At 39.5% G+C, this 62,555-nt stretch overlaps 1 protein-coding gene across 1 annotated transcript; it reads right to left on the reverse strand.

Moving 5' to 3' along the window:
- Nucleotides 1–8,474: 8,474 nt before the first annotated feature.
- Nucleotides 8,475–58,416, reverse strand: OGDHL (oxoglutarate dehydrogenase like). The gene is made up of 22 exons (XM_029963178.1): nt 58,163–58,416; nt 51,967–52,146; nt 48,192–48,294; nt 44,610–44,725; nt 42,718–42,872; nt 39,922–40,068; nt 39,220–39,310; nt 38,529–38,708; nt 38,021–38,149; nt 37,457–37,636; nt 37,044–37,196; nt 35,691–35,793; nt 34,941–35,069; nt 33,017–33,167; nt 29,712–29,839; nt 20,949–21,127; nt 17,227–17,298; nt 15,804–15,929; nt 15,124–15,196; nt 12,706–12,869; nt 11,989–12,143; nt 8,475–11,204 (listed from the first exon to the last, which is right to left on the reverse strand). Exons 1-22 carry the CDS (start codon nt 58,367–58,369, stop codon nt 11,081–11,083), a joined length of 3,045 nt encoding a protein of 1,014 aa, XP_029819038.1. The 5' UTR covers nt 58,370–58,416; the 3' UTR covers nt 8,475–11,080.
- Nucleotides 58,417–62,555: the final 4,139 nt, after the last annotated feature.

The raw sequence follows: 62,555 nt of genomic DNA on the forward strand, positions 1-62,555 counted from the left end.
AGAAAAGCTGCTGTTTCTAGTGGGGCTGCAGGAGAGATGGGCTGCCCAGCATGAAACCAAAGACAACGAAATCCTGTCACTCAGTATCTCCTACCAGCTGTAATCTGCAGGGACATAGCAAACCACACTTACAGTAACACTGGTCTGACACAAAAGTGCTGTCAAAATAACACTATCACTATGTCCAGATACAGTCCACTTCCCTAGAGATGACAGAGGCATTAAACCAATATTCTTCAGTAAGAAAAAAAATACTCAGGTTGAGCAAAGCAGAAATTGTATTGTCCCTTTCGAAGACTGAAACATTTTTGCTTTCTGCAACGCTGATATAACCAGATTAGAAAGTTGGAACGTTCAGACTGAACCAGATTGAGAAGAGCAATACAATTAAGCTTGGCACAGAGAACAGCAGCACTTTCTGCAGCAGGACAGCAGGGTGTTTGTTCACACCTCACTGTCCCCCTGAGTCTCCCTGTAACTACTGAGCAGGTTGTCCTGACCATAACCCAGCTCCAGCCTCCAGCTCCAGCACAGCCCTGGGCACAGGGAGGGCTTTTGACCAACCCACCTACTGTATTCATCAGTGGGACACCAGCTGATGGCCTTCTGCTCTGGCAGTACATTGTTTATTTGCCTCTTAGGTAAATGCAAACTAATTAGACTAAGTTTAAATAATGGTTATTTCTGGGCAGAATTTACTCCCAAAAATAGAAGACTAAAATCCTCTGACCCCTTGAGTATATGGAATGCTGTGAGCATCAATGGAAGTGCTCCAGGCAGATGAACTCACCAGTGTGATTGGTTTTGGTTTTTACTTTTCTTTTCAAAGAAAAAAGAAGATTTTAGTTTTGCTGAGTTCGGTGCCCTGTGTAACAGTATTTGAGAACATTTCTGACATACCTCCAAGTTAGAATAAGAGCAGTTTTGTGGGGAGATATTAAGCCTTGATAGATCAACATATTTAGCTGGAGGAACACAAAGCTGCAGGTTTGAAACAGCAAGCTTTCAAGATAAGCATGGGTTGAGGACAATTGCTGTGACTTTGCTTTAGAGTAATACTGTGACCAAATTGTGACAGTGAGATATCTTCCAGTGAGACAAAAAATTAGCTGCACCTAAAAGAGACCTCATAGCTCCACGTAAAGGAGGCCCTGTTACCGTGTTTTTGTTACAGAAGGAAAAAATAAACACAAATTTGCAGTAGTCCTTTCAGTTTGGTGCCTGTCCCCCAAGCACTACCTTTGACTAGTTGCCATGGCACTGGCAAGCAGCTGGATATTGGAAGGCACTATAGTAGCCACTTGGACAAAGGCATGTAATTTTTTTATAGTGAAATAACCAATTTTTTCCTCAAAGTCTCCCTCATTTTTAAGGGGATTGTCTGCCCATATATAATCATGGCCATTTGAAAACTGAACTTAGCCTGCAAGTCTTCTCCACAGCGACTTTCATCCAGACCATTGTGATAAAGTCAAATCAGGAGGAAGAAAACAGCCACAGCAAATTATTCCAGTGCTAACACCAACTAAATTGCTGTGCAGCTTTTATGGTTTGACTAATTGTCTCATTAAGGCACATTTCTGATCACTGAAATGGATCTCAAGTATTATTAATCACTGAAAAAACTGTACCACTAAGAGCCTCTCTCCCTCCTATCCTTGGCACTATTTGCAATGGAAAACGCTCAAAGGCTCCTGTTGATTGGAGTCCTGCTGCTGCACAGTTGGCAGTCAAATGGTACTAATGGCACAATAACCCAATATAACTAAAATAGTTTGCCTTTTAGAGTTACAATCTCTTATAACATGATTAAGCTCTATCAAGTGCGTTTCTTTACGTTTTGCAAATGGCTCAAAAAATTCTGACAGTTTTTCCAGTAATTTCTTCAAAACTGGAGGGAGAATAATAAAAAAAAAACACATTAGGTATCAAGAAACAAATTAAAAACAAATGATACATTAAAAAAAAAAGAATGAACAACTGCACAAACTCTGCGCTGCACAGCAGCATGTTTGTGTGGCACCCAGTCCACTCCCCCTCACAGAACACACCTCCAAGGACTGGGTTTGTCACAGTTAAGTGCAGACAATTTGGGGAACACTTAGTTTAGGATCTGGCTTGCCCTGGGCTACCTCTGTAACTGGTGGGGAGGGGCACCTCCACAGAGCAGTGCAGATCTCCACAAAGATCCACAGAGATCCACTGTAGGATCTCTGGGCTCCTAATTTAGGTGCTTTTTTGCTGTTTGGTTTCAAGCAATATTAAAAAATATGAAGCTTCTTCCTCCTACAAGGAGCACATTTGAAAAGCAGCAACACACTGCTGAGGTGCTCTTTTCATTCTCAGCAAACAGGAAGCCTTTGCTCTTGGCCATCACCCCCAGTGGCTGCCACAAGCCATACACTGCAACAAGACACTTCCCCTCGCACGGGGTAAACCTGTAGGAGCTTATCCCATAAGTTATCATACTAAAGACAGCAGGCACTTAATTTTCAAGGAGCTAATTTTCAGAAGCCTAATGCAGGAATGGCACAGCTATTGCTGGGAGAGGTGTGTACCATAATGGTCACCAACTTGATTAAAAAAAAACCAAAAAAAACCCCAAAAAAAACCCAAAACCAAACCAAAACAAAACAAAAAAACAAACAAAACAACAACCAAAAAAAAGACCTCCGGAGGCCTAGGAGCTCTTCCACGGAGGTGGAAGTGGTGCATGGAAAGGGAATTACAATGGTATTCCTCAATATTGGCTCATTCAAGAGAGAGACAAGATGCATCACTAATTTAAAGTTAATTTGAAATGTTTATTTGCTACAACTTTCAGTTTTGATGAGTTTCATGAGACAGTTTTAAGAAAAGACACCCCCACACAGGCACTTTTCAGCCACAGAAGTATTTGCTCACATATATGTGTATAAGTAAATGTACCCTGGAAGGCGTCCACTGAGGTCATATGAAGTATAGTCAGAAATATTACGGATTAGTGGCCTTTGTCATAGGCTTTGGAATTAATTCTGGGGAACAGAATGTGATACAGAGATCTCTGTTTCTCATTGGGCTTTGTTACAGACACAGGTACCACAAAGATAGAGTTCTGCATAAATCTATTGAGCTCATGAGCTGTGCAATATTGTGCTCACCATGAAAAAAGTGATTTTACTGATGAGTCTAATGAGGGGTTTGAGGGCTGTGATAAAGGCCTAAGAAAAAAAAAGGGATAAAAAAAATTATCACACTTCATGTAGCATGTCCCTAATTTTTTAATGCACATAAATATCAGAACAGTGATGCTGAAAAGAAGGAAAAATATTAGATTTTTTTTCCTGACAGTCCCTGCAGAAGCTATTTATGTGCAGTCATAAACTGACATGCACACTCAGATATATTTTCCTGAAGCTGGTACAGTTTTGTCTAAGCAAAATCTTCAGAATATGTATGTGTATACAAATTAAAGACTGTCTGGTTTATAATGAGAAGGGTGTATTGTGGTATAAATATTGCAGAGCACATTAAATAAACATGGTCACATATGACCAAGTATCTATTAAATGAGCACATCACAGGAGAAGTTAATTATCTAAGAGTGTAACTAGGAACCGTTTAGAATCACTGGAGATTAAGTTGCTTTATTTCTGTTTATCTCTCCATCTGAATAGGCAGTAGGTTGTAGCAATGAAGAGTCCCTCAGCAGCACAAAGCTCCAGCTCTCCATCAACTCGAAGATGACAGTTTTGGCAATGCCAGCTTGAAGCCATGATAAACCAAAAATTGTCCTCAATGTAATTTTGTGCAAAGCATGCTGGCACAAAACAGTATTTAGGATGTAAAAGCGCAAAATATTTACAGTTCTTTTGATATCTTGTGCTGTTCAGGGGAAGGAGGAAAACTTACCTGGTAAGTATGTGCCTCTCTCATAATGTTGCAGCCTAAAAAAAGTATACATGGACTTCTTCAAACGTGTTAGTGTCAGATACTAATATTCCAGGAGTAACATATAACTTCAGTATATTAATAAGATTTTTCTAGAGCCGACAAGTTATTGTGTTTCAGTCCACATGCAAAAACATGAGTGGAGATGGAATTTGATTTTGCTTGGGCAAGGAAACTCATGAAGAAAACTTTCCACTATTCATTCTATACAATATAATCAACATTAAAAACACTGATTAATTAAGGATATGTTTGTGCAAACTGCTATAGCACAAAGAACAACTAACGAAGGATTTAATCACATAAAATTTTTGAAAGCAAGATGAAGCCAATCCCCTTAAATTACTTAAGTACTGCTTAAACACTATAATTAACATATAGTAATAAATATTTCATCTTTAACAAGCCTATTGGGAGCAGTTTGTTAAACATTTATTTCTAGTCACGGGAAATTATGTATGGTCATTTTGTCATGTTCTATATTAGACAATATTATTTTACCCTCTTTATTTTACACCCAGCAGTGGATACACTCATTTGGGGAAATATAATCTTTCCTCTTATGTGAATTAAATATACTCTTCCTTCATATGTCCTTTGCTTTTTACTAATTAAGTTCACCCTTGCAAAGTCCTGGCCAGCACATTTACTGTTCACATTTACTTGATGGCCTCTGCTGTGGAAGTGACTTACTACAGATACTGGAGTTTTATTGGAAAGCCCAGCAAGGCTATCCAAGGCATCACTGCAGAATTACCCTCACAAACTGGGCAAGGTCATTTTGGGACACCAGAGAGAAGAATGCAGGTGTCCTTTACAGCCCAGCCAAGCCCCAGACACAGGGTGCCAGGGGTGTGTTCTCAGGCACCTTCTAACACTGATCCACACCTTTTCCTTCAGCCCAGGTAGCATCACAGGTGCACAGAGAAATCTCTGAGAGCACTAAACATCACTGCCCTTCCACCAAGTCTGTGTGCAGACAGCTGCTATTGCACTGCAGGGCCAAATCAAATGCAGTTATTTAAACCAGTACTAAAATAAGCCCATTATAGAGATAATGTCTAATACTCACCCAAGGAAAATGACCTAGAGCCAAGCCAAGCTCTCACACAGACCTCCTTCTCTTATGAGAGTCTGAGTGCACCCTCTCCTGAAGGGGAGGAGAATTTAAGGCTGGCTGGGTAGAACATGGGTAGAAAGTCTGTCTGTGCTCCTTTACGAGAGGATCAGTGAATTTATGGGCTACTGAACAGGAAGTAAAGATTTCTGCAACAGAAATGATGTTTCTGTGTTTCATGCAGCATCTTTAGTGATGACCAAAACTGTTTTCCCTTCTAAACAAATTAGATCTCCATTTGCCATTAATGACTCCATCACTTACATATCACAAAGGAACTGCCTGGTGCACTTATTAATAATTGAAAACTTTGAGGAACTCTGTGAAACATTTTCAATCAAAGCTAATAAATGTCTAAAATATTATTTTTCCTGAATAATTATTCCTCTTATTCTTTTATTCCTTTTGGATAATAGGTTACATTTTAAATAATGGCATTAAGAAAAGCACAAGCTGAAGTAACAGTTGAGAGGTATCTGAAACCAGAAGTGGTTTCAATGTTAAAAAGCATGCATTAGAAAAGAAGCAATATTCATCTGTTTCCTCCTTGCAAGTATGTTGAATTTCTATTTTAGACTTCATGCTGTTTCCTGATATCTTACACTGATAATTAAGAAAATGTATCCACTTAATCTCTGTCTTTGTTCTGTATAAACATGAAGAAAAATTTTCAATGATCTTTTTAATCAGCAGAGTCCATGAAATCAAGACTTCTGTTGCTACACAATTGGACTGTGCAGAACTACCAAGCAGCCAAAAGGACCAAAAAAATCCAACAAAACTTTTTTTATGAGAGCTGAAAGAAATTTTGAATGCCTTCTGCCATTTAAAGTTTCACATTGTAGTTATTCTACTCCATAACCTTCATTATTCAAGAACAGGGGCAGAAAGACATATGCAAAATCACGCTAATATGCAAAGATTTTTTTTTTGTTTATTGATTTTTGATTTATAATGGCGTGTTTTCCTCAGCACAGAAAGGCTGTGTGACAGGTACTGACCAAAGCTCCAAGACCTGCAATCTTGTCCACAGGACATGGAGAGAGGGAGGAGTAGTGGTCCAGTGTCTGCCCATCCCAGCAGATCCCAGCAGATCCAGCCTGGGGATTGTGGCTGCAAGCCTGGAAAAAGTTGGGTTATTCTACACTTCTCCTCAGGGGAGGAGGAGTAATTGTTTTATGTGTTTGCTTTGTGGGGGTTTTTTGAAAACAGAGCAAAAAAATCCTATGCATTCCCTATCACCTTTCACTCAAATGTCTCCTTAATTTTTCCAAACCAACCTCACTGCACTCACACTGCAAGTGGCAGTATTTTATGTCTCGAGCAGCTTTAGCCATTGGCCTGCATCAGAAATCCACAGCCACACTCTATGTTTTTTTCTAGGCCTTAAAGTCCTCAGAAGCTCTGCTAATAATTCCAGAAATAGCGTTCCCTTCACCCCAGGGGCAGAATGAGACACCCCTACCCAGTCCCCACCAGCCTCATCTCTTCCCTGCAGCTGGGAGCCTGAGGCCCTTCCCATCCCCGGAGCCTTTCCCAGCAGCCTCGTTCATTATTCCTTAACTCCAGTCCTTCCTACTGCAGAAATGGCCAGCAACACCCCACAAGACCCACACAGGGACCCCTGCCCTGTGCCCTACAGGGCCACAGCCCCCAGTTCCAGGAAAACAAGGGGAAGTGTTTTGAAGCATTTAGGGGAGGACAACAGATGAGATAGAGATGGGCCAGCTGGGGCCAAAACCTGGGCTTTAACCAGCAGCATTTGCTTGGCTGCCCCCACAGCACACACAGGCCAGTCCCATCAGCCATAATTAGGTGCTCAGGTGCACTGGGAAGCTCCTCAGCCTGGCAGGGGCCCTGACAGCCCCTAATTGTGTCCCACAGCCCAGCACCAACCTGGGGAACCGCCTGTGCAATCAAAACATTCTGAATTCACTGAACCAGGACAAAAGACAATAGCAGACTCTTTTATTCTATCTTTGACCAGACTTGTTAACTTTACAAAGATATTCTGTCTGCTTTTAGGTAAGATTTCCTGGCTTTATGTAATTTTTCAGTGTGCCTCTATTTCGTGTTTTAAACAGTGTTCAAAGTCCTCTGTGCCAACATCAATTCAAAATACTTATATGTACGTGTGAGCATAGAGCAGAGGCTCCCAAGCTTTCATTTTCATATTATAAGCAGCAGTGGCTATTCCCAGCCCTGTATCAGAGGCAGCACATGTGCTGGTTGTGCACCAAGGTAAGAGCTACCCACAGCTCATGAAACAGCAGCCAGAGAGTCTAGCAAGGGGTTCTTAGAACAAATAACGAAACAACAACACACACTTTCATCTACTCAGTTCAAACAATGCACACACATTCCTGTTTTTTGTCTAGTCTCATATGTTAATTTTCACCTCCTAGAAGGAGCAGAACGGTTCCCTTTCCAGAGAACAGGTTACTCCTCTGCTCTGGGACAATGACTCCGACTGCACTGTGGGCAGAGCAAAGGTTTCCACCAGGCACCCCCCTGCTGTTAGCACAGCTCATCAGGTCGCTGCTAGGAATGAAAAACAATTCTGTGACAGGAGCTGTTTGTCTTCAGGAGTCTCTCGCTGCTGTGGGCAGGGATGGCCTGGTGTGTCCCCCACAAATGCGGTGAAGTCAATGGGCTCTCACATTTGCTCTTTCTTCCAAGTTACAAAGCTGCCATTTGAATTTCAGTGCTGACTTTTTTGCAGGGGAGGCTTATATAATTCTTCAGTCCTCTTCAAACACTCTACGAAGATTAATCGATTGCTGTAAAAGGTATGTAACTTGTCCACTAGTTCTAACAAAGTATTTGTTTTCTGTGAGATCACAGAGATTTCTTAACCTGGTGTAAAGCTGCCACAGCAGAAACCTGCATCCATTGTTGACAGTGCACCTACTTAATGTGCACCTATTTGAGAACTTGGTGTAAGAGTTTCTTAATCAAGGGGCCTCGCTGAAGTGCCACAGAATTCTGCAAGTATAAACCATGCATTTAGCAATTTTTAATGCTCTAGTAAACTTTTAATTGTTTACCATCTGAAAGCTGAAGGGTCAACATATGAAATTAATTCCAACGTTTAGAAATTAGAGAAGTTAATTCCAGTCTAGTTTCGGGATTTTAAAAACTCCCCTTGAAATAAGAATGCACCCACTTATTGCTTTAAAAAATTGGAAAATAATAGAACAAAATATTCTAATATAACCTCGATTCTATTACCAATTTTAACCCAATGGTTTTGAATAATTATCTTTTTCTAGTCCAAATGCTGCCTACCTCAATGCTTGTATATTTAAATAAGCCATTATTTAGGAAACAAACAGAAAACAGAAAAATGACCTGCCCTAGCACTCTTACAAATGGGATGTTAATGCTCAAAAGAGAAACTGTCAAAAATACCAGCCATAACAGAGAATTTTCTTCTTATGTATTTTTATTTTATTGGGTTTTTTACATTCTTTGATGGAATTTTTATGCAACTATTATGCCACAATCTATGATACACAATGAAAGTGGAAATCTGTCATTTACCATTTATATTTCTATGTTAATTTTGTTTTCTACCTCTGCATATGCTGTGGCATAAGTGCATTTATCATACTCCATGCAGCACTGACCTGCCTTATGCAAACTGAGAATACAATAAACAGTGCCAGAAATATTTAGCTGCTCTCAATTCTTGCTACAGAAACAAGCATTCATAAAAGCATTAAAATACTTTGGGTGACGGTTACTGCCTATGAGCTTAATGTTTTGAGCTATACAAAGGGACAGGAGACAATATTTGTGGCTGTCAACTGCAGTACTTTCTGAGTTCATTAGGTTTCAAAAGACTGAATTAGCTTTAAATGCTTCAGTGAGAGAAAAAGCCCAAGGCAACCAGCCTGATTTAAAAGGGTGTTACTGAGTTTCACCAACATGAAGTCCACAAGTCGACTTCTAAATCCCATGGTAAGTACCTTGCCACATTGATTTTATGCTCTGACAGGACTGTTTTTTCACCATCATGTTGTATCCAGGCCAAACAAAGGGACAGCATAAGGCACACATCCCTTTTTGGTAACCTGCTTGGGTAAGTAGTTCCTGATCATAGTTGAAAGTTTTTAATACAGCTGTTTATTTTGATGAGACAAGAAGCTTTCCAGCATCACCCAACTCCTTGAATCCAACAAAAACTGTCGTGCTCCCCTGTGTCACAGCCAATACAGCAGCAGTAGCAGGGTTAAACCTACTGCCAAGCACAAAAGTGTCTCTGAGGAGTTTCAGGGCAGGGAAGTGGAGATGGGGGGGATGTCTCATCTATGTGTTTTCCAGTCTCTTGCTATGCTGTATCCAAGCGTCTGCTCAGCAGACCTAGGATAACCCTGCAGGCACTGCAGGGCCCTTGTGTAGCTGGTTACAGCTTCAGCACAGGCATGGCCATTCCTCTGCACCCTCCTGCACCACTGACCTGCTCATCCCGCTGTTCCCTCTGCCAGCCAGCAGAAAGAAGGGAAGAAGTCTCCTGCCACTACACAGGTTGGTGCTGCAGAAACCTGCAGTCACAAGATCCACCCAGAGCCAAGTTCTCCTGGGGCAGAGGGAACAGGAATTCTGACAATATTAATTCTTATATTGGGAGGGGAGAGCAAACAGGGCTCACCTGCCTTCCAGCACTGTGGAGGAAGCACAAGCAGTGGCTCTCAGACCACCCTGCCATGCAAGCACTATGTTCTGGGAGAAACAGCCCTGGCTGCTCTCTCCCCTTCAGCACCTGCTGCCCCTCAGCCACCTGACACAGAGCCAGCTTCTGAGGTGGTTCACTTTTATGTCCATACTGAAAGTACATGCAATTAATATCCTAATTGACAAATAAACACAAGGGACCAAAGAAATCAATTCTTACTTGGACAAAACCACAGCATGTGCCTTTGGTAAATCAGCAACAGTTGCTTGCCCACCTTCCTCTTTACATAAAAGAAAGGTGAGTCAATCAGGAATAGCCACTTCAGAGTTGAGTTAGTATCAGCAAGGAGATGTGAGGCAGGAAATAGCACTGGACAGAACAGAGAATGCATTGCTTGTTGCATAAACACAGATTTTTCATCCAAACACAATCTTTTTAGGGGTGGTACCAGGTCAAAGAGAAGTAGATTCTAGTAGCATGGTGAGGGAAAGTAGTATGTGTTTATCCAAAATAAGGATGTTTACAGGATCCCACAGTTCCCTAATACCACACAGCATCAAAGCAGGCAGCCTGGGGAATGGAAGCAATTGGTGCTGTCACCTCTTCCAAAGTCATTTGATGATGAATTCTCCTGCTGATGACCCATTTCTCTGTTTGCTGTGGTCTTGTGCACCCTTCTTCCCTCCTCAGTTACCTCCAACAAACCTTTTCTTGGTCCCTTTTATGTCTGCCTTCATCACCCTCCTTGACCTTAAACCTAAGTGGTCGACACCCCTTCTGTTATCACCCAGTTTAACAATTTGTAACCTCACTCTCTATTTTCAGCCTCCTCCTCACATCCTCAAGTTACTTTACCATCTCCTTGCAACAACCACAGCTGGCACATTTCTCTACCAAAGTCATCCACCAGCTCGCTGGTTTTCGGTTCCATTACTCTTCTCCAATACATAGACAGAAACAGCTGTCATTTACTTTCCTTGTAACAAAGCCTCTTGTGTGCATAACTATGGTGCTGTCCATGCCTGCTCTACTTACTTACAGTAATTAGACAGTGCCCACAGACTGTGATACAAGCCTTACCGAGCTAGACCTTGGATCCTGGGATAGGAGACACTTCTTGTGTCAAAGACCTCCCAATATAAACAGACAAGTGACAAAAAATGATGGAAGGCAAGTTGGAATTGTTGTTTCCTTACAAACTGGGAAGCAAGGTACATATTAATGAAATCAGCTGCTGGATCCTTTTATTTGGTAAAGCAAAGTTACATAATTTCCAGTATTTTCCCCACTTCTGTTTTCTTTTGGATGCAGTGTTTTGAGAGACTACTAGCCAGAGATGGGTCAGTGCCCTGAAGTTAGAATGTCTTTCCCTCAAAGGCCTCCAGATTGAAAGCTGTATCCAAGAATCTCCTGAGTGACACCAGATGCATGTTCTTGTTGCCTGTGGCAGCTGCAGCAGCAGGCTCTCGGCCAACATACCTGTGTGACAAAAAGAATTGGGTAGACAAATGAGGTGAGAAGAGAGACTATTTTGACAATAACAAGCATGAGAATATGCTGTTTAACATATTCAAGTCAGCTTGGTAGATTTGGACATTTAGTAATCAATCTTTCTTAAATAAAAATCAACCTAAGTTGTACCAAATTATACCTTTTGGTCAGCTTCCCACTCTTTTCCCCCTCCCATCATTATTAAACTGTGTCTTCTCCCCCATGCCTCCCAGGGCAGCCAGCTACACTGCCTCATAATTAGATAATTTGCTTTTGGCAATGAAGATTCTCATTCCTCTGACAGCTGCACGGGCAGATCTGAGAGTCAGTCATCTAAAATAATGCAAAGGTACCTGGAATGAGCTCTTACAACAGCTGTTTCCTCCAGAAACCTAACATTTGGAAATCCTTAAAAGACAGAATCTTAGACAAAAAGAGAGAAAAATCCAAGAGAGCTAAGTGCTGCACTAAGGGGCAATAAATACAGAGCTAGTTGCTACTGGTTTTCTTTTAGAACTACAAGAAGGAGCAAGATATGCATGTTGTACTTGAGAAGCAGTGGTATAGGCTTTCTCCCTCCTTCACCAAGAACCCAGACTCAGAGGTTTTGATTTGTGAACAACCTAATTTACCCATTAATACCATCCTCAAATCAAAAAACAAATTTAAAAGGAAAAAACCCAAACACACAAAACTTGAAAACAATCCCAAAGACATTTAAACCCAAACAAATCAGCTCAGGAGACAGAGCAATTGTTTTGAAGTCTCATACCAGATAGGTCGAGTGTGGTTCACAATAGTGCGGAAACGAGGTTTGACATAATCATAATATCCACTGTTTTTGTGCTCCTCCTGACACCAAACTAGATCAGCACTTGGATACTTCTCAAGTTCTTCTTTCAGCAAGTCAAAGGGGAATGGTGAGATCTGGAAAGAGAAGGTAACAATTGGCTTTCTCTTACGTGGTTTTAAGCCCATGGTGAGTCATTACTTTTTCATGGAAAGTGACTCATGTTTCTCTAATTGATTTAATGTTCAGAAATAAATAAACACATATTTTATAGCTGTACTAGTATGAACAGAAGTAGGTCATAGTCCAGATCACCTGCACCTCTACAGCTTTTTTGGTGAAGCAGCTATGGCAAGTCCTTAATTAGCGAATGACAATACACTTCAAAGTGTCCTGTTCACAACATTTACACTTAACACACTGGATATACAAATTTAAGGTGCCATCATATTGTAACCTTCACTTAGTTACATTGTTCTGGAAAAGTCATCAAGCGTTCTGGATCTCATTGTCCAGTATACTACTGATGTGTTCCTTCTTCCAAAGGCCACAAAGGATTAAAATATGTCTTGTAAGATGCCAAATGCTACAAAAATGCTATTACCATTCATTCCAGCAAGTGGTGCCTATTGAAAAGCACAGGAACCCCTTGCTGGAAGTCTCCCCAGGACTCTGTCTTCTGAGGATGAGGGAGCTCACCTGTTCAAGTCTGGTTATAGCTACTTGTTTCTCCAGGTCTTGACTCTTTCTCTCTTTCACAAGATCATAGTACACCTTTCCTGTGCAGAAAATCACTCGCTTGACCTCATGTGGCGCCTGAGCTGCCGGACCGTTCTCAGGAATCACGCGCTGGAAAGTGGTCCCTGTTTGGAGCACAAATTAGCAAAAGTGCTCTCAGTGGAACTGATGTTTCAATAAAGCAGCCCAAGTAACAGTCCTCTACTGAGCAAGCAGCAGGTTACAGTGATCACAGGGTTCTCCTGCCTCTCCATTCTTGCTTTTCAGACCAGTAACTCTGCTAAAGTGACTTTCAGCAGTTCAGTTTCAAGAAGTTAGAACACTTAAGACAGAAACATGTTAACAGTGGATTATCTTTTAGCTTTGTGTTGTGCATTACACCTTCACTTTTAAATTGATTGGATAGCTCACTTTTGCTTCCAGCTCTTTTTTCAGAGAATTACCTGAAATACTGTTTCTTCTTTCCAAGATGATTTCAACCATGTAACATTAATATAGCTTTACAAAATGTTAGAATATTCTTATATGAAAACAAACCACATATCCATAATGCAACTACATCTGGCAACTGCAGAAATATTTACACAAGTACACACATTACTGCCATATATTTAGGTGATTTAAACCTCTGTTTGAGAGCTAAAATGACATTATCCAAAGCAAGAATTAGCATAGAACTGAGCCATATGTATAAGTGATAATGTTTAAGTACAACTTCAGATGCATATCCTCACTGCTAGAGATCTTTTCCCCTGCAATATCAACTCCCAGGAGTACAATTTGCTTGGGATACATGAAACTGGAAGAGGGACTTGATGGTCTGAAAGATCCTTTTCTCTGCTCTCTTATATGAATTATTAGAACTATTTCCACATTAACCAACTGCAGGGCAGCAGACAGCAGCACGACCTCCTAGTCTGAATCAGCACACCCACTCACCAGGAGAATAAGCTCCTGTTTGAACCATTTATCTTGGGGGAAGAAAAGCAACAGCACAAACATATGACAGAGGAACTGATTTATGTCAGAATTATCCTGTTCCACTGAACAGCAGAATTCATCATTAAAAAAGCCTGAATCTGTGCTTCACTGGGTCAGCTGGAGTCATTCTTCCTCTCCTCCTCAGTTTTCCATTAAAAGCAGAGCAAAAAGAGATAGCTGAGAGTCAGCAATACTTTGCTACCTTGCTGTCCTCTTCAGCAAGAACAAGCAAGTATGTCAGAATTCAATGTTAATTATGAATTTGGCCACTACTGAGGGTTAGCCTGAAGTAGAGGGGACTCCCAAGCCATATTGACAAATCACAAACGCTACAGAATTTCTAATCTGACCCATTTTACAAAGCTTTTAAACAGCAATAAAACCAGCAAATGCTGCAAGCTGGTCTGGCCAACCATGTGCAATCACCATGACTCCCTGTGGTCCCCCACCAGGAAAGGGAACAGGGAGGTTTTGGAGGGTGAAGATATGACTGAGGATGGGCTTTTCTGCTCTGGCTTCATCCCAGCTCACCCCACTGGAGCTTGACCACTTGTCCACTGAGCTTGAGAATCAAACTTTACTCATGTACAAAAAGGAGATAATGCAATATTTAAGCATGTTTACACACTGTAACTTGCTCTTAAAAAACTGAGCAGTTGTTCTCTTCTGACAACAGTTAAGACACTCACTGGAACTGGAGACAGACCAGCACACCCTAAGTACACTTTCTCACTCTGAGTGATCACTTTACTCACCCACTCATTACAGGTCACTGAATTTCCTCATGCCACTCCAGCATGGCCTAAAACCAGTGCAAGGCAGGAAAATAAAATGACTGCAGTTTTTGGTATTCCCTCTGCAGTCACTACGTATCTCTTGGTGCTGATGGCCTGCTAACCACAGCTGGGGTGGTAGCCTGCAGCTCTGAACTCCTGATCTCACTTTGGATCACTGGCAGGACACAGTAGCCCCAAAACTGAGCACTGTAAGAAGAACTGGGCACCTTACTCTTACAAATGGGCACAGTGTAATTAGAACCTATGCCATTCACATCTGGGGGTCTGGGGCGAGGGCAGCAAAGAGAACAATTAAATTTTTACATGAAGAGAAAAAGAGCAGAGAGACATAACAGCCTATTGAGGGGAACATCCCTGCAGGGATGGGAATGCAGTTTTTCACTGCTTTAAGATTAATGGCTGGTTACAAGGTAAACCTGTTAAAATTGAGATTCTACACTTGAAAGCAGATTTTTCAGTAAAAGTCTATGCTAGATCTCACCATGACAGCTTCACAGAAATTATGGCAAAAGAAAAGGCAAACTCTCCAGAGCAGATTCTCAGTCTGACATGCAACTTGGTATAGCTAATTATTTGTCCATAATACTTTAAGATCACCTACCAGTCACCATTTCATCAAAACTGGATTTAGCTTCTGGATGCCTCAGCAGTGACTTGGGTGTCAAAACAATCAGCTGTAAGACAGAAATTTCACCAGCACTCAGGAGCTGCTTTATCTACATTATTACATGCAACATTTGTAACACTGTTCACACAAAACCCACAAAGTGTATATGCTATGGAATAAATTAATGTGAATAGCAAACACAGTATTTTTCTTGTTTTGAAAGCCATGGAAGTTTCAAAATGACTCAAAAGATTTAGGTAGTCTACTTCTTTTAAAGGTTGTCAAAACTCATCACTTATGCTTCTTTCTGACAACAAATCAAACCACAGGCTATGAATCAGTAAAACATTCGACAGTTGTATCTTAGGTTTTTGAAGTTCCAGCAATTAGACAAGCACATGATATTTATGCAACCTGTTAGCTACATTAGAGGTATCTTGACAAGCTCATCTGAAGATCTTCCTAGCTTTGGAAGCAAAGCTGAAAATCAAGTTTTAGAATCATAGTAAGTCAGAGCTGAGTTTCATCAAAACAGTAACTTCAATCTGTGTTCAGTTAAGATTTTTCTCCAATGATTCTTATCCTTTTGAGCAGCATGTCATATGCAAACAAGACTCCTCTTTATGTGAGGCTTAATATCCCTAAAAAAATCAAGTCCATTACAGTAACTTTACCGGCTTTCTGAATGGCAGCAAGATCTGTCTTCGGAGGACATGAAAGTAGTTGGCTGGAGTTGAACAATTCACCACAATCCAGTTGCATTCATACAGCTGGGAAACTTCAAACTGCTCACTGAACTCCTGAGAGAGACATTCAAGGCATTAGAAAAATGTGCAAGAGATCGGAAAAAAGGCTTGAAAGCCATCCTTCTATTTTTGCCTCTCAGCAACTCCCTTCCTCAAAAAAAAGTTAATTAGCAGCTCTCTGCTGAGAATGTTTTATTAGCTAGGAAAGCATCCCTACAAATCATTTGCTTCTGTTTCTTCTTCTTCCTAAAAATGTATGCAGACATACACAAAAAGCTTCCATTAATTTAAATAAACTGGGAAGTCCAGGAACGAAGACTGAGGAGGACTAGGACTTCAGCAGATGAAAGACATGAAATAGAACCTCTTTGAAAGAATGTTAAACTATAATTGAATTTGTGAGTGTACAGTTAACTGTCACTCTGCCATTTTTGGTAGGTGTTCTATCCTCTTGTTTTATTATATTAATATGCTTTATGTTTATATATCTTATTAATACGGGGGGGGTTATTCATAGCTACATATGTATATATTAGGTAAGCATATGTATAGGCACAATAATCTCTCTACAGATTGGTACAGAATTTAACCCAATTTCCCAGTCTGTGGCTTGAGCTCCTACCTTCTGTGATAAAGCTTATAGCTTGCTTAAGTAAGCACCTGCTGTAGTGCTTAAGTATAGTCAATCAAACAGGTCTTTACTGAGAGTAAGGTGACAAAAATCCTTTTTAGTTGAGGAGGAACATGATTTTGGAACTATCATTGCCTGAAGAGTAACAAAGTCAAGACCAAAACTGAAATATTCTTTTTTGTTTGTTTGTTTGTTTTTTAAGGCTTTTCAATAAATGCATGGCAGTGTTTATTAGGAAACCTGCAGTAGGGAAGTGGATGCCCAGCATCCTGGAGAGCTATGTACTTTCTCTGTAGAAATGAATGACCAACCTATGAAAGTCTTAGCCAAATCACAATTAGAAGTTGCTTATTTTCATGCTCCCAGCAGTACAATTTAGCTCCTCTGCAAAAAGCAAGGAATGGTCTCACTTGGCCTTCTTTAGAAATTGTCTAGAGACACCTATTTGCAGTACACACAGCAATATAAACAAGCAGAATCACTGGCCCTGAGGAACAGCCATAAAAAGATCATGCTGCCAAAGATTAATTGTATGTGACCTCAGCTTTGCAATGAAGCAGCAATACTGCACACTTCCATTACTTCTACTGGGATCAAGTTAATGTTACACCAAGCTAAATCTTAACCTGCTACACCTAGCTAAAAGGATGCTTCTTGAAAGAAATATCTCTGAGACATGTAGAGCAAAAAAAGGACGTGGCCTTTGACAAAGCTACTTACTGGATAGGCATCAGAGTCATCATTGCTCATCTGCAGAAACCTCTCAGGCCTGGCTGATGAATGCTCTGGACCCTGGTAAAGGTATCATTTAAAACAACATTAAAGAGCCAAATGAGCAGTTAGACATCAGTCTAGATCATTCACTGCATAAATACCTCCTGTCACCCTGGCAGCTCTGCTCCATCTTGCACACCTGCCCCCAGCAGCAGTGAGAAGCGAGGACACACCACAGGATGGGAATTCCTTGTCTTCTACTAATTCTTTTCATGGGAGATTAGGTTTAACATGTATTTCCAATGCTTTTACTAGGTTCAAGTAATTTCTAGCCTCAATAGAGCTGCACAGTAAAGACCAATGAAAAGGCAGTAGGTCCATGTGGGCACAAGAATGACCTTACTAATGCAGGTCAGAAAGGAGCAGGAGGAATGTCAGGAACAGAAACTCCAGATGGTTCAGTGTACTGCAGTGACTCACACTTCTTGCATGATGAACAGGAGCAAACACAAAGTTAACTGCTGACTACCTCTGCTATATTAGCAACAAAAGCAGACACAGGATCTCCCTCGTATCATTGTTCACTGTTCAGCACAGGACCAATTACCTGGATGAATGCTTCAGCTAAAATGGATCAAAATACGTATACACATTATCTGCCAAACTAACCTATGATTAATATCTGCTTCCTCAAGAGGTATTTTATGTTCTGTCATTACTGAACATGCACATCTGCTGTCTCACCAGCAGTATCCAAGGTAATTTCTTGAAGTGCACCAACATTGTTATATCCATTTTGCATTAGCAAAACATGCATGCTGGCCACAGACAATATCAGGAATAAGGAGTGTCACAGAAATCTGTTATCTTCCTTTCTATATGTCCTTGTTTATAAAGGATGAGATGAACTTGTGAGGAGTATGAGAAGAAAAAAAAACAGTGTTTTCATATATTGCTAATACTGACAGCCTTTTTTTGTTTAAGTAACAGTTACTGTTAGGAAGGACTTTCATTTTGGAGACAGCTGTGAAGTATTTTAACCCAAAGACAAACTATTACACCTCTCAACCCTCCCTATGGCTCCTCCGTTCCAGATGTTCATGAAAGGATTTTTTCTTTATATGACCATCTCTCATCATAACTTCCTCTGTTGAAACCTTAACATATGATCTCCAAAATCAGTCATTATTTTGACACCTTGATTCAACACATTATTCTCTCTAATTCCAAGGGCAGGATTCCAGAGTCCACAGGAGGGCCACAAAGAGGATTAGAGAGCTGGAACACCTCTCCTCTGAAGACAGGCTGAGAGAGTTGGGATGGTTCAGCCTGGGGAAGTCATAGCCCCATGGAGACCTTACAGCACCTTCCAGTGCCTAAAGGGGGCCTGCAAGAAAGTCAGAGAGGGACTATTTACAAGGATGTGTGACAGGATGAGGTGGAAGGGCTTTAAGCTGAAAGAGGGCAGGTTCAGATTTGATAGGAGGAAGAAATTCTTTGCTGTGAGGGTGGTGAGGCACTGGCACAGGTTACCCAGACAGGCTGTGGATGCCCCATCCCTGGAAGTGGTCAAGGCCAGGCTGGGCCTTGATGAGGCTCTGAGCAACCTGGTCTAGTGGAACATTCTGTTGCCATGATGAGGGGGTTGAAACTAGATGGTCTTTATGATCCCTTTCAATCCAAACCATTCTATGACTCTGATTCACTCTACTCCACAGACTAAGGGAATTCAAAGGAAAAAACATTCTGCTGGCAACAAATGAGTAACATCAACAGCCAAGAACTGTGCCTTGTATCACTATTCTTCTGAAGTGTGCCTACACTTTTGAGGTGCCAAATAATCTGGTCACAGATGGGTAAGGACTTGGGAGCAAGGAGCCAACATGCAGAGAACTGTGGTGCACTGTAACAGTCCAGTATATTGCAATACCACTGCTCTATACATCTGTTTGCTGTAAATCAAATCCTGCACTAAGTACAGCCTACACATGGACAAACACAGTGCTCCACAAGCACACTGCATTCAATACACTGGAAACAGAGATGTTACCAGCAAATAATTACAGGAGAGACAGCGAGGCTTCCCTAACATACACACACAGACTGCCCCAGCAACAACCTCAATCCAGAGCCTCAACGTCCACATCCATCTTCGATGTCCCTGCTGACACCACCAATCAGACTGCCAGCAACTGCTGCATGGGATGGGGTAGGGTTTATTTCTACTGTGACCACCTATCCAGTGAGACCTACACTGAATCCATTAGCTACTTTCAGATGAGTCCCCAAGGAGCCATTAGGCTGCAGAGTCTTTCAATCACAGCCAACTTGCCTGTGAATGCATGACCTAGAGGTGAAGGGATCCATATCCCATTAGAATCCTTCCCCAAATCATTTTGTCCCCAACGCTGTAGCTATAGAGAGACTAACGCTCCTGTAATGGAAAGATCCTCTGGGAAGGCAACAGATTTCAACAGCCTGGTGGGATCCTTAAGTGTTCCAAAACCATCTGACATTAGTAGCAAAATAAGCATATTTCAGAAGACCTGTGCAAATCTTCACTGCCAAAAAGAAAGATTAAATGTATTGTAAGTAGCAGAGAATAGACCCTTCAGCTGAATGCTTTCCTGTAGAGGACCACACCTCCTGCTGAGGGCTCATTCAGGCTGTCCCTCAGGATTCAGTTAAAAAATTAATTTATCAAAACTCTTGTGAACAGCATCAGACCCTTTATTCTTTATGCACAATGGATGTGGAAAGCCATTCACAGACATGAATGCACCCCAGTATATCAGGACGGGGTTATAATTGGATGGAAATAAACTAAATTGTTTGTGAGAATGGAAATGACGCAGTTTGTGGTGGAAGGGTCTAGAGCATTTATACAGATGGAGATTGCCACTGTGGCACATACTATACTTCTCTTAGTAGGAAACTAGAAACATACATGCATCATGTATGGTTAATGTATCTGAATTCATGAAGGTTAATGTATCTGAAAAGGAAAAAATTAACCTTGCCTGACAAGATGTTCATGTAACTTTTAAAAATAATTTAAAAGATTTGAAAACCAATTCTACTGCTGATATAAATTTCATATAACATTATATACAGAGCATTCCCCTGCCCTTTCCCTCTAAGACACTGTCTAGTTCCTCCTACTAGCCACCAAAGAAAAGAGAGTCAACAGCTAGTGGAAACATTTTCCTTTCCCTAAAGAGGGAGATTTCTTATTACATCAAAGTTAATCAAGGTCAATTATTTTTGAAGAAGTTTTAAAGTTGCTTCATATCATTTCATTGCAAGAGGACTTAGTGCAGAGTTTACACAGACATACTTTATGCAAAATAAAACCAAGCGAGCACTCCTAGACACTCACATTGTACACTAAGAATCCAGCTTTCTAGGGAAAGAAGCAGTGTCTTAGGGAAAGATACCAAGAAAGAGAGAGAAAAAACAAAACACTGGGGGGAAAGTGGTACATGCCAATAAGGAGGATACAAAGCTAAGAGCTCAGAAATGTTTCTCAGGGTTTTTTTGTTCTTGCCTATCAGTCTAATCACATTTTTTTCTGTAACAATGAGGCAGTCCAACATGCTAAACAGCGCCTTCCTCCCCTGGGTTTCTCTCACCACTGGATCCCCAGGACACCTTTGGCTTTTACAGCTGAAGAGGAAGGCACTGTAGCCAGCATTTCCCTTCTGCATTTACCAGCCAGCAGCCCTCACCATTCCTTCCATTCCGTGGGGCAGGAGCAGGACGATCCCGTTGTGCCGGACCCACTTGGCCTGGCCAGAGCTGATGAACTGGTCTATTATACACTGTGCTGTGTTGTGGAAGTCACCAAACTGGGCCTCCCAGCACACCAGGGCGTTGGGACTCGCCATAGCAAAGCCAAGTTCAAAACCTGAGAACCAAACAAGCAGGAGAATTAGAAAATAAAGAGATTTGCTGAGAATTCGGTTCATTTCTCATTAAAAATAAATCCAAAATAAGAGCATGAACTGGATTTTTGTAGCCCTGTTATAAATCATGCTGTTTTCAATACTACCATTTCCATCAGAAAAATCGGGAAATTTCCAATCCCAACTCCAATCCTTCAAATGATTCCTCAAACATTTCAATATCATACAAGGTTTTAAATGAACAACTAAAACCCTCCCTCAGCTCCAACTTTTGAGTAATGTTTTCCTGAGAGCTCACTACTATCTTTTCCTGTAAAAACCCACTTACAGCCCATTACCAGTTCAAAAAGTTACTTATTAATTTTAATACTTGCACAGCCCTGCACAACACTGGGGGTTTTTCCCCCCTCTCTCATCTGCAAGTGCTGAACAAAATGACTGGTGACATCAATTTTCGGTCTACAGACAGGATCATAGTCTTCAGATATTCAAAAAAGCTTGAACATAATAGCTGCATGAAAGACACATCTGGGACTTGGATAAACAATCCTTTCTTTGGCAGAGTTAAGGACCCTTTGGGTCTCTGCCTCAGTGGCAGAGGAGACCAGAAGTGCTCTTCATGGAGACAACATCACTACTCCAGCTATGAAAACAGAAAGATGTGACCTTCTCCCTCTCTACTGTCTGGTGGTTTTGGTAGGAGGTAAATGCAGAAATTTCCCTTAACTTGTGCTGTTTGAACTGTAAATTCATCAGCTCCATACAGAGCAGAAGTGCCACACATTCCCAGTACTCAGCCACGTCAGGTTAACACAGCAGGACGAACACACTGCAGCAGGAGCTCAGATGTCCTGCACAGAGCAAGCTATGCAGCCTCTTGTCTGCTCCAAAAACTTGTCAAGGCCCCAAAATAACTGAAGGCTCTACCTCTTAAAGGCAGAAACAAATTATTGCTCTCCTTGAGAGACCTGCTGCAGTACAATAAAGCCCTGGTTCCATAACAGGACCTGAAGAAATGATTGGCAAAGAGAAAAGAAACCTAAACTGGTACTGCAACATGACCTAGGTAATTGATTGCTAGCAGCTCTGCAAAGGCAAAACATAGAAAACTATGAGGGTGTTTGCATGTGCTATGTTGCTTCTGCTGTGTAACTTTCAAAAAAAATGCAGAATTTGGTGTCAAGTCAGAACATGAAAACCTAGCCATGTGCAGAGTACCTGTCTCAGTTTTATAACCATGCTTACAGGGAAGGTTCCATAGTGAACATCTAAACACAGAAAATAAATATCTGATTGATAGATACGTTTTATGTTGAAGTTCTGCACACAATATAATGATCTGCCTTCAGATACAGAAATGCAATATGGGAAGACTCTCATTGAAGGTTACACCAGCAGAGCAACTAGCTTTGCTGTTGTAAAATTTTATTTAAAAAGATACAGTAGTGTGTGGTAACTCTTTCCTGACTGATTGCAAGACTGTAAAAAACCTCAGAGTGAGCTAACAGACTAAGATTTAGTATCTCTTTCAGCTTCTTTAAGACCTGCACATGTAACTGAAGTTGCAGAGTCCCATCCTGCTACCATTGATGTACACTGAACTCAGCCTCATGTTTTTGCTATGTACATATCACTGTAATTCCCATTTTTGCTGTTTGACTTACTGTCATTCAAATGCTGTTCCACAGCATGTTCTACAGGCTTGATAGCAAGACTGGGTTAGGCAAAAATGAACAGTCTCTGGTAATAAAATACCTGTACTGTTTAATTTTTCCCCTGACTCCCAGCCTGCCCCCACCTCCAAACACTCACAAGAGTAGTGTACATTTAATTAAGACAAAAATGTACCTAAGACTGGCATTTGGGATGCAGAGAGAAATCCCTTCATATCTATCTAGAAACTATGCATTAATTTGGGTTCCTTCTCTATTTCACTTACAGACATTTTGAGGAATACAGGACGAAAATAGCAATTTTTAAACCTCATGCTGTGGGTAATATTTCTTAGATCCAAAGGTGGCTATGAGCCAAAATACAATCATAAGTCAGGTTCCTAATATGCCTCCTAAATACAGTATATGAGTAAAACCCAATACCACTTTGTGACCATCAGTATTTTGTAAACTACAGTAAACTGTTGCAAAGCCATGAAAAATCCCAAAGCCATTGGAACCATAATTTCTGACTTGATCAAACCCACTATATGGCTCTGCCAATCATGAACTTCAAAAAAAACTCAGGCTAGCTGGAAGAGACAAGCTTAGCATCTTGACATTCTCCACACACAGGAGGCTACTGCAACAGGTTCACCATCAAGTGATGGCTGACATCTCTCAGATACTCATAATTTGTGATTTATACCCTGGTGACTGGAGGCTGCAGTCCCTCTAGGAGAGTCTCCCTTTGTGGAGTTCAGTGGATAAGAGAATTACTTTAAAGGGAACTGTAATACCAAAAAGATTATATAAGCAATATTAGAAAAATACCTAAAATACCTTTTAGATGGCCTGTCATTCCAGGCACTAAAAAAATTAATATATTATGAGATGGAACAACATGTGGCACATACAGTATATGTGCACATACAGCATACTTTAATGTTAGTGCAAAGTAATTGATTCAGCTAGGGAGTAAGATCACAGGATCAAATCAAACCTGTTCAAACCTTCTTTATCCTGTTTCAGTGTTGTTCAACGTTCACTTTTGTTTTCATTATCAGAGGGACACTGAGAGCTAAGCTAAGATTGAGGTCTCTGTGTGCTGGATGCCACAAACATATACAAGTAGTTTCATCCCTGAAAGTTTTACTGCAAAACTGAGGGAAGAGGGAGTGAAGGAAATTGAGAATTAATAAACATGTGGTTACAGAGAGTTTAAACTGAGTTGTTCAGTTCCATAAGGAAAATCCTCAACAAAACCGAGACTAGTCATGTATCGAGTAAGTCCCTCTGTAACACTAATATCAAGAACACCCTTCCAACACTTGTCATGCAGTTTTGACACAGGTCATCTATGCATGAAACTGAAATTGCTTTAGGTTAACTTGATGAGTACAGCTAAACTGGGACTGCTACAGGATTTCACTCTGCTGCTCCAGGAAGAGGCTCTTCAGCCAATGTCAGAATACAAACTTTCCTGGAACATTACTAGAGGGACAACTGCAGGACAAATTAACTGCAAGACAAATTGACTGCATGAGCAAAAAAGCAACAAGAGTTTCTCTGAGTTTATTCACAGAGAGAACAGTTTTACAGGTTGTTTTTATAGTATGGCTTCATAGCCTACTCCTTTGTAATTCCAACCCAGTTTTTTGCTTACAATCTCCATGACAAGAAATTTTGAGTCACTTGGCTTTTGGGCTGCTGATCTCTGAACAGTCCATCCATGTCTTCAGCAGATGTTAATGATCCCACCAAAAGGCAACTAGTAAGTCAGAGGCCAAAAGGACACTGTGAAGTCAGACAGGCCTTTTCTCTGTGAGTCACCATGACAGGTCACTACCACCAAAGAGGGCTTTTGTTGACGTGCCTTTAGCCTGGCTGCCTGAATGGCTTTTCCTTCAGAACATATTTTTGATATCTGGCCTCCTCATTTGTGTAATTCTATTGTCCTTAAAACAATGAAAACAGTGGAAAAATTTACACAACTCCTTCCATGCATGTTGTTCCCAAAGGTATCTGAAAAATAGATTTCCCTAGATAGGCTTGAATCCCATTCTAATTTTACACAAGCTTTAAGAGACCATTTCTACTGATTGGGTGACATGGTTGAGAAAATATGCAATATGTTCAAGACTTATTTGTGCATATGCTGCTCTCTGTAAGGGTGGGGTAATCTAGCTTTTAGAGAAGAACAAACTGAGGTCTTGATCACTCAGAGGTATCAGTAATCACACAGTGCTTTTCAAAGAGTTTGCAGCTCAGTGCACACTTAAAATTTGGTCACAGCACATACGTGATTTTACTCCATATACCAAAGACCACTGCTAAAATTCACATGCAAAAAAAGAATATAATTTCTCACGTCTTATCTTACTGCAAACTTTGTGCTAGTCTCCACAAGGTGAAAATGTTCTAGGTGAAGCTGCATCCAAAAGTGTGATCTTAACACAGATACCATTTGCAAGCTTTCTGACAGCCATAAAAATATCTGGGAAAATATATCCAAATGCAACCTATGCATTCTGATTAATATTTTGAAATTAATGTTGCAAATTTCATGGCACATGTGTCTGTGGTAAACACATTCTTTATATACCAGAACTCAGTTTTCCACCAGGGAAATGACAATGAGAGTTCCTAACATTAAAACTATAGCAATTGTAGCAGAATAGTTTTAACTCTTGAGAGACTAGGGAGTCTGACAAGAATTACTGCTCCTACCTGCATGTGGAGAAAATTGCTTAAAGAGTAAGACCTGAACTGCTAAACTAAGAAAAAATGCTGGTGGAAAGACACCTAGACAGATACAAGGTGAACAACCCAGGAGTAGTGAAGTGCTTCTCCTGAAAGAGAATCTTTGGGGCACCAAAGTCAAGGTCAGGGAAGGTGACCTGAGCTAGAAAGTCTCCACCACTCTAGGGATGGGACATGAACTGCAGGGGAGCAGGTTCCTACCCAGGCCTCTCATGAGGGCTCAATCTCAGACCAGAATAAAGAATTTTACAAAAACTGCAGCAGAGACCTTGCAAACTTTATTGTCTGTATCTGCAGAAACAAGAACTGAATATTTCTTCAGAATGCTGTGCGAATCTTGTGAGTTTAAGGGATTAACTCTTACACAGCTAGAAAAACGGGGAACAAGTTTAAGCTGTGAGGAAATCCAGTGTCGAGGCAACCAGGCAGCAAGACACAGCTTTCAAAGAATGACAGATAAGGAATATGCACACCTAAAGGGTGCTGGAGAGCAACCAGCCAACTCCAAACACCAGGCAGCCACTCAGGGCTCAGAGCACACCAGAGCACAGGGAACCAGGACCCAGCAGAGCACTTTGGTAAACTTCTAAACTGAGGAGGGAGGGGGAAGAAAGATACACAGCACTTGACTAAGGCTGCAAAACTAATGTTTTAATTGCTGGAGTTCATTAAGGTCCCTAGATGACAGACCTAGCAGAAATGCTTGTTTCTATTAGTCCAGTTCCTGCTGTGCTCCCTCGCTGTTCTTTCATCACTCTGGCACAGAAAGAAGTGTTGTCAAGCAAAGTGGCAGCTTACACAGCACAGTGTGCTGTGTTTTTCCCCACAGCACTTTTCATGATTGTCATAAGAACTGTAGGTTTTCAATTAATATAAGTAAGGCTATAGCTATAGCTTAATTCAATATGATTCCAAAGTGACTTAGGGCATGAAATGTTAGCTAATGGTTAAAAGGGCTTATCAGAGCAGGGATTTAATGTCAGAACGAGGAGAGTTACACAGACAGATTTGTGCTATGTTAGCAGAAATTCTAAGCACAGGGACTACAGACTACATGCATCCTTTCACAAATCCAAACACAGCCCAGGAGAAAGTGAAGGTAATACCCATCTGGTGGCTGACTCTATTAAACAGAGAGACTGATACCATCTTAGAACTCCATGCAGACACCATTAATTACTGCAGCCTGTCCTACTTCCTAACACAGTTTCTGACAGGTAATTGTATTTGCTATCCCTAACCTTAAAAACACACTGTTCTGACTGAGTAGTAATGCTACATATTTCATCCTAGGTGAGTATTGCAAAAAAAACTTTACACCAATACCTGTCCTCTTCCTTTCACCTTTTGCTTTAAACTTGACTTTTCCCCTTGAAAAAGTATCATGTTTCAAGAATTTCCTGAGCTATGCACTAGTTCCAATTCTATCTTGCCTGATGTTCCCTGGAAGTTCCCAGTACAGGATGCTACAGCCCAAGATCTCTCAGAGGCTGAATCTGAATGAAAGAATCACATCTCCTGGATAGAGAATCAACAGTACACAAGTCATTCTGAGGGCTGTAAAGAAAGACAGGAAATCCTTTCAAGTATTTAAAAACTGCTGAAGAGGTAGCATAGAGTGTCTCTAAGTTACTTTTGGTTTTCTCCTCTATCTTAATCAGCAAATATACTCAGACACACTTCGTTTGCTTAAATGACTTCACACGGCCATCATTTATACTTCCAGACATTCAGTTTCAGTAAAAGGGAAAATTTATAGCCAACTGAGTGGATGTGCAGCTAAATTATAATAATGTGGATATATCTAAAAATAGTAGACACAGGATTTCAAACAAGATTATCAGAGGTTGTTAAATACTCTGATGTAATGACCCAGGTACACACACTCCACAGCTTCCTGTACACAAACCATAAACAGCTGTCTGAACCACAAGTTAATAAGACTGCCTTTGTTTTATTTCAAAGTGAAATCAGTCTTGTCAGAGTATCATTTAAACGGAGCATTGACACCCCAGGTGTTCCTACACAGCTCAACAATAACTTGGTGCAAAGCTCACAGCTCTGAACAGATACCAGCTCTTGGCTTATGTGCCTGCCAAGGAAATAATCTGTAATTTTATCATGTTTAATCCATGTTTACTTAGCTCTCCCTCACAGAAAGTAAAGGAATTCCCCAAATGCTTCTGAGGTACTGCATGTTAACGCAGTCATAAAATAATTTCCTAACACATTTTCACCTTTCTATTCTCTCACAACTCTCCCAACCCCCACCAAATACTTCAATACAGTAATCCCAAACTGTTCCTTTGAACTGAATTATATAGCAGAAATAGCATTAGAGAAAATAAAGTGTTGGGGGGTTTGGTTCTCCTGAAGAAACAACTCTATGAACTGCAAACATGCACTTTTTCTTCCATGTACTAAAGAGGAGACCCAGTGATGCTACAGCCACACAGGTATCAATTCTAATAGCTCCTCTTTGACTGAGAGGCTTAACTAGAAGAGACAGGTTCACACACTGCTGCTCATCCCAACACTGTCTCTCTATGCAGACAATACACAAGAATAAACCTGTTGGAAAAGGTCAGTATGTAAAACCTAGCAAGGGAGAGGAAACTTCATTATAAAACCACTTCAACATAGAAACATAGCATTTTTGGTTTTAAAAAACCATCCCAACAAACACACAAAAAAAGCCACATCACTTATCAATTATTTCTACAAATTTCATCTCCTTTAATGCATCTCAGATAAAAGGGATTTAAAGTTCTTGACAGTTAAAAATATCAATATTATTAGTTTTGAAGAGCCTGTCATCCCATCTGCTGAAGCAGAACTGCACAGAAATGGTACTCTTGTTTTCAATGTGTGAACGAATCCCTATTTTACCCTACTGCTTGTATTCAATGAAAGTTACTAAATCAACTTTCACCTATTTTTTGCTGGGCAAGGTGGAAGGGGCAATAGTGAGCAGGATGAGATCAAGAAAGAGAAAGAAAGAGAGCCCACTTGGTTAATTTTTTAAAGAAGAGAATTGTGGCAATAAGAATTGCCCTTCAATATCAGCATATCAACACCAGGCTTCCTACTGAGGCGTAATTTTTGGAACAAAATCAGATTTCAACAGAAATATCCAGACCTTTGTCACTTCCGTTTGGATGTAAAAAAATCCCAAACGCAGAAACCTCTGACTCACTCATAAAATTCACAGCAACACAGTAACAGGCTCAAATTAAGAAACCCCAGAATACACTGTGAGAAACAATAGGAAATTGGAAACAATCATTCTCTGAAATTAAATTCTTGCTTTTTATCTATGCCAATTATTTTTCTCACATTTATACACATCCTCGCTTGCACTTTCCTACTGAGAGTTTACATTTACATGTTAGGGATACAAAAATGTGATTCTGTTCACAAGAATTCTACCACAGAACCAACAAAAATACCTAAAAAAAAAAAACCTCAGTTCTTCAGACCATGCTCCAATTATACAGTTTTATACCACTTTAATTTTTAAATTATTAGCAATAGGTAATATGTAGCATTGTAAAAATTATTAAGTAATCAAATATTTCCAGAACTTTGAAGCAAGCAGCTATCTATTACCATCCTTATCTACTAAAATGTTCCATCTTTTTCCTTCATGCAATATTTCATTATTTATCCATAGAATCAGTCACACTTTGATAAATTATTAGATGTATTTGTTTTGTGCTCCACATTCCTCTTGCCACCCTCATCATGTCAGAGTGAGGTTATCCATTCTGTGTGGCTGAAGGTAAAATAATTCACCATGATTAATGCTATCACTAACAAGAATTTGCTTTCTTGAAATAGCACATTCAGAATAGCAGTTCAGATAAGGCCAGGATGGATTTTTATATCTGTGTTACAAACTGTCAGTTCCTCCCCTTTTGAGAAAGTATCAGGTGCACATTCCAGCATTGCCAAGATCAACCACAAGAGATGGATGCTTTCAAGTGAATCCCAAAATTGTAAAATGTGGGGATGCTTAAGGGATGCCAGACCCTGGGAGGAAGAGCTTTGATACCTATTTCATATATAACCATTTGACAGCTTTTTTTCCCCACATTCTTTTCCTTGCTGAAAGCTCTGCTCCTTGTGCAGCAGAGCTATTAAAACACGAGCCCATCTGTCAGAGACATACCTAAGACCCCATATTCGGACAGGGAGCTGTTGCACACGGTGTAGGGGGCCTGCTGCTCCCACAGGTGATTCATGGGGACACACGTTCTCTTGTCAACTTCTTGGTCGTGAAGCACGTGATGGCGATGGCTGCAAAGAGTTTTCGAAGAAATTTATTAACCAAGCATAACTTTGGGCTTCAACAGAGCTGTTTTCAAAGCTAAAGCATCAAAGGTACGTGCAAGCCACACAGTTGTCTTTGCTAAACACAGCACCCTGGTTTGGTCCAAACCCATGTGAAATACAATCACATCTAAATACAAGTGCTGCACTGTAAGAACTTTCACTGACTATCCAGGCTTGTTCTCCAGAACTCGCAGAAACTGGAAATACCTCATCACTAGTAGAACCTGGGAGGAAAGGGAAAAGGATGGGGAGGTTGTTGCTATAAAATAGAATTATTAAAGTAAAAAAATGCAGAGGAGTAAAATTGTTATTTAAAAAATTTCATTCTTCCTCCCTAACAGAGAATCTAATCATTCTTTTCCTTAAAACAACTGTTGTTTGTCTTTTATGCAAAAAAAATAATATAATCTAATCTCAGCACCAAGACTCAAAGAAGTTGTATCCTCTTTCCTGGTATTTCCACTCACATGTACCATTTACAGTTCTCTAGAAGACCATTAATCAGCATTAGAATGGGGCACCGAGGAATACTACCAAAACAGAGATGACTGAAGTAATTACTGTAATCCATTAACTCTCTGAGCAGACTAACTGAGTGAATCACAACAATATGTCCAGCTTTACAACTGCTAACATAAGGACAGCTATTGTACTGGTAAAAATACTGTGCATTGTATAGCTGCCAACACTGAACTAAAGTCTGGATCTTTTTGTACTTCCCTTTGCTATAATGAAGAGTAGCAAAAGAGCTCTGAAATTTATTTAGAGGTCAACAACGTAAGGCCAGAACCTTGAAAAACAGCACAGGGAGGGAAGTAGATAGACAGGGGAAAATTCAGACACCAGGCAGCTGTTTGGCAGAAACCATTTTTGCCACTGATGTTTTGGTTTTGCCATTCAGCCAAAGACAGAAGGCCTAGATAGATGATAAGCTCCTTGAGAACAAAGTCTTGTGTTTACCTAGCAAGAGGTGATTAAGATGAGCATAGATGGACAGCCAGAAACATTCAGACATACAAGTCAGATGTGTGAAATTGTCAGGTTTACTGACATCAAAGCAGTACAGACTCAAGTCTCTCTCCCCTCCTTTCCTTCCCAAGAGCAGGCCTCCAAGATGAGAAGGGGCCAGGTGCTTCTATCTGCAGCTTTACCTAGCTTCTATCTATTGATAGTGTTGAGGACTGAAACAGGAAGAAACCAAGCCCTCACACAGAATATTGACAGAAAGGACTATTTTCTAGACAGCACTTCCCAAGTTCCAGAACAGTGAAAGCCCCCATCATGTTGTTTTCACTATGGCAACACAGCATCTTCAGTTCTTCCCAAATGCTAGCCTATACTCCCTCTTCAATTAGTCTCAGAGATTTGAGACATTATGTACTTCAAGGACTTTTGGGAGTGAAGAAGGGAGTTATTACAAAGAGAACATAAAATGACATAAGCTTTCTACATGTTTGCAATGTGCTTTTTTCCAATAAAAATGCACGAGTATTTGCAAATGTCTTCAGTTGTCAGGCAAGTTGCTCACTCTTATTATAAATGACAAAGAAACTCAATTACAGCTAAAAAAGAACAGCTTTATGTCTTAGATGTGTCTGTACCACAAGTTAACTTTTCTACCTATTCCTCTGGTGAAATGAGCTTGAATACAGTAGATTGAGCTAAGTCTTACATATTTCTATAGTGTTCTCTTCTGTTTAACAGAGTAGTTAAATACTACTTGACTTCTTCAGGTCCAAGGCATTTTTTTCATCTCACTCTTTATTGTCCAGTTGCCTATCACATTTGTAACAAAAATTCAAAATCTCACCATGGACTGGTATTTTGTAGATCCCACTACCCATCAGGCAAACTCAAAACCCAGCAGTAAAAGCATAACCAGGTTCTGTAAATCAAACATCTGCATATCAGCTTCAGTCCTGAACTTCACAAGAATTCACTGGAATGCCTTTTTACTCATTTTCTAAAAGACTGAATAATAAAATTCAGCACAGGAATCCTTAACTAGCCTTCACCAGTCTAAATACCTTTCTATCTGAACACTTTTTTTTTAAATTTTTTCCCTATATTGCTGTGAACATAACTTCTCTATCTTAAACATCAAGAAAATCTGGAAAATAGTTCTGAAAAATCCTCTTCCTCTAGTGTGAGAACTGGGAATACAGAGAATCAGTATTTGCAAGATAAGTCTACAGGTGTGCTAGACATGACTAAGCTCACACCTGAAATAGGCAGGCAAGTTGCTGATCAATGAACATGGATGTTCCTGTCCCAGGAGATGCTCACTTTACAAGACCATGGTACTGAAATCAAGGAGGATGAGAAGCTGGAGAGGGGGGAAATCTCCCGATTTTCAGTTTTGTTTTCAAATCTTGTCCAAAGGATTTTGTGAAACTGCCATGAGAATGGAAGCAAAAGGAAGAAAGCCCAAAAGATTGGGTACCAAATGAAGCTCAGCACAGAAAGAGAGAAGACAGGCACCCAGATTTATTTCTCTTTTCTGCAAGCATGCACAATGAAGCACAGTACAGCTGCTAGTTCATTCACCCCAGGAACTGGCATCACATCAAAGGCTTCAATTAAATACATCATTAACATTTTACTCCACAGAGAATCAGGTAAGGCAGCAAACTGTATACGTATTACCAAGTGATCAGATTCTGCCTTCATTCATGCTCTGTAGTCATTAAAAGTCTCAGCACAAAGGATCTTATTTGACTTTAAAAAGCCTTGCCAACTGGCAACATGTTTGTTCACAGGATATGCAAGTTCCAAGCAGCCACCACTGGAATGGTATTTAAAAGACTCCATCTCCTGCAGCAAGTCCCCTTATCTTATTTCTTAGCAATTAGATGGAATGCAGCTGAATTTTTTGTTAAAAAGCGGGGGAAAAAAACGTAATTTCTGCTTTTCAGCAAGAGAAGGAAGAAAGTATTTAAAAATATTTGTTCTACCTTAAATACTCTTCTTTAAAATGCTGTTTACAGAGACAGGAGATTTGATTATTCTTGACTGCTAGAACCTATAACATTCAGAATGATGCTGAACAGCCCCAACTTCCCCCTCCCTGCAGAAGACCATACTGTTTAAAAAATGCCCAGTTGTTTCTGTAAGTATAGGACCACATTCAACAGTACTCACCTGAAAGTACCTCTCTCCACATCCTGCCCACTTAGTCGGACATGGATCCCTTCCTTCAGGACAGAGCCAAAAGCCATGTACTCTGCTAAGGCCCAGTCAACAACCCTGTTCTTGGTCATTTCCAAGCGGGCTTTCAAAATCCGAGAGAGTCCTACAGTGGAATAAAGATCAGAACTGAATGGACCTACTTCAGAGAAATTTTATATTCATATTACATTCACTATTCTCCTTCCTCACTGGCTAACGGTGAGTTAAACAGAGATCCTAAATAAGGTCTACAAATTGTTTTTCTGGAACTGAACCGCTAGCAAAGTAAAAAAACTTTTTTCCCTGGTAACGGGTTGCATAAAGTTCATACCTTGTTTTTGAAGAAGAAAGTAAGATTGGCTGTGTCAGAAACTACTGAGGACAATTAAAAGACCCATGGTGAAATATTTCTTTAAGATTTATTTCCACATCTCTAACACCAAGTACTTTTTGTAAGAGACTGAAAATATTAGCAATTTGGTTTGTGATTTTTTTTCTTCATTCCTTTTCTCATTTTTTCTTGGCATTTGTCTTATTGGACTTTTGGAGATGTTATAAAGTGAAACAGGCTGGATTGATCAATACTATGAATATCATATAAATAGAAAAGTGTAGCAGCTTCCAACAGATTTTCAGTTGGTAAACAATAGTTGGTTTTTTAGTGAAGATTTTATAAGACCAACTTACCTTTTTAATTAGAATGTCTAATACTAAATTTTATTGGGTAACTATAATTTTTAATTCATCAGTGTCACAACAAAGTGCACAAATGTGTAGAAGAGCTTTAAAGTTTATCCATTAAACTGTATCTGCTCAACAAGCCTGCAACTGATAACTGGGAATGCCCTATCATCATTACTTGTGTTTAATTGTCCCAAAGGAACACAAACACATAGAACACCTATGGCAGACACACTTTTCTCTAGAGTCACCCATCAAGGAGAAGAAAGATTAGCTAGAGATTTTGTACAGAAAAAATCTCTTCCTCCTAAGTGCATATCCTACAAGCCAACAAAAGAAAAAAAAATCCCTAAAAGTGCCTCCGTATTTCCCCATGGAATGAACATGTTATTACTCCTAGTAGTTGCTAGATTTTAACCTGACCAGGAAGTAAAATTATCTCAGAACTCAGAAGTAAAAGTATCTATTTACTTTTTTTTTAATTATCTTTTACTCAGAAGTAAAAGTATCTCAGACAGTGTTGGGATTGCACAGTGAAAGAGGCACAGTTAGCTTCTTACTGAAATAGATGCCAAAGTCAGAACTGAATCTCTTCAGAACAAAAGCTAAGGTTTTTTGAAAAAAATGCTATATATATGCTATCATCAATGCTAAATGGTAAGTTGAAAGAAAAACTGTCAGAATTTGCCCACACAGTGTCCATTCAGCTGTACTAAAATTCAGCTCATAGTAGATCAGCAATGTTGCCAGGTCTGAGAAAGTCCCAACTGTATTTCTGAGCAGAAAGTCATCTAACTACAAGAAGTGTCTTAAGTGGACCTCAAATTACCTCAGGTTTTAGCATGAGAAAACCCCACTTTAATAATGCCTCCTGACACGGGTGTCTTACTTCCCAGTTAGTCCCACAGATATGCTGCATTTTCCACAAGGACTTGAAGAATGAAAGAAGGTATTTACTTAACGTTACAAAAAACTTTTACCGCCCTCAGAGGAAAATCTAATTTAATGAGGTATGGAACAGAAGTGATGTGATACTGAAAGAACATTATGCTGAGGACAAGCAGCAGGACCTTCACTGTCACATTTTTCTTATCCATAGAGTAGAAGAGTCAAAATAAAAAAGTCACAGGTATTTTCCTCTTTGGGAAAAGGCCCAGCAGCAATTTCTGTGCAGAAATACAGAAAAAGAGCAAGAGATACAAAGAGCCCAGCTGACCTGAGTGTATTTTGAAGTCTTTGACTGGCACTGAACTAGCTACATTGCCAATGTGAGTCAGCAGGTCTTCCGAAATGCCAGTGGGAGGACAAGACATGCTCTTGGGTTCTCCGTCCACATTAAAGAATCCTGGAAGTAAAAGTTTTGGTGAATGTTCAAGGACTGTTTAAGAGATATCTATATTATCTACAATTTATTTAAAAATTCACAACTCTTAAGTGACATTCTAAGCAGCAGACTAAACCTAGTTCTTCACCTTTCACTGGGAAACACAATAATTTTGGTTGTCTGCATGACAACATAACTTCATCTTACAGGCACACAATGATCTGCTTTGTTTCTGCTTTCACTCCCTGTGAAGTCCAACTATGTGGGCAGAGGCAGCCAATAAAAGGTATATGACACCTCAATCCCTCATATAAAAACAATAAAGCAAAAAGAGCACGAGACACACTCCTTCTTCTTGACAGCAGAGACAATTAACAGTACAGGAAAGCCACTTCTCTGTTGAACTGGGAAGACATCTTTTTCAAAGTCACACCTTACTTCACATGTTCTTTTAAGCAAAATATTTATTTCAAGTTGATCTGGAAGAATGCTATATTTACCCTTAGCAGGGGCTAATCAAAGGTCACGTAATTCCATTTTAAAGCAACATTATCTGATAAAATCCATTTAAATCCTGGATTATGGACTCAAACTAAAAGTGCACTCAGATAACACTAGGATAAGTGAAAGGACACTTCTTACCAGGCCAAGGTGAATCAAGCCAGTGCTTGATATGCAGGATCTTATTATCCTTGGATCTAGTATATGCTTCTTCACATATTCTATCATACTTTGCAATTTCTTCCTGTAGAACAAAAATCTTTTTTAAAATTGATAAACACAACACCCTTGTATCATAGAGGTGACACCTATCATTCAGTAGGATAACACATTCTCTAGATAAATTATTTAGTTCACAGGACAGGTGTTACAGAGGACTGTACCAAGAGCTGAAGCTGCAAGCATTACTCTAGAATGAGACAGAACTGAAGTACCAAATATAATTTACAGTCATACTTCTAAGATCAGAACCATTCAGCAATCTTACTCCTGGCTACAGAAGCCACTAAATACCAGAAAAGAACTTATTAGAAAACCAGTCTTTCTGGGAGAGTCTAGTTAAGAATCTGCTGGCCACCCCTGTCAAGGCAACAGATACAATGCCATAATCTGCAGAGGTAGAATGCCTCTGCAATATCTATGTTTCAGTCCAAAACCATGCTCAAGTTATTGAGCCACCTAATCTTTAAAGGCATTAACAACAATGCTGAGCTCAGTCTGTACAGCAAAACATCCAGGATCCATCCAGGATCCTGGATCCAGTCACCAAAGTCCATGTCACTACTGGCACACTCTTACAATGATTCAGGAAAGTTACTTCTGCATGAGCTGTGATCACTCCTGCAGATAACAGAATCCACCTACAAAAACTTTTTTCTTGATCTGCAATATCATGTCACTGCATAGTTAGCCACACCTTCTCAGAAGGTCCTTTGTTGCAGCTGTACTCTACACACTCATTTTCAAAAAGGTTAAGGTAAAGACCTAACCAGTCTAATGCAGGAACCAATCTTTACACTTCATCCTTCTGGAATACTTCATATGATCTCTGAATTTAGTTGAATTCTTGCAAGAAAATAAAAAGGATAAATTGATTCTATTGCATCACTGCTGAACAAAAGCCTGCCAAGGTTATCAATATGAAGCTACAATTATACCTGTGGGTGTCTTGCTGCTGAATCAAGAGTCTAGAAATGAAGAACAGCTGACAAATGCCTCTATTTTCCAATATTCTTATCTGAGCACCTTTTACAAATCTCAAAACTGAAGCAAATTTTTCTTATGCAATATGTATTAATTACTTCACAGTACTTTCAGTCCTTTTGTTACAATACTATTTTACATGAAAATCCAAACCAAATTCAAACACAAATTGTCAAAGGGTGAAGACTTCTCACAGTGAAAGGAAGGTTTTCAAGCAGACACCATACAGTGACAGTTGTGTCTTTCTACTGAACAGCTCCTTAGGTTCCCTTCAACTCTGTTGATGTGTACCTCAAACTCCTGCAGTGTCACAGTCCCATCTGCAATCAGTTTGTCAGCATATTTCTTCAGCACTGGCACCTGCTTGTGGATCTGTTTGTACATTAGAGGCTGGGTGAACATGGGTTCATCCATTTCATTGTGCCCTCTCCTACGGTAACAAACCTACAAAAGAAAAGATTGTTACTCTTGGTAAGGCAAAATGTAAAATGAAATCTTTCCATTTCATAGTTTTACAGATATTTTTAAGAGGTTTATGGTATAAAAAACACTTATGGCTTCCTGTGGGCCTGTTAGTTGTTTGCCTTTTTAAAATGAGGATGCTTAAAGGCCTTTAAAATCAAATGTTTCTTTTCTAAGCCACAGAAGAATAAGAGAGCAATACATAATGCACAGAATGAAAAGTTAAGAAAACCAAGACTTACCAAGTCAACCACCACATCTTTATTGAATGTGTTTCGCCACTCTGCAGCCACATTGCACACATACATCACTGCTTCAGGGTCATCAGCATTCACATGAAAAATGGGAGCATTGACCACACGAGCAACATCAGTAGGATATGGAGATGAACGGGCCATACGGGGGTCTGTGGTGAAGCCAATCTAAAAATGACAAAAACTTCTATTAAAATAATTTGGACACCTCCTTCTACTCTGGTTTGAATGCTTGAGGTTTGCATTTAATAGTAATTTACACAGCAGTAGCACCAGCTTTTCAGTTTGGCTAGCTAGCTTCTTTTTGCTCCCTTAAAAACAAACCAAAGCAAACCTAACCCAGTTAAGTATTACAAATTGAATTAAATAAACATAGATGATAAAATACTATCCACTCAGAGTCACTAGATACTACGATCATTTTCAGAAACACCCTAACCATTTTAATAAGCAGAGGGGACAATGCACTCAGCTAATAACAATCAAGAATAAAAAGAAACAGGAGAGCAGCGATTCAGCAGAAAAGTTATGGGAAAATGCTCTACTTGTTACCTGGTTGTTGACCACAACGTGAATGGTGCCATTTGTGGTGTAGGATGGGAGGTCACTAAGATGAAATGTCTCATAAACCACTCCTTGTCCTGCAAAGGCAGCATCCCCATGTAACAGTATGGACATAACCTGAGAGGGAGAATTAGACACACACATCCACACCTATATTAGAAACCAAAACTGCAATTTAAGCTTCTTAGCAGGATTTCTTTCTCCATATTTCTGTAGTGCTTATAAAATAGAACAGTATTTTTATAATACACCATAAATTTCTCTGAATTCTGCTGCCTTTGTTCAGTTTGCAAACAAAAGAAAGCTTTAAGTCTACTTTCTCAAGTCACCCTTGAGGTACCGTGTCAGAAACCTTATCTAGTTCAACAGGAGATATATCCCTTTTGTGGAGAAGGAAAGAAGGAAGATTCTGCGCTATGAAACTACTGGTAAACTATTTTCATTAAAAATACTACGAAAAACTACCATTAAATTTACTATAGTAAACAATTTTTACCTTTTTCCCTGCTGTATCCCCTCGATAAAACTGCTCAGCTTTTGTTTTCCCCTGCACAACAGGATCAACTGCTTCCAAGTGAGAAGGGTTAGCCATCAGGGACAGAGTGATCTTCTTGTTTGTTGTTCGGTTGATCCTCTCGTGGTACATTCCCAGGTGATATTTTACATCTCCAGATCCCTAACACACAAGATGCAATCACGATTCAGGAATGTCATTCATACCTGCTGCATCTGATCCGCTACTCCTAAAATTTGTGCCTCAGCCTGAACAATGCATCTAGTTAATTGCACAGCAGTATGCACTGTGGGTTTGACAACATAATTTCAAATTGGAACACTGCTCCTATTCTATTACCTTACTGTTGCCATGCAATGTTGGGTAAATACTTACAGAATATTGATACTCATTACATTTATATAAAACAAAGAAAGATGCTTAGAGATTATGAACTCAGTCTAACTCTTACTCATCTACAGTCATTCCTGAGATATTTTCTGCATGTTAGAGGTACAACATAATCTTTACAGTCATTAAGAAATTTCACCAAATCATGTTCCTCAAACTAGAAAAGAAGGCAATGCATTTCAGCAGCTGATAATGCTACTTTCATAATAACCATGACCAAACCAACTAAAAACTACTTTGAATGTTGACCTCTCTATACAGATCTCTTGAAAAAGCATCTCACCTCATCAGCTGCTTCAAGTTTGGGATCAAACTGACAGAAGATCTGCTCCAGCTCTTTTCGGATTACATTAGCCAATACATTCAGCCGACCTCTAAGAAAATTCCAGACACAGATATGTCTCAAAAATGGCAGTAACAGAGTCAACAGCATAAAACTTACAAAACCTACAAACCACCCTATCAGAAATTTGCTAAAGTTCACTTCAAACTTTTGAACCTGATACCCTTGATTCAACTCTTCTTCCAATCGCAAAGTCCCTCTGATGGGTTCCCTCAGATGTTCTATAATACCTTGCAATCCAAGTGAATTTTGTAGTTATCTAGCAGTCTTTATATTAATTATCTTAATTATTAATTAAGTCTTTATATTAATTTATATTAATAATTAGTTAAGGTAGACTACAAAAGTGAGTTCAATACTATTCACTAAGCTTTCCCACTTCCAGATGCTAGGCGACACCATGGTTGCTGCCACTTTTGTTTGCAGCTTCAAACTACACTGAGGAGAGTTTCTCTACCATTTACCTGTGAGGCCTGTAGCCTCTCACTGACAGGCACTTGTTACAGTTCTGTGTTCCCATTACTTGCTGAGATTGACTCTTGCTACCTCAGCTTTTTTAATATCAACTTTGTTAATAAAATTCTAGAACCTAAAACTTAAACACAGTGAGCCCATTTCTTAGGGTGTTTCCATTGACATTACCTATGAGGCATCCCCATTATAACATATTCAATTCCCATTTCACTGGATTTGTCAATGATGGTCTTAAGAGCAGGAATCATTACTTCACATCCTTCCAAACCAAATCTCTTTTCGGAAGACCACTTGCGAGCAAGGAAGTCTTCAAATCTTTGCCAAAAAGAAACACAAAAAAAAAGAGAGTGTTTGTGTTAAGATAATGTAGCAAATAGTGTCAAACATCTTTTAGCAAATAAAATTACACTGTTTTAAAACATCTGTGAATACAAGTTTTTAGGCCTCTGGTATTAAGTCACACATAGGGAGGAAAACACAGGAGAAATTAAGTCTTCTTTCTCTTCCATCTGAGAAGTATTTACTAGGACTTTGAAACAATTAAGAGTCTCCATCTCAGACCAAATTCACTTCCCAAGTTAAACTCTGTTCCCACGTACACAAATACTGACCACTGGGAAGGCAGAGTGACAGCAAAGAAGTCTCTCCTATGGATTGAAGAAAACATAGCAGAGAACCCGTATTAAATACTTGTGAAAAACTAGAGTAGAAAGCATGCCAATTCCATAGGTCCCATTCAATGGCAGGGCTCCTCAGACTGTGTGATGTAACAGTTGGGAGCTTGCCAAGAGCCAGGACAGTGGTATCTCTGCCTCAGCTGCAGCAGTGGAATGATGTCAATCCCTGACAGTTCTGTGTTCTCTCACTCTTTAATGCATTTGGGCCAGAGGCAATGTGAGCGGTTAAAAAGTACCTTTCAACAAATGTTGAAAGGATTATATGTTGTAAAGCTTGGAGATACAAAAGGCAAAGAAAATACATCTTCATCAAAGTAACTGTATTGGTTACATCATCTGTGCAATGCCTCAACTCATAACACTGCCATAATCCATTAATACTCAACTTATTCCTCACTTAGAATGCTGACATTTACCTCTTTAGACTGAAATCCTGGAGGCAGTGAAATGAGTTGTTGCCAAAAGACTCTCCTTAGCTCACCCATTAATACCTTTACAATTCAGCCATCCAAGCAACAAGCCAGATCCTCAGCTAAGGTATTCTGCAGAATCCCTCAGGAAAGTCTGTGGGACTATGCCAGTAAACTGGAAGTGGGGTCCCATGGGAACAGCAAGTCCTACAGGGTGAATCAAAGCAGTGTACATGCTGTTTTCCTCCTCTTTGCCAGTATTGGACAAGCAGCAAGTTCATTATTCGAGGCAAATTGCTACTGAGTGTGCAGAACTACACTATTTCACAGTCACATCTTGCAAGTCCCCCACATGCCACCACGAGGGCACAAAGGCTGGCAGCCCAGCCACTGTCACTCCACACATTCTGTACCCAGTGAGGAACACACCTCATGAAAGGGATAATCTGGACATGTTTGATTCTGCCCAGATCAGACTCCACATCAGGGTCTAACGTTTACTAATGCATATACAAAGGAGTTCAAAATGTACAAGGAGTATTTTACAGAAGGAAGAGTTAAAAATGAGCCTTGTACAATAACCTATCGGTAAAAATCACGAAGGATGAGAAATCCAACCTTAAAATTCAGTTTCAAGTAACTGAACTCTGCAGTATTTGGAATGAACACTTTTGAAAACAGTATTCTGGAGCAAAACAATGAAAACCTGCTTCACAAAGCCACAAGTCTCAAGAGCACAACCAGGTTTCTAAAAAATCAGATTTTTTTCCTAGATCATTTTTGAACCATAGAATAAAAAATGCACTGGAGAAAAGAGGATAGAAATTTTTGTAAAACTATTTCTCTTCCATTTTCAGGAGAGAATTAAATTGGCAGAAGATGAACATTTGGCTCCTTCATCCTACTAGAAATCCCAGATCTTTTCACAGTTTATGCACGAATAAAAGCACCAATTCTTGTCTTAAGATAAATGGAGGTGGTTCATATTGAGCACCTGTTAAACAACAAACAAACTTACTCAAGTGTAATATTCACTTGGCCATTAAGTTACATTTTTATTTCTGTTTAAATGAAACTTTTAACCAAACATACATTCTTGCTATAATATTGGCTAACAAAGCACCTGGAAAAAATATCTTTTGACACCTCCAATGAGCACTTCACTTTTATGTCTTTGAACATGGAATCTTAACAAAAAAATGTGCCTTTATAAATCTCTGACACTTGCGTTTATCAAAGGACATGCAAACTGTTTCGGATTGTAAAAACTGGAATGAATCTTGTGTCTGAGAAGTCTTGTTCTAAGGATAAGAGGATAATTCAGTCTCTGGGATCACAGCATTTCCACACAGATAGCCACAGTGGAAGTAATCAATAAGCTCTTTCCATATGTGCTCTCTTACACTGCAGAGACTAAAACTGCTGCTGCCAGGTCATGCAACAGTGCTGCACATCTTGGCACATCCCAAAAGGAAAAGGGCAGAAACAGGACTTGAAATAACATTCCAGCATTGTTCTGACCTCTATTTTCTGAAACAGGATACAAATCTTTAACACAGATCTATATTACTTGTCTGTTGAAACAACTTTTTCCCATTTTATTTCCTCAAGCCAATGAAAACATTGCCCAATATGCCACTAAAGGCTGGACAAACGTTACAGAACACAACCTGCCTTTTAAGATAATGGAATACTAAAAGTCACAACATAGACCTGGACACAGCTCACAGCACACGCTGTGCTTTGCTATCACAGCCAGGTTAACTGCACCCACCTGGGCTCCAGATCTCACTGACTCTATTCACCTCAGCAGTTTACAGGTGGCACCAGCTCCCAGCCAGCAGCCCCAGAGCAGTTTCCCAGCACCACCCCAGTACCTCATTGAGCGCACCAGCCTGGCCAACAAAGTCCTTTTTTCCTCGTTAGTAAACTTCATAATTCCCGGCGTCTCAAACTTCTGCCGGATCCACTGGCACTGCTCCACATCATTGATGAACATGAACTCCAAGCCAATGTGCTGGCAGTAGGTGTTCTAGGAAATGAAAACACCAACAGAGAAGCTTTAGGAGCTAATGGGCCACGAAAAAAACAAATACATTTTTTAAGTTATATTCTCTGTTACTCTTCTGAAAGCTATATTGTCATCTTCCTCTTCTACAGTATCTTCCCCACAGCAATTCTATAAGTGAATAAATTATTTTACTGAGTCTAGTTTTGTGCCTCAAAGCTTTCTCTACAAAGTAACAAAATTTTGAAAATGGAAGATTGTCATTTGGTGATGTATTCAAAGCAGGCCAATAAACCCACCTTAACTGGCACATTTCACCTAACTCAGTACTGTTCTTACAGGCATAGTACAGTCTTTTCTTTAGATACATCAGCAAAGATTTCCACTAATTTACCAAAATTTATCCTGTCTTTTTTAAATGTCACCTGAAATCAAGCAATAAAGACAGTGAGAAGACAAGTATGAAGTCTCATGCCAATTATCTGATAACTGTCGACTTTCAGAAACCTGGAAATCTGAAAAAGAATCTAAGCAGCTGAGAGCAGAGAAAGGGCAGGGAGAAATGCAAAGACACAACAGAAATTTTATCTCCTTGCTCATTTTTTAAATTTTCTTTTTCTTACCTTAAAAAGACTGTTTCATCAGAAAAAATGTTTCCAAATTACAAGTCAACAGAAGTAAGACCTAGTGTGAGTTTGAGACAAAACCACTGTGAACAGAGAGGTTCAAAATCACTCATACAGAGAGCAGTATGTGCTCTCTACTGCCTCTAAAAAGGAATTGAATGTTAACTTCAATTAAAAAAAAAAAATCCAAAGCTCTAGAGAGAAGAGGAAACCAGAGAGTTCTCTCTCCTTAACACGAATCAGTTCCTTGAGGCTTTTAGATTTTGCTATTGATTTTGTCCATTTATTTGCACATTGCAATTTGAAAGATTTTCTCTTGAAAATTGCTACACAGATAAGCTAGAAGTACAAAAACAAGAAAAAACCCAAATATAGAGCTCAAATGTACAACAGAGATAATATGCTAACAATTTACCAAGCTTCAGCTAAGCCAACATAAAAGTCAAACTGAGGATATCCAGCACTAAGTCACTCAGCAGTCTGCAAATTCATTACCATTCCTACTTGCTATTTTGCTTTTTGGAGTTCTCCTCTAATAATAGTGATTCCTTCAAATTAGTTTTGCTTTAAATTATTTCAGCTTGGATGACTTCTTATGGCTTAAACCTTATCACCTGTCAGACAATGAAACTCTACAAAAATGACTGGGGATGGAAAACAAGGAAATCACCGTCTACAAGCTACAGCCGGGCTTTCATGAATTTGGTACCCAGCCTTCATATTTTATCTCAAGTCTCACTAAAGCTGAGGATCTGAAGGCAACCTCTGAACATCCTGAGCACTGTATATAGAGCTGCTTTATCTGTGGTTCAACACTTCAAAGACAATTTCTAAAGGCTCTACTCCTTTAAAGCAATATCAGTTCTTGACAGAGCGAGGGCTCGAATTATTATTCTACCATATTCACCTCTTTTATACTCACCCTTAATCTATACATTTCAGATATCCAGGTAATGAACCCAAAGGTGCTGCTACCTCTAGAAACAGTACAGAGGTTATTTTTCATGTCACTTGAATTCTTTACATGCTCTGTTAATAACTGACAAATTAGAAGGTTTTTTTGTGACTGACAACTGGAAAAAGTTCACTTCTGTCTGGATGAAAACAATCATAAATTCAAAAATGTCCCACTGACCTCCAGGCGTTTGATGATCTCTCGTAAAGAAAGACTGTTCTCATTTCCTCCTATGAAGGTGGTTGTTGGCAGCTGAAAGACTTTGTCCAAATCTGATTCATGCAAACCATAAAACCCTACAACAGGTACATTATTGATTTGCAGAGCAGGGCAGGAGACAAAAAGGAAACCAGCATTGTTTTTCAAACCATGGCAATTATGTTTAATAAAACAATATTAAGAAAGAAGGTACCAGAATAAAACTTGAAAATGTGAATATTTTTCAGGTATCCATTAGTAAAACGCACTTTAGTCTGGATTTTAAAACTAATGTTTTAATTAAATAGTCATCATTTAATTAGAGGATAAACCATTCTTTCTTAAATGCTCAGATAAAACAACTGAAATTAAAATGACCCAAACCTTTTTCATATTTTAGCATATTAGCACATACACCATTGATCCTCCATACTATATCTTGCAGTTCACTGTTTAGTAAAACAACTAACTGTGATGATTGGGATTTATTCCTTGCTCTGTCATAAGCAACAAACACAAAAACAATCCCTCCTGACAGAGAGAACCAGCTGGTTGGAAGTATATTCCATTAATAGATACACTAAGAGAAAATACACAACATGCTCAATGTAATGCAGTACAAGCACTCTGGTAGAACTTCCAGGGTGTTTCTATTCACTCTCTTTCTCTTTTTAGGGGAGTTTGAAATAGTCATGTAATGACCTGCACACAAAGATTTCCACACCCCCACCAACTAAAACAAGGAAAGCATATGTTTAAGCATATTGACCCATCTTGCTTTAGACATACCTAAACTTCTTCTGGCTGAGAATATTATTTAAGAAAATACTTCACTTAACTATTATGCAGTTTCAAAAACCAAAATACACAGCAGATAAGACTGAAAGACTGGTTAAAGACAAGTTAAAAGCTTTGTATGATATAAGTTTAACCTAAACCTGTTAAATGAAGAAAAGAAAAATAGCTTCTTACAACTGTAAGAAGCAAATGTATGACACTTATAACAGATATTACATACAGTTGTAGAAAGTCATATGTATATTAAAACTATGTATGTCACAGAATTTCTGAGTTGGAAGGGACCCACAAGGACCATCAAGTCCAACTCTTAACTGAATGGCCTGTACAGGGATTGAACCTGTGACCTTAGCACTGTGCTCCAACCAACTGAGCTAATCTCAAAGATTATGTGTGTATGCATGGGTGAAAATATTTTAAAAATTAAAAACAGCTTCTTTTTAACTTTGAATTCTTTTTCTTGGTTCCAGATAAGCTGCAGACATGCACTTTAACACTGACAAGACAGCCTGCACATGACTCTTAAATCAATAAAGAATAGTGCTCCCTATTCCCTACTAAATGCCTTTTCTGAAGATGAAAATGAAGCAGCAATTTAAAGATGAAATAATAACAGAACTTAGCATTTAGAGTTGAAGTCAGGCCACAGGACTGCATTGGCACCACTTTTACTATACAGCACTGTCAGTAAATAACACATTCTCTGCTTTAAAAATAATATATTTTAAAATATTCATTTTGGTTTTAATAACAATTTTAACAATATATTAAAATTTCAAACCTAGAGTAACCAAAAAAAAAAAGGGTAGGTACCACTACTTCTCCTTTTTGGTACTGGTAAGAGGTGTTTTCCCAGCAGGAGGTTAGAGGAACACAGGGAATGACAGGGGCTTTAGTGTCATTTGAAACAAAGCAGTGCTAACTGTTTTGTTGGGTTTTTTTCTTTGCTGACTTTCCCTCAGACTTCACAGGCTCTTCATGTGCTATCATGCATAAACCAGAACACGTACAGGAGTGATCTGGGCAAACACAGAACATCTGTGCTTTGTACTGCAGCACCACATATTTACTGAAGCATCACCTCATGTTTAAAGAGATACAACCTTACTGAAATCCTGAGAGCAATTCTATAACCCAGATCATGCAGTAGGTACATCTGTGACTACCTGCATTTTCAGAAGCAACTCTCAGAAGAAACTTCCTACCACAAGGTTTCTCAAAAAGAAACCAGAAGGAAGGATGAAGTAAATGCACAGAAAAAAATCAAACACTAAAATACTTTCTGTACTAGCAGAGACCTTTCATAAGTTTCCTGCTTGGAACATTCAAGGATGGGCAACATTTGAGACCCTCCTCTTTTTTGCTGTGCCAAGACTAGGGCAGAAATTTTGTTTGCCCTCACAGACTGAAATCACTTCAGTTACACTCTCAGAGACATCTCATTCAGAGGTCTCACATATTTTTCCTATGGGCACAAGGGCTTCAGTGTGAAGCCTTCTGACCAGTCACAACACTGTACTAAACTATCTGGACATTCCAAAGAAATGTGCACTGATGTGCTGGCTCTGACCCATGCTCCAAACTATATTCACTCACTAAATGTCTAATACATTTACTAGTAGGTACTTTCCTTTAATTAAAACTGACAAACTTCAGAGAGAACACCCAATTTGTGTAAGCACCTCTCAATTTACAGTCTTAGGCACTCTACTGCCTTTATGTGATCAGAACTGCTTCTCTCCCTACCACCAGAAATAGAAAACACAGCAGCAAAACGAGGCAGTAGATGAGCTTACAGTAAAATTAAGAAGAATGTGCTTTATCTACTGCTTGCACTACGTTTTATGTCTGGTCTGAAAAGCTTCCCAACACATCAAAGAAAAATTGATTCAGTGTCTTCATCGAGTAGAAAACCACATTTTAAACAAACCAGGTAGATTGAAGAGTAGAGAAAAATCAATCAGGTGGGTTTTTTTATTCAAGCAGAGAGAGGCAAAGCAATTGATCAGTGCAATTTCTGAGACCTGCCCTCCAAGCAACCAGAACCACCTTTACCAGGGCAGACCTTGTGCACTACACTCTTCCAGCAGGAAACTCAAGTGATCACCATTGGATTATACCCACAAGCAAGGAATTCTACGCTTTCCACCTTTTCTTTTGATAAATTCAAACAGACTTCTTCAAGACATACAGAAGGAATAAGTATCATACACTAGAATCCAAACTGGGTATGAAATTTTCCCTAAGTGTCTCTGTCCAGTGTTTTATTTATTGCTTGTTTTCCCTATTGACTAGCCTTCAGATGTCCCCAGTTCAAACACATATCAAACATAATGGTGTAAGAGTAATTTAGATTACCAGAGTCTTGGCCTATTGTATTGATTAGTATTAATTTCTGGTGTGGTTCAAAAATACAAGATTCAGGGGTTTTATAGAGTGCTTATAATCATCATTCACCAGAAGATGAATTCACAGGAACCTCACCTGTGATCTCAGAGTAGAAATTCCATAGTCCTGAAACTTTACCCCCCTTACAGATACTCAAAGGCACTATTTCATGATACCAGCAAGCAGAAAAGGTAGAAGGTTCCTTGAAATGTGGCATCCCTGCCCATGGAGTGGGGTTGGAACTAGATGATCTTTAAGGCCCCTTCCAACCCAATCCTTTCTATGGTTCTGGGAAATGTCTTATTTCATCACCTCAGCCCAAGGAGACACAAGAGCAAAATGAGCAGTGCAAGTAAGGAGGCAGGCAGACATACACACCGAGCTTATCGATCGTAGTAATTAGGTCAGAGGGAACAAACGAATCCAGGTCTGCATCCAGAATTCCAAGGGGATCTAGCTGAGCCACATGGTGACCACGGATCTGAAAATGGAGGGAAGTAAGAGAAAAATGAAATCACACTAACAGAAGTCAGGCAAAGGGAAAAATTCACTGATATCTCTCCACAGTATATATCTCAGCCATTACGTCAAATAAGCAAACACCACTAATGTGGTGAGAGGGTCACATATTTCCCAAATTTTCTCATAAGAACAGAAAAAAAGCATTATATCACTGGCTACATATACTACCTGTATTAAAAATTAATCAATACACATTAGAACATAACATTTATTTTATCTGACACGCAATTCAACTGGGATTACACTGAAGTTTAAGTGAAGAAAGCCACTAAAGATTACTCTCAATCTCTGAGTAAAATTAAGAACCTATGACTAGTCTATAGGTCTTATCATTTGCCAATTCAGTAATTTTGTATTTCTGCTTGAATCTTCCTTTCTGAACCTGCAGAATACTAAAATACAGCACTGCTGACCTAAAACACTGATGGGTGCTGAAGTAGTTTATATTGGTAGTGAAAGGATTGCTCTTCCTGAGCTCTGTTCTGCATCAAATAGCATCTGATAGCATCCATTTTCAATTGTGAAATTTTGGAAATTTGATCTGTAATAAAAATTGACATTCAAGACACAAAAGAACACAAATTGAGTGGGGAATTTAGTCAGTTTTCAGTTATAAGTATAACTAGTGTCAATGCATGCCACAAGGTGCTATAAACTAGTGCCTTACATTATCATATAACATTGCCACACAAGAAATTTTGATCCAATCGAGCCACAAATATAAAACAATTTTTAATATGTCTCTTATGTGTGACTCTCATATGCCAGATTAACTCATGAAAAGCTTTGTATAGATGAATATATGAATATTTTCTCCTTAAATTTTTTCTTTTGATTAACTCATGAAAAGCTTTGTATAGATGAATACATGAATATTTTCTCCTTAAATTTTTTCTTTTTAATGATGAATTAAGATCACTTGGGTAGAATTTCATTCACACTATGAGTATCCTAATTGTCCCTTAAAAAAAAAAAGAAATTATAAACTGTATTATTAACAGTGAAGTGCATCACACAGTCATAGAGTATGATTGATCCAAATATTCTATATTTGCAGGAGAGTTCATAACAAAACGGTTTCCAGTCATAAAAAAACCCAGAAATGCAGCATCTTTTTTAGAACCCCCAGCCCTGTAAACTCAGCCTGACTTCTGCAATTCTTTGCATCTCATGAATCACCAGTAATAAAACCCTGACAGGCCAAATGATGCCCACGGCATCATCTGTGCCATCTGACTGTTTACAGCAGCACTAAGTCTGTCTGACTGGAACTAAGCAAACAATTCTGTCTCAAGCATCATCAGCAGGAAAGAATTCACCTCCTTAAGTTACATCTGCTCTATACTATTAATAGGAAGAGGAAGAAGATCAGCAAAAATGCCAAAACCCAGAAGAGCAAATCAGTAAAATGATGTCCCATATTACACTTCAGGAGCATTTAACTAAATGACAATATTTTCCTCAATATCAAGCTATTCTTAATAACTTCTACTACTTTCACTGGCTACAGGAAATAGTAACATCTGCAAAAATTGGAGATCAACCTTGTGGAAATACATGCATAAAAAATTTTCATCAATTGTCATAACTTTGACTAAATGCAAGTATAGACTACCTGAAACCAGACCTTAAAATCAAGACTTCTAGACTAAGATGTAAAGAAATTAAAGAAAATAAACAAACAATAAAAGCCAAACCAAACCAAAAAAACCCACCCCAAAATAAAAGAAGACTCAAGAAATCAGTTTTTCTAGACGTGCTTTTGTTAAGCACACACATTTCACTGGAAATCCCTGTTTCAGTGTGTCCAGTGCTCTACATTAGAAGAAGCAATAGATTAACTGCCTTTTCAGAAGTCCAGCTCAGCAGACCACAAAGCAGTTTGCCACAAAAACCATAAAACACTGACAGGTTTGAGAAATGAAAATCCTGTATCCTTCTGCATTTCACTTCATTATCAGGCAATGGAAGGTCACAAATTATTATACCCCTTCAACACTGAATTGAGAGGGTATTAAATACCTTTTAAAAAACAGACAGTTGCCTCAGGCAATCCTCTTTGATTGTTTGCTGCAGACACATAGGTGCCTGCCATTTACACAGACATTTCTGTTCCATCTCTTGACTTGGACAGCACACTCTTTCAAACACAGGGAACAAAATGGCAATCCCTGAACTATTTTCAAGTACATCACGTCAAAGCGGCCTCACATTCTCCAATTTTCTCTAATTCTTCCCCAATTTTTTACTGCAAGCAATAGTGGCAGTTTTCTATACATCTATTTCTAAGCAAATCTCATATATTCTTTATATTCACAAGCATTTATACTCTTTTACACCACCTTTCCAACTCAAAGGTGACAATGTGATGTGTACAAAAAAAGGCTTTCAACAAGTTCCTCTTCTGTTCTCTGATGACATCAGACAGGAGTTAAAATTCTTAAGGCAGGGCAGAACAGATCTGCTCAAGTCAAATTGTAGAAAACTTCTTGGGAAGTTACATACTTATTTAAAAAATAAAAATCAAATGGGAATATTTTGCTCAACACAGATCTGGTTTTCGGGGTTGGGGTTTTTTGTTTTGTTTTACACTGTTTTTAAGCCTTTTATTGAAATTAAAATACTAAATAGAAGTCTAAATAAAAATATTTAAATTTGTTTTACATTTAGAAAACATGTAACCAAAACCACTGTATTATTTCCAAAATCCTCCTTCATTTAGAGGAAAAATAAAGATATTAGGTCTAATTTCTTAATGTCATAGAAGGGTTAAAAATTTGAGTGTGAAACAAAGTCAGCTTTGATGAACAGCTCTCTAAAAGAAATCCATCAAAGCTGACCCAAACTCTGTCAGCCTTCCAAAATTCAGCTTCTAGTTAATTCATCATTTCTCCTCTCTCTTTTTGTCTATAATCCTGCTCAAATCAGGAATCTCAAAATTCTCCCTAAATGTAAGAGAAGGAAAGTACATTTCATCCTTTCTTACAAAAAGTAACATTTAGAGCTGTAATACAAACTTTCCCAGAGGTGAAGGCTTGGATCATGGAAAAGTCGGCTGTTGAAGAGAGGGGAGTGTTCTTATTTCACTGCACACATCTGGAGATTCCCTAGTACCAGTATACACAGGAAAACTCTCTTCACATGAAGCACAGTTACTTCAGATAATGTGGCTTTCCAGTTTGGTCAGGCAACTTACTGAATCACACACACACACACACACACACAAAAAAAAATCTTAATACAGTCCAGGGAGCCAAAAGAATAGCAAAGGCTAAGCTTCGACTTGTTTGGCTCCTGCTCCTTGTAAAGGGACAAAACCCAAGAGATTCATGTTCCCTTTCACTAACAACTATCTCCATAAAGTGCTTCCAGGCTAAATCAGATGACCAACAACAGGCCTGTAGGTAATATGGATAATGAGTTTGCTAAACCAGAGGATCTCCCCAGTCTGAATCCAGCACTCCTGTGTTTAGACACTGTGCAGGAAACAAAAAGCTATGTAGTTCAAGGTATTTTGGATCAGAAGAAAGACAGTAGTTAGGCCCAGAAGACAAACAAGAACATAAAAAGGAAGAAAACTATCGTTTGCAAAGTAGAGGCCCTCCCACACCTCCCCCCAGAGAACACTTACTTGGTATGCTCTGATCAAAGACTGCACAGCAAGGTGATCTTCAACAAGCTTTTCAGCTTTACCCGGTGTCTGGGCCAGGCCATGGCTCTGAAGAAATGATGCTTTTCTTTCCAGCTGAGCTGGCAGATGGGGATCCTGTGCTTGGCCAACATTAGCATTTCGGAAGAACAAATCCCAGGACTGGACACGTGTACAGAGAGGAAGAAGGGAAATTTGTTACCTCAAACAGAAGTCTCAACCAAAAGCAGGTCCTTCAAGGTGCAAATGCACCCCATTACAGTGCTAAGTACCACAAATTACCAGCAAAAAGAGAGCACTGACATGTCCAAATCTCAGTAGCAACTGTGTGTTTTATTTACATTTCTTACACTGAGCTTGCTCAGTGGAAAACTCTCCAGCACATATGAGTGCAAAACACCTTCATCCACTACCCATTCACACAGCTCTTTTTAACTGTGCTATTTGTTCAGGCAACCAGGAATGGATATGATATTATGTGGCTGGTAAAGAGCCTACAAAACAAAGAACTTTAATAAATGAAATTAATCCATTCCTTTAATGATACTTACAGAATTTATGAATTCTATAATTCATAACTGAATACACTATATCAGAATGAGCCCTTAAGGGTTTTTCTTGAAGAAACTGTTTAAAAGCAATTAAAGTTTTTTTGAGTGAGGCTTTTGTTCTAAGATGCCTTCCTCACCAGCTTAGGTCACCTTACTATGAAAGAAATTATGGACCTGGTTCAGGTCCAAGTCATAATTTTAGAAGGGTACTTATTTCAGAAGCTGAATCACAACAAGCAAAAGATCCTTTCATTTCCATCTGTGCTTTTACACAAGCTACTTCACTCACATATGCCCAAATCTTGTTTTCCTGAATTCCTTCCATTCTAATGAGATGGTCACTGTCCCAGTTTAGAATGGCATTAGATACATGAATGCTAACAGACATTGGGGATGAAACATCTGAGATGCTTATACTCAACCAAGAAGGAAGTCTGCACTAGCAGGCAACTAAGCAATACTTGTGCCCAGCTTACAGTTGCCATAGAAGTTAATGAAAGTCATAAAACACTTCCCTCAGCTGGCTAACTCCAGAAAAAAAAAGAAAGCTATTTCAAAACTTTAAAATCTTTGTGACTGGAATAGAAGAACAGATATAAATTTAATTTTGTGCAGTGCATGTTATTTACCCTGGCTGTGAGCTTCAAACTAACACATCTCAAGGAACCAAGGGCCAGAAAAGACAAAAAGTAGTCCAGGGAGTTTATTTTAAAAAGATTACTTAATATATTCATTACAGAACACACAAAAGAATCAAAATAATGTAGTAAAAACATGGTACAACAGGAAAATATTTATAAAATCACGTTTTCATTAACAAAAGGTCTTCCCATTGAAATTTCTTCAAGATTTAAGGTGTTCAGAAACACCATGAGAGGGGAAGAATAAAAGAGTTAAACATCATCCAACCTTCCAAGTTCAAGTTATGGAAGTGGAGGGGACCCGTTGAACCTGTAGATTAGAACCTCATCATTAGCATTTGACTCCTTTGTTGAGTCAAAACCTTTTCCTTTAGATGTAAAAGCACAGTCCCACAAACAACTGAATATTTTTTTAGACAAGTGCTCTGCCTAGAGACTTGCCCAACAAGTGACTTGTTTAAGGAGAATCAGCACAGGACCCTTTCTTCATGCAAACTCACGAATACAAAGAACATGTTTCCATCTGAAGATGCAGCCAGTTGGGACAGAAAGAACCTATACTATTTTTTCCTATCACATTTTTGAACTTATTGATTTGCTGGGCAGGCTTGACATTTAATCAGAGGGGAGGGAAAATACATCATTTGGCTACAGAAAATTAGTTTTTTCTAGATACACATCCATCAAAGCCTTTACAAATTTCTATAGTGTCTTTCAAGATTGATACCAGATTATAGTCTTCAAGTCCTGTGTATCAATGTCAGTCTTTGGCAACAGCATTTGCCATGTGACTGAACAGACAGAAGACCAGCTTGGTCTCACAGCAAACCTGCAGCTTCTCAACTAAATTCGTAAAGTTCTTCAAGAAAATGGTAGAGGAGACTTATAACAGAAAAATACATCTGCAAAAAACCAAACTTACTATAGTGATAGATGATACATTCTTTTTTTTTTCCTTCTGTCAGCAAATCTATATTGTAGTTAACCATTATTTTTTCAAGTAATATAACACCATTCAAGTGATTCAGTGGCAGCATTCTACTCTCATATAATAAACAGTGTTGTACTTAGAATAACAAGTAACATATTCGTTATCCTGATGGTTTGTTTTTTTCCTAGTGACATCACAATATTTATCAACTGCAGTGAGGACAGTAAAGCCTTAAAAGACACACACTGAGCATCACTACATCACTTAAAAAAGAAAATAAATAAAATGAAGTCAAAACAAAACAAAGCCCCCACACTTTTTCCTAGTACATAAGCCAAGGAAGTGATTACACACAGTAGAGTGGCTGCATGCAGGATAACATGGCAGGCATTATGTACTCCATATCCAGCCATGCAGTTTTGTAATTAATCTTGTGATAGTAATAACTGAGCCTTGTCAAGCTTCTCTCTTATGATCTATGGCCCTGACACCAAGCTTCTAGGAGAAATAATGATGCTTTTTTCAGAGACTACGTCATTTTATTCTGATCGTTGTTTTGGCTACTCTAAGGATGGGAAATTCAAAACACAAGGAAAAGCAGGTAATCATCAGGAATGGATTTGCACCAAGAATAAAAGCTCCTATGTACATACATGCATATTCCTTGAAATACAATCATGATATACATAGAACAGAGAGATTCTTAGAAACACAGAATATGCTCGTTGGAATGTGACAGCCATATTTCAGTTTTAAATAAACATACAAGGGAAGAAATGTCCAGTCAAATCTTCTGAGAGGGAAATCATTAGGGGAGCCTTGATTAATTGGAGTTTCTAAGTAAAAGTAAATAGAGTATGATTTTTAAAGCCTAGGGGGAAAAAACAAAAACCAAACAAACAAAAAAACCCAACCACACAAAAAAACTCGAGCATTTCCATCTAATCAGGGAGGCACATCTCGTCTGAAAAGGGGTTATCTGAGAAGAAGAAACATGAGGAGAAATAGGATATAAAGAGGAAAACTAAACACAGTGTTATATCTAAAGACCTAGCACAAACTGGCTCTCTGTGCTGGACATACTGAATAAAACACTGAAATAGGAGTGACCTGCAGAGAGTCAAATTATCAACAATACCATAACCAACACCACATGGTGTCTGGACATTATTTTCCAACACTTCCACCCCTTTCCACAGCAGAAGGACAAATTCACAACTTGTCTACAGTCATAAAATTATGGCATGAATTTTTCTGTATTTTTAAGAAAATGGGGTGATTTCAACCCTTAGCATTTTTAATCTGAACAATTTCCATCAGTAAAAATCTTGGGTAGGTACTCACAGTTTTCAGTTGATGAAATTAGATGGATTTCAAGAAACCAAAAATTAATTAAGTTGATGAAACAGAGTAAAATTAATTGGAAACATTCTTCTCCTCCTCACTTTTTTTCTAGGCTGTGAAAAACCTACTAATTTAGGCAAGAATAGCTGTAATCCATTATTTCCATCAACCTTCTTCTTTTAAGCCTCATAAACCAGGGACACAGTGAATTTACTTTGGTTCATTACTGTTGTAAGTATATTACACATAGTTAACCTAGAAAAGAATCCACATGTTTTTATAACTGTGCTAGTTTAGGCTGGGGTAGTTAATTTTCTGCACAATAACTGGTTTGGGCCTGGTTTGGATTTGAAAATGGGATTGGTAAAATAGAGATGTTTTCATTACTGCTGAGCAGCACTGACACAGCATCAAGGCCTTTTCTGCTCCTCACTCCACCCCACCAGCTGGGGGTGCACAAGGAGCTGGGAGGGGACACAGCCAGGACAGCTGAGCCCAATTGACCCGAGAATTATCCCCTACCATAAGACATTGTGCTCAGCAGACAAAGCTGGGGGAAAGAACAAGGAAGGGGAGATGTTCAGAGTGATGGCGTTTGTCTTCCCAAGTCACCGTTACACACATGATGGAAACCTGCTGTCCTGGGGATGGCTGAGCACCTGCCTGCCCACAGGAAGTGTTGAACGAATTCCTTGCTTTGCTTTGCTCATGTGGATGGTTTTTGCTTTCCCTACTGAACTGTCTTTATCTCAACCCATGTGTTTTCCCACTTTTACCCTTCCGATCCTCTCCCAGTCCTGCTGGTGGGGTGACTGAGCAGCTGCGTGGAGCTTAGTTGCCAGCTGGGGTTAAACCACGACAAAAATGCATCTTGAATTGCCTGGGATCCACTCCCTAGGCCACGCCCTACTTCACCAGGACACTCACATTCCTCTGTCAATTCACTTCTGCTGGTTTATCGGCCACTGTTCAACCTACAAAGTGCATCACCTCATCAGGATCCATCGTCAGACCGTGCCTGAACCGCCAGACGAACTGGATCTCCTTTCGGCAGGACTTTCAGCATTTCCGCCCACTCCCGAGCAGCAGCAAAGTAACGAGCAGGTCTAAATTCTGCGAGGCCTTAGTTCAGCACCCTGGCCAGCTCCGGGCGGCCGAATTCCCAGGCTCAGCGCTGCCGCCCCGCTCCCGGCTGATGCAGGGCTCTGCCCTTGGGCTGTGCTCACCCAGGGGAGCTCCTCACCCCCTGACAGGTCTGCCGGGCCTCCCAGCAGCGAAATGCGCTCCATCGCTAAGGGTCGGAACGAGGAACTTCATTCTTCCGAGAGGAAGAAGTTCACCACTAACCAACATAATGTAAATAAAATAAAAACAATGTCACCGTGATGTCACCACCTGCGCTCCTTATGCCTGAGTTCATCCCATCAGTGTCCTCAATACAAAAGGGCTCATATGGATCTACACCCCCCACACATCATGAGGGCTTCTCAGGAATTCGTTCAGCACAGCCCCACAACGTGCAAGTCCGTTCCACACTGGCTGGAACTTCAGCTGGCACTTACAGGATGAGGTCTCAAGTCAGATGGGATGAGAGAAGGAGACACTCCTGGAGAAGTTCTCTCCAGTTCCAGGTTAAGGGATAACATAACAGACCTAGGATCTACCTGCTGTGTGAATAACAGTCAGTCTTCAGCATTGTCACTGCATATATCAGCTTTCAGCAGGACTAAATTCATACACAACATCCAAAAAACCACCCAGAACTGCCTTTTTTGGTCTCCTTTTTTGTTTTCCCTTCCCCCCTCAATGTGCATCACTTCCTCAAGCTGTAGACACATAATCAAACTTAGAACAACAACTTTTAAGTGACATTTTGATATACCTGCATCGAGAGTACGGGAACAGACAACCAATTTGGTAAACATTTTGGGCACAATTCACATTACTTCCCTAGAAAATGACTTTTCTGTCTTAGAATTTATCAGACTTCTCATCAGCTTAAGTTACTATACATGTATCACCATAACAGAGCCTTCCTTGTCAGCAGAAAGCTTGTTAGAAAATAAGTCTATGTATTTTGCCCACAAGAAAGGATTTGGGCAATAGATTTAAAGTTCAAAAAAAAAAAAATGAAACAAATGTGTGTTGCCTGGATAGAGAGGCAGAAAGACAAAACAAAATACTTTTCAAGATACTTCAGAAGAATTTTCTGACAATTTCAGATTCAGTTTTAAGGTTACAACTTCCACAGCTACCTAAAGGGAACTAAACATTCATCTTCTTCAGACAGGAAGTACCAATGTCAACACACATTATTTAAATATAACATATTCTATGATACAAGCTTATTACAATAAACCCAAAAATGAAATGCATTTTATTCTTGGGTCTTCTTCCAGGTGTAACTAGTTACTTAACACTGCTTGAACAGCATTTCCACGGAGGAACAAAGTTTCAGAGCAGCTTACTATTTCTGGTCTGGACTTGTTCTTCCCCCTCAGCTCATCATGCCCATGGCTCCTCTGTACTTTTATAGCTGCAATATCACATCTTACAACAATCAATATGCGGGAAATTAATTTCACAGTTTTCATTTCATACAAGCCCTTTTCCTGAGCTTTTTATAAAAAAACAAGTTAAAAAGTAAAAAAAAAAAAAACCATACCACTCTTGAACCAATATTATCATTTGAAGGTGAGTTTTAGACTTACCTTATGCACACTTTCAGGGTTTTCAAGCCATGCATAGTACATTTCCTCCACATAACTTGAATTGCCCCCACTTAGGAAAGGTTCTGAGGTTCCTGACGAAAGATACCGTTGGCCATGTAAAAATGCCCTTCTGGCTATATTCTGCTTTTCCAGAAGTTTAGTGCCATGACACTTCAGCACAGCTGCAAACAACTTCAGATGACTCATGTTTGTTTATTAGACAGACGATCCAAGTCTATTAATAAGACAAAACCAAATTTAATCAGAAAAAGAGACAATGAATTGCAAACACTTTTCAGCCCCACAGTGAAAACTGATGTTTATGGCTACAGTGCTCTTCAACAAAGCTCAGGCCTAGGCATGAAGCTCACCTCAGGGTTAGACCTAGAGCAGAGGAATCGCTGCTGATGGCCATCCCCACATCAGCAGCTCTCTCACAGCTCCTGTAACTCATAACATTCCCCTGAAGCAATCACCCCTTGTACCGCATGCCCTGAGCCCTGGTTCCCTGGCAACAAATGAGTCTGCTAATCATTGACTTTTCGGGAGCTCTGGGCAGCCCCAACTGCTGTTTCTCTGTTTAGAAAGCTGCAACCTTTCACCAAGTCAAGCTGGGGTAGGTTCAACCAACAGTGTCAAACACGGACGCCGTGGTTACAGAAATTTATACCATGAGTAATGGAGCTGACAAAATAATTACAAACATTAGTTAGGTGTTCATATTGACATTAGCCTTCAATCAGTGTTACACCAAGAAAAGGTTCAGGTTAATCTGTTCTCCTATCTAGCAACATCTATCTTGTTCTTCCAGTGAACTCTTACCAGCTTTGTAACAAGGAGAGAAGATTCCCTGCAATTTGGAACACAAAGGCAAAAACAATAAAGGTTGAATCTTGGGAATGCTGAACACGATCAGCTCCAGTGCTAGCAAAGGGAATCAGAGCTCACCTTCAAAATAACATGAACAAATGCAGCTTGCACTTGTCCCAAAATAGAACAGTCTTAATGCTGAAGTTCCTACAACTGCAAAGTAATAGCAATAATGTGAAAAGAAACTATTGGTTTCATTTTCACTGTAAAAGTATTTGGAATGTACAACAATAGAGAAGGTTACTTAAGAGGAAGTAAAATTCAGATTTAACTCCAAGGTGTCTCTCATTTGTTTTGTTGTCTACCGAGAGAAATAATTTATTTGGTCACAAGGTAAAATACAATGTTTTTTGTTGGTGGTGTGACTAGCTGAACAGTTGCTAAAAAGAAACAAAGGTACTGAGCTGCCAAGTGAACTTCAAAGTGTTTTAAAAACAACACTGTCATTTTGAGTCATAGAATACATTTTAATGTTCTCCATTACATATTAAGTTTTCTTTATCTCTAATTCAAAAAGTAATAGATACCTTAAAAATTTTGTGTAAACATTTTCTGTATATAAAGCCCATTAAATTATTTTCTTACTCTTTTTCCTGTCACCCCCTCGCTTCAGAAAAACAAAATATATGGTTATAAAACTCCTAAATTTCTAAGGGATGGGAGGAGCTGCATTTTTCACCCTCTGATTTAAAAGTTAATATTGATCTTCAGAAAAAAAGCAAAAGAGCTCTTACTAAATAAAACAGTATTACTCCTTGTTCTTCTGTGGCATTACATTTTTAACTCCCCATCTATTTTAAGTGCTGGTGACCTTTCCTAGTTGCTGCCTTGAACTGTATCATCCCAACAGGGAACTCTTCTCCTTTGACACACCAAATTCCCTTGTTTCCACTTTCAAGACTTCTGCAGCCTTTTCCCTCTCACCCAGTAGCAGATCTGACACGTAGTTCCTAACACCAGCTGCCATCACCCACTTACTGAATGTTCCAAACAAGCACTTGTCCACGTTCTCCACAGTGCCCAACACATGGGAAGTATCCTCCCAAGGCAGCATCCTCCTTTAATCCTATGAACCCCTCAAAACCACACACTCTTCTCTCTCCATTTGGCATTTGCAGCAAAATGCCAACAGTTAGGATACTGATATGCTAAATCCCCATACATCAGCATTATTTCCTATCTACCAATATTCACTTGTCATTTCCCATTTCACAGATTGAAAGCTTACTACAACACCAATTTCCTCCTGTGTCAACATCCCGTCTCTGATCTGGGCTCCGAGGCAACTGTAGGAACAGAAACACTACCAGCACCATTTTGAAAGTAGATTAAGTCCTGCAAAAGCTCAGAGTGACTGCAAGAGCACTGACAGAGCTAATACACCGCCTGCATACATAATTCTCTTTAAGATGTAACCCTGTGTATGCATGATGTCATTTTGGAAAACTTGGTAAGATTTCAACATGTTATAACAGGGAGAACAGAGAGGTCACCATGGCACTTACAACTTTATGAGAGAAATTATTATTCCACCTAACTGACTGCATGCAAATCTCACCCTCTGCCACCAAACTCTTGCACAGATACCTCAGGGGTGGACACTCATTCCTACAGGGTTACCTACCCTCATTCAAAATGGCTCTGCAAAGATCTAGGAGATAAAAAAACGAGAGAAACATTTTTTTCAGTTTATCATACTACAGTGGCAAGCTTCTTAAGCAGGGGTAATTTCACATTCTTTGTTCATAATACGTCTGTCTGAAGAATGTGCAGCTCTTTTTTCTAGCATTTAGTAAAGAACACATAGCAGAACAACAACAATTTGTCAGGGAGATTTGAAAATGGATGCAAATGACATAATATATAACAGAAACAAAGAGCTTGTAAGTGGTACCAGTCACTTCCAGTTCCATTTAAATTTCAAAATGGGGTCAGAACCATACTTCAAACTCTAGCTACTGAATATGCAATCTGTAAGAGCTATGGTCACTCCTGTGAAGATATACAGATCACAGGTGAGAAGAACTGTTACCACAGCCATTATTCCTATCTCATGAAAAAGTAATGCATCCATTGTTATGCATGTATGAAACAGAAATGGACAGAGTCACCAATTGCTTAATTCCGGTCAGATTTCACTACAGACTAATACGACTCAAAAAACCTGACTTCTTCCTAGTTCTTCCTTTTGCACACACTGCTTTTCAGCACAGATGTCAGCTGTCAGCAGCTAAACAAACCAGAGACCACCAGCGTGATCATAGACCATTCCAGCCCACTCAGCCTTGAGGCTGTCAGTCAAAAACCTGCACACAGGACAGCAGGCAGAAGTCGGAAGTAGTTAGACCTGTTCCACTCCACTATGCTTCCTAAACCAACCCTGAAATGGAAACAGTGACTGGCACGGAATCAAGCTGAGCCAAGGGCAACCTAAAGGATGGTATTAATTAAATCCCTACTGGAGGTCAAAAATAAGAAAGAAGCAGTGAACCAAAAGAACAACCTGATATTTAATGCACCAAAGCACCCTCAAAATGGTGGAATTAAATGAAAGCCCTGAGCAGCTGAAGATTTCTGCAGCTGTTCCGTCCCAAGCGGCGAGTTAGCTTTCACCTTGGCACTTCCAGCTCTAGAAGTGACCTAATGTCATGGGCAGTCTTGTGAATTATTCTACCCAGGTTTCTACAGGACAATAGAAGCAGGTAGAAAACAGCAAGGCACTTCTGATTACAAAGCCTTTATCCAGCTCTTTACAAAATCACTTTAAATATAAATATGTTGCACATATGAATCATTATCCTCCTGGTATTGCCAATGCCCTTACCACGTTTCTTAACACACAGGAAGCCCTGCTGCCAATGTTAACAAATGATCTTTATGCTCTGCAGAAGTGGTCATTAATAAGCCTGGCCCATATTTCACAAAAGCACTCCTTCATCCACTATCATGGTCATTTTCTCTATATTCCGCATACAACTCACTCCTAAAGCACTTTTTAAGATTGAAAAATTCTAATAAAACAAGGCTGACAGTGAAAAAAATGCATGAAGATAATAAAGTTTCTCCAAAAGTCACAGATAATTTAAACTAGTGATGCATGGAACATCGTTATTAAACAAGGCTACTTCAGGGATATAAACCTCCACGTGCTAAATGTTTCTTCTCCCCCCAGCACAGATGTATCATGCTGCACAGAGAATCACAATTCTCCATCCAGAACTTCGGCCTGGAGGAAATTTTCAAGCGGCACGTTCGCCACAAGGCACACACTGTAAACCTCGGGCAACGGAGGTATCTCAGTGCCATGAAACCAACGGATTTATTACTGTCCCCTCGGAAAAAACGCCTTCAGTGGGTACCGAAGGGACAACATCACCGCAGTGCCACAGGGATATCAGCACCAGGGTACCAAGGGGATGACACGACCGCGGTACCCAAGGGACAACATCACCGTGGTACTCCAGGCTACCAACGCGCTGTAAAAGAGCAGGGGGCAGTATCTGTGAGGGGTCGGGTTTGCTCT

The sequence above is a fragment of the Manacus vitellinus genome, unplaced genomic scaffold (genome assembly GCF_001715985.3).
Source record: "Manacus vitellinus isolate BGI_N305 unplaced genomic scaffold, ASM171598v3 scaffold_54_pilon, whole genome shotgun sequence".
NCBI lineage: Eukaryota > Metazoa > Chordata > Aves > Passeriformes > Pipridae > Manacus > Manacus vitellinus.

What these genes read in the sequence shown, in the direction of transcription:
- OGDHL (XM_029963178.1), bottom strand. Translation starts at nt 58,369, where the DNA reads ATGAGTCATCTGAAGTTGTTTGCAGCTGTGCTGAAGTGTCATGGCACT. An exon ending in ACCCTGAAAGTGTGCATAAG is followed by an intron (nt 52,147 to 58,162) that starts GTAAGTCTAAAA and finishes ACACGTGTCCAG; the next exon opens with TCCTGGGATTTGTTCTTCCG. An exon ending in CTATAACCAGACTTGAACAG is followed by an intron (nt 12,144 to 12,705) that starts GTGAGCTCCCTC and finishes TTCTCTTTCCAG; the next exon opens with ATCTCACCATTCCCCTTTGA.